Genomic DNA, 72,089 nt, shown 5'->3' with positions numbered 1-72,089 from the left:
TGTCACATCACATTTAAGATTCTTCAATCGTTTTATTTGTTAACATAACTACATGGTAATAACAGCAACTCGATGATTAAAAAGGAGCTCGTGCGCCTAGTGGCAAACGTTTTTGCTTACTGAGCAGAATACCGTGGGTTCAATCCCAAGCTCCTTTGCGTTATATGATCGTTAGGACATCAATTCAGCTTATCGTTTTCCAAAACGAAGCCTGTTGCAAACCCAACCCTATTACCCAGTATCCCAGTGATTCCTCGTGGAAGTGCAGAGGTGTTCTCGGCTTCCATCAAAGCGAGTGTCACGTCAACATATTCCTATCCCTTCCTTTCTTGACCTGGTTTCTTTGCTAGAAGGTTCTGACGAGCAGCGATCCAGGAAGATTATTGAGGATATATCGATTCGTCTTCCATCAGGACGCTTTGGAACAGGAATCTTGTTGAGGTACGACCATGTTAATTTCCCGGTCAGTAAACCTATGGCAGATCAAAGGATTAAATAATTGGAACGTCGGTTGGTGCGGAACCCTGAGCTTTATGAGAACGTAAAGAAGCAGCTAGTCGAATACGTGGACAAAGGGTACGCACACAAAATTACCCAGGATGCGATGCTCGGTTCAGATCCCAACCGAGCGTGTTACTTACTATCAGCCTTGATGGAGCCTCGCTCGCGGGTTTGAAATGAGCCGAGCGTAGCATTTTTCTGAGGAGTAGAAAGGAGTAGGAGCCAAATCATTCCAAATTAGCTTCAGAGCGAAGGGGGATAAAATGAGAGTGAAGTTTGCTGCCTCATGTTCATGTTTTCTATCACACGCTCTTACCATAGAGGTAACTCTAAGACCAGAAAGTCCCGAAGAAATGTGCTCAACTTTTTGGTTCAGTTCTGGTACTCTCTTCGGTCCCAAGCTAATCGATGCACCATAGGAAACATAGGAAAATCCATGAACCCCTCATTTTATCTGTCAAACTTTCATAGCGAATCAAAGTAAACACAGTGTAGTACTAGAATTTCGACTAGATGAAAAAGTCATCCGGAGTCTCGAAAAACGCACCTCACGTCAAGTCATCCTCTCGCTCTCTCGAGGTGTTTTTGTCTTCTTCTTCCTTATTCCTAACTAAGAGAAGAGATGACAATACGGGTGCGAAAATGAACCACTTTTCTGTCAAACGTGAACCAGCTCCTGATTGGCCGATTTCATGTGCGTAAGATAGAGATAGAGATAGATAAAGATAGATATAGAGATAGAAATAAAAGAGGAAGAAACCAATTGTCATCTCTTCCTCTTAGATTCCTACCGCCACTCACTCGAGGTGAGGGCTGACTTAACTCGCAGTGATTTTGAGGAGTTTCAGCAAGCCTGGTTTTCAGTTGCTTGTGAAATAATTGTGCAAAAATATGTCAATCGACTTCAGCCCACCGATGATGGCAGATTTCAACACAAACATCAGGTTGCTATGTTTATTTGATGTTAGTCAATGCGAGCTACTCAGAGTTACTAAAAATTAACTCCGATTTTACTCATGATCAAAACCTGTCTTGCCCTTTGGTGAATTTTAATAAAATAATAACTATGGGGAAATAAAGCAGGAAATTTGCTGCTTAATTCATGAAGAACACATAGACAATTATATTTTTTTGCACTTATTTTACAACACTTATTTCTTATTGTTGATACTTATCGAATTTACTAACCGACATAAAACTGCTTTCGTTCTGTTCGCCTCCAATACTTACCCAACAAAAAATTTGAGTTGATTAACAGCTGAATAAGCCATTTTTCAGCTGAAGAAGTTCTGTTTTCCCTGAATAAGCTCTTATTCAACATTGAATGTTTGTTGGGTATACTAGCTGGGTTCAATCCCAGTCGGCGTCGCCAGGATTTTATGAGGTATAAAATCTCTGATCACGCCTTCCTTTGGAAGAGAAGTAAATCTGTTGGTCTATGAGTTGAGGGCACAATAGGTAGGGTCCATATGTGGGAGCTTGCCTCCCTGGCGTCGGTAGCATTGGTTCTCAGCAGGGAAAACAATATTAATGGAAACATTTCTCTCCCAACAATATATAAACAATGAATTAGGTTCTAAGTAACATTGACATATTCTCTTCGTCGACTTTCTCTTTGCATCCTCACGGTCATGTTAAGACATTCCCAGGCACACAGATCGATGAAAGAAGCTATTATCTAGCTTCTAATGCGACAAACATGACAAGACAGTTATTAACGAAAAAGAAAGTCGATGAAGAGAATCGATTAATGTTACTTAGGATCTAATGCATTGTTCAGCTTTATAGAGGTTTTATCTAATTTCCGTCCTACTAAACACAACCCGCGCTTTACGTTTCTTTTCTGAAAGAATTTAAACAAAAAGTGGAATATTTCTGTCAAAGATGACTTCTAAATTTATTCACCTTTCCATAAGTACCGTTGGATTTGATAAAGAGTCACAAATTGTTGAGATATTGTTTAAAAACTAATACTGCTTCTTGATTCTAAATTCGTTCTACGAGTTTCAATTCCGTCTTAAAGCATTGAAACGCCATTAGATTTTCTTCGTCCTACGGATAAACGGGGATTCGCTAGGAGCGCTTCTTTGTTTTGAAAACAATGTGTGTAAATATTCATACAATGCGCTCTAACAGGATTTATGTTTTAGCTAATGAACTAACACATCGGAACAAACCTATTATTGATTTGTGCACGGTGAAATCATTGATATTATTGATGATTTCTGATCGATAGAACGAAAATGGGCGATTACGACGAAGTAGCGTTCTACCCTACACACTACCAAAAAGTCATGTAAATCTCCGTGCCCTGAGACCGACACATGCAAGCGGCCCAAATGACATAAGAATCAGTTGAAAGAAACGAGAAAATAAATTGAATCAATCGTACTTTTCGTCGAGTTGCGTACACGGTAAGAAAAAAGTACCCAACGGCCAGTTCACTTTTACCTACTTTTGACTAGTTTGTCTCCTTTTCTCCTTCTAATGTTGTCAAAAACGGAGGGGCAAAACCACCCAACAGGGGTAGTAAAGTGTGGGAACCCAACGTTGAGTATAATCATATTTACCTACTGTTGGGTACAACTAACTTACTTTTGGTTAAAAAGCCAGTGGAAAATTCCATACGAACTGCACACAAGTAAATGAAAATTACTTTGACCCGCTTTACCTACTTTTGGGTTCCTGCACTATAGTGCCGAGATGAGTGAAAAGAACTTAATTTTGGGTACTTTTTTCTAACCGTGTATGTTTCGGTTTGGGAACACTTAATTTTACATGACATGTTTGTTTACGTTCCATAATTTACGTCAAAGATGGATTACGTCTCGTGTAAAATTAGTTATTTTTAGGTGTGTATGTTCAATCCGTAGGAATTTAATATCGCAATTTAATAGAAAACAGAAACAAATTTTGTTGTTTTTTATCATAGTAATAATAATCTATTGATTTGCTATCAAGAAAGCTAGATTTGTTATTTTGGTGCAATTCTTGGTTCATTCGTTCCGTCATCCATCTGCACTCCTTAGATGGTTCGCAACACCATCCGCTCGAAGACACTACCTCCACAAGCAAAGTCAGCAGGTCTCGTGGCTGTAGAGGACCACCGGTCTAATCACCTAACTTACATTTTAAGCTTTATAAGCCAACTTTTCCAGCGTTGTGCTGTAAAGTAGCTGAAACAAAGCTGCAGATACAGTTACAATCAGAAGCTAGCTAAATAGTTTTGGAGAGCGTTTACTCAACTTTTTCACAATCATTATTCAATTTGTCAGTCGCACTAAATAACATCAGCCAATAAACGCTAATGTCACTTCTATGCAAATATTAATTAACTTCAACTTTTCGATGCATCAGTATCAAGGTTCGCCAATGCGGTCATCTCGAGTTCAATTACAGGTTCCGGTACAGTGTGAATGATTTGATGGTGTGCTTATAACTAATTTCGAGTAATTTAATTCGCAGTAAAATAAATTTGATAAAATCCTCCACTAAAAAAAACCGTAAACAATATTCAACCTGGCGTCAAGAGAAAACTGTGTAGTGATTATTGGATAAATCGGGTAAAGGTTGAGTAAGCACCTTTCAAGTTCACACACAACTAAACATCAGAATAACAGCTGTATAGAAGCGTAAATGGATATGCAATAAGAGCTTGCCACTACCGTCCCAACAGCCATAAGTAGCTGTCTAAGTTCGCCAGATTTGTTTGTATAGAGGTTGAGTAAATGTTTCCTCATATAACTCACTTAACATTTGAATACAGCTTGAGGCTGTATAAATGAAATGAGTAAAGCGTTTACATTGCGAAAATTGTTAGTTGGGCAGCGCCTAGTAGATAGTCAACTGCGTGCGGTAAAACGTTTCTCCAAATCGACTTCCAATCAGATTACTATAAGAATCTGAAAGATCGAAGACGATTTTCCAAATCGATATCCAAGCAGGATTACGTCGGGAAGGGTTCAAGCAAGGATCGAAGATGAATAAGAGTCGAACAAGGTAGAGCATTTGCAGCTAATATTGAACACTGTGAAAGGTGCTGTTTAAATTTGTTGTAGCTTTAGGTAGCAGTAACACTTCCTTCAGCAAAATGCAAATAGATCCACACGGTAAGAGAGCACGATGCGGACTGCGTTTAGCTTTTATCTACCAAAGAACTACTCATGTTTTATAGAAGGAGTTAACTCCAAGAGAGATAAATAACTATCGAGTATTCCAGCACGATCAGTCAAAGTTTAAGCTTGATTGACTTGCTTTACACAGCATATTGCCTTTTCCATCTAGTTTTCGACTCAAAGACAAAATCCCGAATTGAAAGAAACATTAAAATTCTTTGACGAATATTTCAAGACACCGGACCTTTAAATTGTTTAGATTATGGGATGAGGAAATAACTTTTGAACTATGCTATTTTGCTTCCATCTATTTTAAAATCTAACTACGCACATGATGGCAGTGATAGTTCAGATGAAGATTTCTATATATTAGAATCGAAAAGTAAGAGAAGCTTCCGCAAGTTTCTCGCGGATGATGAGCAAGCTTTTGATCAGCTTTATGCAGTGCTGCAAAATATCAATATCAATACCTGCAAAATTTTGAATTTCACTAGCCACCTAATGTCAGTATCAGTTCACACAGCTAGAATATCAATATCATTCGATACAAAGTCGTTCATGTCTCACGTGGTTCTCACTCAGACCCATATATCATGTTTCATTCGATGAAGTAAACAGACTCTTTCTTGTATGCATTCTCATCACAAGTTAATTAGTGACCTTCTCTCCATACAAACACATCTGTTACCGCGCTGTTACGCTTCTAGCGACGATCATTACAACAAAAATTCAATAGTACTTACCTTTCAGAATAGCTATCTCCAACCGCCGGTTCTCGCTATGCACTACCGATGTGATGTATGATATTATAAACAACCACATAACCGTCATCATTACCGCCAACCACAGACTGAAGTTTTTACAGTCGATGTGCGAGGTTCGATGATCGTCATCGTGCCGTGCCGATGTTGTCCTTGGACGTGTTTTTCTAAAATGTTGTAGAAAAGAAAGTGGTTTCAAAAGCGAAGTGGCCGGCTAACTGGTTCTAAAAATAGAAAGCATATTCCCCCCACACAATTTCCCTGTCGGGTTACGCAAAGTTCAAGGACATATGCATACCTTCGCACTTTCCGTTTCCTCTGGTTGATTGCCTCCGGCAGTTCCAGGTCCGATAGGCTTTTGGAATCGTCCGAGAGCTGCAGCAGTTTAAAGCACTCGTTCTTGCTATCACCATTCATATTGCTATTGTTACGTCGTTGTAACTACAAGAAAGCTCGCCCCTCGTTCTATATTTACAAGGACGGAGATCTTACGGGCTAAGGAATCACAGCTTATTTACTCATATTCTTCCAGTATTGACACCGATGAAAGGCAATATTGCCTCACTGAATTGACACATTCAAGCACTGTAGAGCTTCCCGAAGCAATGTTTTTTTTAATTGGACCGTACGTCACAGGGTAGCAGCTATAATTGAGGCTTATTTCATTGTTTTACATCACTTAAAACTGTGTGTTAGCCCTTATCTACTGATAAGTGACTTATCCCCCTATCAAAGGTACGCGAAGAAATAATCCTCGAATTTATTGATAAACGTCACACTTAAAAAAGCAGCAAACTATGTGCGAACAAAACGGGGATCTGCGCGTTCTATTTACCCTACGCACGATACAACAACAAACGGTGTTTATCCAAAACAACAAAATAAAAATATGTTCAGTCGTCTGCTGGTGGACGGTTTTGCATTTTGCGAGAGTTACGAGATATCTATGCCTATATACAGCATACGATAAGCGAAGTGGGTGCGAAACAAAGGAACGATTGAAGAACTGTCAAACTGCAGGTTGCTAGTTACCATAGCAGGAATGGTACTTTATATGTGACAACAAATGGATGCTAAGTGGAGACGAGAGAATTGGTTTGAAAGTGCGGTAAATTATGTTAATTTTCTTGTCAGAGCAGGTGACGTTTGATTTGACAGTTGGATTACGATGGAAAAAATATTTGCATCATCTATATAAAGCATAAAAATAATGATATAACTGTTCTGATAAAAAAGAGGCATAACTTCTTCTTTTTCTTTGGCATTGAGTCTCTCAACTTAGTGTTCTTTGAGCACTTCCAAAGTTGTTGATTGAGAGCCGAGTTTTGCCCTGTCTAGAACATTTATTCTATAATCATTATTTAATGTGATGTGATGTGATGTGGATGGAACCTACCATCAGTGCAAGGATTACCAGTGTCTGCAGATACTTTACCGGTTGTAAAGTTCTGCCTGATGGTTTGTTGCAGCAGGGTGCATCAGCTTCATTGAAAACCTTTGGAAGACAAAACGACCAGATAGCCATCTGTAATAACGTGACGAGGGACTGCCAATCCACGGTCCCTCGTCCAGTCATCAAATCCTTTGATTCCCTTAGGCTGCGCCCCCAACCCAAAATATATTATAATGTTTTAAAATCTAAGATTTACAGCGTTGTTACAATTTTGTTAACCCCTCTGCATCCAAACTTTAATTATTTTAGATAAACAAATCCTATTATGTTAACTCTTTTTCATTGATAAGATTAATTTTCATTGTTTTGCTGGGTGCTGTTAGATCTTGTTCTCTCTTGGAATTCGTATCATTTTAGCAAACATTATCAAGGAGCGGTCTACAGAAATGGTTATTTATGTATTATTGTGTGTACTTAAAAACAAATTATTTGTTATATTGATTTCCAGAAATGTAATACCACAAAAATATAAGCAAAAATCGGTAAAAGTTTATTTAGTAGTGGAGAAACATTATGAAAATTTTTAGTCACACGAACGGCGGGAAACAATCAAAGCATTAGGTAGTATTTAAATGATTAGAATGTTCATGTTTTGAAAATTGTCTCATTGGATCATGCATTAGTGTACTGTGTAGTTTTTTGTTCTCCCAAATATTGTAAAATATTAGAGGAAAGGGGGTGCTCAAATGACGACGTATGCTGATTATGCCCCTTCCATCCCTATTCGTAAAAATGGTCGAGGAAACATTTTCGTCATGATCTTCTCCTAGTTCTTCGCTTAAAATTATGCTCTCGAAAAAGAGTCTACCGAAGTCAGCCTTCCCGAGGATTACACTTAGATCTGAATATAACTCCTATAGAATCTCAAATGAATTCGGTCAAACATTCCAATTCTGAATAAATTTTTGAGGGTAAATCTAAACAACTTGTTAGAAGAACTGCACATACTTTCTTAGTTGTGAGTTATATTCCAAAGGAAGCAGCAAGATTGAAAGGTAATTCAGAAATATATTCAATGAAAATTCCCTGGAAAATTCTGAAAATAATACCAAAGTATTTCTTAGGAATGTTCTTAAAAAATTCTAAGAAAAGTTTCAAGGGGATTTCGATATTCTGGTGGTATTTTTTTTAGATAATTAAAAGGAGAGTTCCATAGGCTCAGCATTTCAAAGAATTTTTGGGTTTTCCCACACACTTAGATTTTTTTGCCGAGATTGGCACCACCTAGAAGGCTCAGCAGTTATATTTACTGAGATCTTACTGAGATCTCAGCAAAATTTATGTTTGTAAGTCGAGCTCTCGGAAAAATTCCCGTTTGTTAACTGAATGGGCAAATTTTTCACTGAGATCCAGCAATTTAGGGACCCAACTGCGTCTAAATCTTTTGGGCAGAGATATTACCCAATCTTTAACCTTCAAATACCTTGGAGTCTGGTTTGATTCAAAATGCACTTGGGGTACCCACATTACGTATTTGAAACAAAAGTGTCAACAAAGAATCAGCTTTCTACGATCAATTTCCGGGACATGGTGGGGTGCTCACCCGGAAGACCTCATATAGTTTAATAAAACGACTATTCTTTCAGTTCTTGAGTATGGCTCTTTTTGCTTCCTCTCGGCAAGAAAAAGCCACCTAATCAAATTGGAACGTATTCAATATCGTTGTTTACGTATTGCCCTTGGCTGTATGCATTCAACACACAATATGAGCCTGGAGGTCCTAGTGGGCGTAAAATCCCTGCAGAATCGCTTCTGGGAGCTCTCATTAAGAATATTGATTAAATGTAATGTCAGTAACAACGTTGTGATTGAAAACTTCGAAGAAATGCTCGAATTGAGCATCCAGTCTAGATTCGTGCGAATCTATCTTAATTATATGTCATCGGATATTAGCCTTCCTTGCTATAACCCCTCTCGTGTATGCTTTACTAATTACAGTTCCCCCATTGACTATGATCTCTCCATGAAACAGGCTATTCAAGGAGTTCCAGATCAACTTCGACCTATCTCAATTCCCCGCACTTTTGCTGAAAAGTACCAACAAGTCAGAAGATTTTTCACTGATGGATCACGCATTGATGGATCCACTGGCTTCGGTGTCTTCAATGAATACTCAACCGCCTTTCGGAAACTTCAGGAACTTGTTCCGTTTATATTACTGAGCTAGCAGCAATCAACTTCGCATTAGGGATGATTTCCGATATACCCATAGACCATTAATTCATCTTCTCGGATAGTCTCAGTTCGAATAAGGCTATTCGGTCGATGAAACAAGGTAGGCACTCATCTTATTTCCTTTCAAAGGTAAGGGAGCAGATGAGTGTGCTGGTCGAAAGATCATATAAGGATTACCTTTGTATGGGTCCCCTCACATTGCTCAATCCCAGGCAATGAGAAGGCAGACTCTCTCGCAAAGGTGAGCGCACAACAAGGCGAGGTTTATGATAGAAGAATTTCACATGATGAATTTTTCCCATTAGTACGTCAGAGTTTTTGTTTTTAAGTTGGCTAAACGATTGGACAAGTAATTCTCTTGGGCGGTGGTTACATTCCATTATTCCAAATGTTTCTTCGAGAGCGTGGTTCAAAGGTCTGGATGTAAGTCGGGGATTCATTCGAGTGATGTCAAGACTTATGTCCAACCACTAATCGCTAGACGCACATCTCTATAGAATAAACCTCGTTGACAGCAATATATGAAGGTGCAGAACCGGTTATGATGACATCGATCACGCAGTAATCGGGTAACCAGATAATGACGCCTCCAGAGCACGACTATTAGATACCCTAGTGGCCCGAGGTAGACAACCCTTCCGTGAAGTAAGAGTTACATGCAAGCGATCTACGAATTCCTTTGTTTGTCTGATGTTAGAGTTTGATGTGACCATCCCCTCCTTTCCAAACAATTTCCCGCCATTGTGTCCCAGTCTTATTATCCTCCTGTTCCTGTGCTACTTGCCCCTGCCTAGCCAGGATTTGGTCAACCATCCGAGAGTGGTATCTGAAGGAGGCTTCAGAAACCAGTTTCCTACCTAGATCCTTCCAATCGAAATTGTTACCCATTAACCTCGAGCCCGCCACGAGTAATTGGTACCCAATACTAACCTAGAAATACTGCTATTTAAAATGTAAATCAAACATTGCTGATCTTGGCTCCGCAAAGTGTCACACACGACTGAGCCTAGTAAATAAACGAACTAGTTAAAAAAATAAACCACCCGATACAACTTTGTTGGACTCTCGGCTACGCCGGCATCCGTGGCAACGAAGAAGCAGATCGACTCGCCGGCGAAGCACACAACAGTCCTCCACTCAACGTCGCCATCCCGAGGAAGGATGCCATCAAGGCAATGAACCATGAGAAGAACGCTGGGCGCAATGAACGGAAGTCAAGTTGAAAGAGGGTTAAACGCGAAACCAAAAAGTGGACCGACCAGTAAAGTTCCGCCGACCAGCAAGTGCTCACTCGGCAGCACATCGGCCATACAAGGCATACACGAGTTTTTGCTGAAAAAATCGTCACCGACGGTTTGCGAATGCTGTGGAACTGTCGTGGATGTCCGGCACCCGGCACGTGATTTTGCACTGCAGGAAGTTTGAAACAACTAGAGTGAAATATACACGCAAACCAAAAATCTATTACAATGAATGTTAGTTCTGTTTCCTATCATCCTCTGTTCATGAACATCGCAACGAATGTTAGAAATTGACCATGCAGGCGATGTAATGGTTTTTTGTCTTTTTTTATTTCGTGTTCCATCTACGCTTTCGACTATACCAGTAAGCTTGTAGAACGACGCACATTGTAGAACATTGTAGAACGACGCACACACTTATCTCGAATCTCTCCAGCAGAAAAAGCATACGAAGTCGAGCATGCGAGAAAATGAGCGCTTCATGTTTGCTTTTAGGCTGACCATATACAGAAGCATGGAGAGAGCAGTTGAGAAAGCACAGGTCTGATAGTCGCAACGTCCGTGGTTCGGGTCCAGTCGGCAACCTTTTTTCTATTTTTTTCGACATAATTAATTTCACTCACTAATACACTCCACATTTTTCGGTCTCCAATTTTCTTACATCGGACCGCAGCTAGGTATATCGCATCCTCGGTTCATGCGGTCTCCACTTACATCCTCTGATGATGAATCCCACATAATTGTAAGCGAATCTTACATCCAACGGTTGGGTGTAGATTCAGCCAGCCTACATGCGGCGTTATGCAACAACGATGACAAGGAAAAGCAGTTGCTGAAGTTTCTGCAGGAAGTAAATATATGGGTCATTCCGCGCCAAGTGGTCACAAAAAATTGCAAAAATGAAATTGACCTCTTCCGATTTGGACCAAATTTGTATGGAATGTTCAGTTAAGTTCAAATTTTAAAAATCCAAAGTTTTATGCTTATCGGAGCACCCCTCGGTCAAGGGGCGCATTTTCCATTTTTCGTGATTCTTTGGCAAGCATTACTTTCTTTTGTTCATATCTCCGGAACAAATGGAGCTACAAATTGCATTAGGTATTGTTCTAATAAGGAAATTAGACAAGAAATCTAAATCTGAAACTTTTGTTTCTGTACAGTGTTGCCAAATATTTTTTATTTTTGTTTGAAAACTTTAAATGCAGTTTTCTCATAATACGTGTCGTTCAATTTTCATTTTAAGGACACCATCGTGTTCTTCATCCTTTTTTACATAAGAAACACTTAACGACAAAAAGTAATTTGCGTAGTTCCTGAGATATTGCATTTTGAATGAACGAAAGTCATAAATTATGAGGGTTATTTTTTTAACGTCATTCTCATGACTTACTTTGTTAAATAATACTTGATGGAAACAAAATAGGTATGATAAAACCAATAATAGTTTTTATGTAGTGTTGACAAATTTAAATATTATTTAGTGGCTGAAAACTTTACATTAGTAATAATCTAAACGAATTGCATTATACATTAAGACATTCCAATACATACAATATATCGATTTGTTTCTTATATTTTATTATAACAATGTAAAACATAAATTACAATTTACTTATTTTTCTTCTCAAGGCTAGCACTTCGTGATGATTTCTTCCCATTATTATTCGAATCCACTTGCTTTGCACGTTTCGTTGCCACAACTTTAAAAGCTGAAACAGTTGTGGCACCAGAAACAGTTTTCATAATAATGGTATCAATACCAGAAGGAACTGCTGCATGTATTGAACGAATACCGGGAATATATGCAGCTGATGCAAAACGGTGGAAAAGTATTTGTTTTTCTTCGGAACAGATCTCAGATGACACAAATCTAACGTTTGTATCAGGCTTCCAAAAAGTACAGCCTCCTCGCGACAGTTGGTTTATACCTGAATTGACTGTTGCTTTGTGTGCTTTACTACCGCTTGCTACCGTACGTTCAGATCTGAATTCGAAGTGTTTTGGCAACAGCGCACGCACCAACGAATGAAAGCTGTATTAGAACAGTCGCATCTATACCCGCTTTGCTAAAATCATCGTGCTTGGAACGTAGTGAACCGAATGGGCTGTATTTATACATTTCTTTATGACCAGGTTCTCAATGTTTCTGTCGTCATAACAGCCTTCACAAACCGACGACATCCCTCAGCTTACCCAAGTGGCTGTCACGAAAAGGCTGTCACGAGACATTATATACAATTAATATACGGCAGTAGAGTATGGAAGAAACCCAGAATAATGATCCCGAACAGATATGTCGGCCCGATGTCGGATCAATGTAAGGTCAATTTACGGTCGACGTCGGCCAAATGTCGGGTCGATGTCGGGTCAATTATGTGTTTATGTCGGGTCAATGTCGGGCCAACATCGGGTTGGGGTTTGGTAGAAGTCAGGTTGGTGTCGGGTAGGCTTATATTTTTCGCCGGAGACCGTGCGTTTTTAAAAAAATATCGGATGAAAATTTTGCAATGGGCAGCACGAACGTGATATCAACCGAACGAGCTCCGGCGCAACACTGGTAGTGTAGTAGCAGTCTTACGACATACAAACAAAATTTCAAAGCCAGCAGCAACGAATCGGCAGTTTGACGGACTGCTTGTTGTATGTACGAGGAACGTTACGAATGACCATCCGAGGCTGTCATAGCCGAACGAACAAAATACATGACTAAGAACGAGCTGTCGTGTACTGCACAAGACGGCAACGTTGCATGTCGTATAACAGCCTCACTGTGGGCTTTCGCTTATAGCTCAATCTCAAGGCTGTCGTAGGAAAAAGAAAGCGACAGCCGTTGGAATACTGTCATGAGGCGGTACTTTTGGTATGCCTGGTTTGTATTGCAATTCTTCATTGCCCAGTCATAGAGCTCCTTTGGCGTGTGAATAGTGGCTCCTTGTAAACTAGCTCGCGTTTCCAATCTCTTCAAACTTCATCCCAATCCGTCGCTTGGTCCTTTGCCATGTGCCGTAACAAAGTAGTGCCACTGAGTGGGCACCCCAAATTTGCTTTCGTGGAAAACCAGGGTACCGCACCATCGGAGAAGTACGAGATTTTGGACAACTGTGATACCTAGGATTTGCGATACTCTATGAAATGGCACTGGAAAGCACGAAATGTTGTTGTGCTGTGCTCTAGAGTATCGGACATTATGACGCAGTTCAATGGTACAACTTTATTCTGGTGTACAGTGTAGGCATCAAAAGTGTGAACGGTTGCCAGCAAATTATTATAATGAATTCCCTGTACACTTAAAAAAACAAAAGAATAGTTTTCAGAGAAATCTGCCACTGCAACGACTTCACCTTCACGTAAGCTATGACAAGTGAATTTGAAAAACTCGGATTGTTTCGCTACAATATAGACGTGCGGCTGGGATTGAAATGAATAATTCAAGATGAATTTTACCTGCAGATGGCTGGTCATCATCCATGTTTTTTTAAACCGCCATATGACATTGCATGCATACTTTCCGACCTTTAATAATTTTCGGCAAAGTTCTTATTGTACTCGTCATGAAACCGTACAGAAATTGGTTTCAAACTCTTGCGACGAATAACTGTATGCAGATTCAATGGATTGCAGCACTGTCGTTGCATTGTCGCATACAGGTCTCCATATTGCTTAGCATGGCCATCACAGTCAAAATTGGATTCCTTAGCAACAAAATTAAGGAATGACACCGATATTGACCATGCATCAGAACCCTAGTCTTAAGCACTTCAAATTAGGGAACAACGAATAGAAGATTAGGAATCACATAGATGAAGACTAACTAACTCATTTTTTCCTTGTTTCAAGATCATCCTCGGTGGACAAAGCCAAGTCTTGTCACTATCAACAAGGTATAACAAGTAACAAGATGTGTTCCTTTGATTACTGAAAAATCCTGTTCCCCTAGTTTGAAGTAGTCAGGACTAGGAATCGGTGGTAGATCTTACATCCCTTAACGTACCACGAAAAGGTGATCTACCCACTTTACGGGGGGTAATTGTGTTTATTGTGTGTTTTAGGGTGTCGGAAGGTGTTTATGGGTGTTTCTGTATGTAGACTAGCTGTTAAAACGTTTATTGAAAATTTTTTTTTGCTCTCCAAAAATTTACCAATTTAATCATGCACAGTGAAAGCACGGCATTTCAAAAATAATGCACACGTCGATGTAAACAACTTACAGGAATTCAAATTCGCAACCCTGATCGTCATCCGCAACACCTATCTAAAAGAATATTGTGTATATGAAATCCACGACGAAAGGGTATCAAACACATTAGAAAGAAATATCCGTCTTCAGCTATCGATCAATAATTGATATGATAATTATTATCCGCTTCATTCATATACAGTAACAGATATTCTAGCTTGTTAGAGGTTGAAATTGTCTGTTTTTCAATGTTGAGCTTGATGTTGAATCTTCTTTCCTAATTGCGGGGGTGAGGGCTACTTCGGTGTCCCGATCAGTTTTTTGTGGAATCCTACCGATTTCTGGAGGTCCCTCCTTCAGAAAAAAAAATCAACAAAAACAAAAAGGGCATCAAATGAAAAATTGATTACATTACCAAGAACAGTGTTGCCAAATTTGCGACTAAAAACTTTAAACGTGATTTTTTTAAGTTGATGCATCTAAATATTTGGTTTGATTGCACCATCGTGTCCCACAGCATTTTTACATAAGATAGACTATCTAATACAAAGTTCAACGCAATGTAACATTTTCGGAAAACAAATTAAAAAAAGTGTTTTTTTATTTTTCTGATGCATTTTCTAAAGCAATGGAATTGATATCCAAACCTATTATTTTAAAAGTTTTCAGAAAGTAAGTGCACAACGGACCTTAATCTATATTTTTTGGTACAAGAACGCCAAAATAACTATTTATTAAAATATGACATTTTTTATTTTTATTTATATATTAGGCGTCTATGTTTTAAGCATCTCTGGCGCATATTTCTAGTTCATTAGAAGTTTGCAGATACCGAGTTGAAAATGGTGTATTCTATTCAGGAGGTAACCTTGTGTTAAAAACATCGGAAAAACACTCTTCGACACACTCAAACTTTTAGTCGCAAATTTGGCAACACTGTTCTTGGTAATGTAATCGATTTTTTTTTTCTTTAAATATTATTTCACACAATAAGTCATGAGAATGAATCCACTTACGAAGAGGAAATGGAAAAAAAATAAAAAAAAAGTTTTACCCTCATAATTTATGACTTTCATTCATTCAAAATGCAATATCTCAGGAACTACGCAAATTACTTTTTGTCGTTAAGTGTTTCTTATGTAAAAAAGGATGAAGAACACGATGATGTCCTTAAAATGAAAATTGAACGACACGTATTATGAGAAAACTGCATTTAAAGTTTTCAAACAAAAATAAAAAATATTTGGCAACACTGTACAGAAACAAAAGTTTCAGATTTAGATTTCTTGTCTAATTTCCTTATTAGAACAATACCTAATGCAATTTGTAGCTCCATTTGTTCCGGAGATATGAACAAAAGAAAGTAATGCTTGCCAAAGAATCACGAAAAATGGAAAATGCGCCCCTTGACCGAGGGGTGCTCCGATAAGCATAAAACTTTGGATTTTTAAAATTTGAACTTAAATGAACCTTCCCTACAAATTTGGTCCAAATCGGAAGAGGTCAATTTCATGTGTTGTGTACACTTGGCGCGGAATAACCCATATGTATGTAGAAAATTGTGAAAAGAGAAAAGAGCGAGAAGATTCTAAAGGAAACACAGGAAGCGAGAAGATGATTAAGAGGAAACAGAATACGACGGAACGGATGAAACGTGGTGAAGAAGACGGATGAATAAGAAGAGAATAACGAAATGGATACTGACGAAGAAGATGGCAAAAGAAAATGCAATTTTTTAGAAGGCTTATAATGTAACAAAAAATTCACACTGGAGCTTCTAAATTGAGCTTGATAGCCTCAAAAAGTATCTAAGTCCCTAGGCATTGCTTGCTTATTACAGCGCTCTTAGTGGACGATTTCGGAAGCTTTTGACGTCTATTTGTTGACATCAACAATAACAATAACAGTGTATTTTTCAGTTCATAAAACGCTCACCTTGCAAGAGCAGTGTGGGAAGAAAAATCGTGCATCGTGGAAAATCCATCGTGGTCCACGTGTAAGTTGGCTAAGGTGTTGAATTTTCCTAGAAACACCGTATGGCGCGTGCTCATAACGTACAGGGAAACCATGACGACGAATCGGAAGCCTCAAAGTAAACGCCGGAGTGGAACTGCCAACCGTCAGCTCCACGGAAAGCTCGTGAGGTCCATCAGAAGCAACCCAGGTATGTTCGATCGATATTTGAGTAAAAAGTATGATGCCACCCGGCATACCACGCCAGTAGGCAACCAAATCGATCCTCAAGCAGAATACCGTAGCTAGAACCCGTACTCGAAAGCTGTACGACAACCTACTGACCAAGTCCGGTGAGTGTATACTTATGGATGATGAAACCAATGTAAAGGCTGAATTTGAACAGCTTCAAGGACCAACATTTTACAAGGCTCGAGGAGGTGTCCCTGGCAGATTCAAATTGCCTTCCTTGTTATCCATGACAAAGTTTTCAGAAATCTATTTCCGATTTTATAATAATTTTTAAATCACATTTTGTTCAATTTTTAGAAACTTTTTTAAGTGATGTTGGTCACTAAAGGGTGATACGGTCAAAATTTGGTCAATATCAACTTGACGTATTTCTTTCAATTTTGCATTTAAAAAACCTGAACACCCCTCATTTTGAAGGTGTGTGTGTGTAGAATGTTGCTCCTATTTTGATTTTGGAATTCACTCTTCAGTTGTCAAAATGCCGTCCAAGCAAGAAGAGCAGCGTATCAAAATTTTGCTCACGCATCGCGAAAATGCGAGCTACTCGCACGCAAAGTTGGCAAAATCGCTAAAAGTTGCCAAATCAACCGTTACAACTGTAATTAAAGTGTTTGGGGAACGTTTGTGGACAGCCAGGAAGTCTGGATCGGGGGGAAATCGAAAACCGGAAGCCGCTGAGACGACAAAGAGAGTTGCCGGTAGTTTCAAGCGAAACCCTAACCTCTCTCTCCGAGATGCCGCAAATAAGCTGGGTGTATCGTCTACAACCGTGCATCGAGCCAAAAAACGAGCCGGACTATCGACTTACAAGAAGGTAGTGACTCCAAATCGCGATGATAAACAAAATACGACGGCCAAAGCGCGATCCCGGAGGCTGTACACGACGATGCTGACGAAGTTTGACTGCGTGGTAATGGACGACGAAACCTACGTCAAAGCCGACTACAAGCAGCTTCCGGGACAGGAGTTTTATACGGCAAAAGGAAGGGGAAAGGTAGCAGATGTTTTCAAGCACATGAAACTGTCAAAGTTCGCAAAGAAATATCTGGTTTGGCAAGCCATCTGTACCTGTGGCTTGAAAAGCAGCATTTTCATAGCTTCCGGGACTGTCAACCAAGAAATTTACGTGAAAGAGTGTTTGAATAAACGTCTGCTGCCTTTCCTGAAGAAACACGGTTGTTCCGTACTGTATTGGCCGGATTTGGCATCTTGCCATTACGGTAAAAAGGCCATGGAGTGGTACGCCACCAACAACGTGCAGGTGGTTCCCAAGGACAAGAACCCTCCCAACACGCCAGAGCTCCGCCCAATTGAGAAATACTGGGCTATTGTCAAGCGGAACCTAAAGAAGACCAAAAAAACTGCTAAGGGCGAGCAGCAGTTCAAGGAGGCAAACTGGCTTTCAGCGGCGAAGAAGGTGGACAAGGTGGCTGTACAAAATCTGATGGCAGGGGTCAAGCGTAAGGCCCGGCAATTCGGATTTGGAAAAGCGGAAGCCTAACTGAATATTTTTCCTGAATTTTATACTAATTGAACTTGAAAAAGAAATTTAATTTGATTTTTTTAAATAAACGATTTCACCGATTTACACGCGTTTTCCCTTGACCAAATTTTGACCGTATCACCCTTTAATTCACTGTTTATTTGCTTAAAGCGCTGTCCAGACGGAGCAATTATAACATGTTATAACGGTTGTCAAATAATTGCAACACAGAAACCAGCATCAACATTGCGCTATAACATAACAGCTGGAGCAGAAATTCAGCCAATGGTAGTACCATAGAGGTAATTCTAAGACCAGAAGGTCCAGAAAAAACGTGCTCAACTTGTTGGCTCAGCTCTGATAATCTCTTCGGTCCCAAGCTAATCGATGCACTCCTCGAAACATAGGAAAATCCAAGAACCCCTCATTTTATGTGTCAAACTTTCATAGCGAATCAAAACAATCATAGTGTAGTACTAGAATTTCGACTAGAATGGTGTACGTTCATCGATTTACTTGGGACCAAGAGGCTAGTCCAGTATGAGCCACTTTAAAATCGTTAGTTTCCACCGGTTGGTAGTACCAACCGGTGGAAACTAACGATTCTAAATTGGCTCGCTACTTGACTAGCCTATTGGTCCCAAGCAAATCGATTAACGTACCCCATTCTAGTCGAAACCGAAGAGAGTACCAGCAACCGGTGGAAACTAACGAATTTAAATTGGCTCACTACTTGACTAGCCTATTGGTCCCAAGTAAATCGATTAACGTACTCCATTATAGTTGAAATTCTAGTATTACACTATGTTTGTTTTGATTCGCTATGAAAGTTTGACAGATAAAATGAGGGATTCGTGGATTTTCTTGTGTTTCGAGGGGTGCATCGATTAGCTTGGGACCGAAGAGAGTACCAGAGCTGAGCTACAAAGTTGAGCACGTTTCTTCGGGACCTTCTAATCTTACAGTTACCTCTATGGCAGTACCACAATCGAAGTAACAGACGGAGCGGCTCGAAAACTTTGGTGACTAACCTGCTATTTCAATTTTTCAGTGTACCACATGGCAACACCATTAGCACTGGATTGTACCACATGGCAACACTACTACTGGATTGTACTAGCATTTTCACCAAATGTATTAGAATGTTTTGGTTCTATCTCTTTCACTCTACTTAAAACTGAAATGCATAAAAAAAAATGACAAAATGATACACTCTTCGCACACTGTCAAAGAATCATTGTACACAAAATTAACTTGGTTCAAATCATAACCAAAAACTAACCCATCTGGTGGATGATGGCACAAGCTTCCAAGAAAATTCTATTACAGTGAACCACATTATTTTAATGGATTTCTTCGCCAGTTAGTCGTCTGCCACTTCGTTTGTGGTAGTACTGTTCCATACTGCAGATATGACGATCACGGTGGTAAGATCCAATATGGCATAAGTTTATGAACTGGAACTTATGTTGGTGTACATGATGGTTTCCAATTGTATCCCTTTGGTGGCTGGTGCTTCTCCGAATTGTTATGACAAAGAAAGTGTGACAGAGGAGTTTTTTTTCTTCAAATTCCTTGAACAGAAACACGCGAAATAAATTTCTCTTACATCCAATGTAAGGTTGGATTTATTACATCCTCTGCATATGTTTCATACAACAAATGTTATGGCAATTCTTGCAATGGACTGCAGCGTTCCAGCAAGTTTTTCCAGAATGCACATTTTTGTCTAAAACATTCCCGAGATGATTTTTTAGACGCAATGCACTTAGGGAAACAAACTTTGTTCGATAAATAAGCTAATGTAAAAATTGTAAATTTACCACATTAAAGAAAATTGTTCATGTCACGAAACATTGCAAATTCTGCATATGTTTCATGCAAATCTGTTATAGAATCTTACATTTCCCGGCTGGGTATAGATTTCTTTCGAATAAAGATATGCTCTACCACATTACGCTGATATTATTAGTAATAACATTACCATAGGCTTAAAATTAGTGTAAACACAGTCTATAGAGTCGTTTTCCATACGAATTCATTAATGATGAATGGCAAATCTCATGCGGGCACTGCTCCATTCACTGTAATCACATTATTGTTTCGAGCTTGCGATGACTTTGGTTCAATTGTGGCTTCTTCTGCAAATAACATGATTGAAATAATTACAATTTGATTATTTTTTGTCTTGTAACTACACTGTTACTTGAAAGTACCCATTATTGAGTATAATTTCATCCATTGTCGGGAAAAGTGTTTATACTCATTAAATGGGTATCCAAAGATACTCCTGGGTAACAGTTACCCATTAATGGGTAAAACATATCCCGTTTAGTTGGTATAAACACCTTTCCCCCAAATTCTGTGAAATTGTATTAATTAATGGGTACTTTCAAGTGACAGTGTAGAGTCGTTACTTACCTAGCTTCTTAGCAAACAGATGCTTCTGGATGGCCGTGGCTGGGAATTCCAACAGCATAGCCAGTACCAGTCCCATCAGGTAGGATGACACCAGGACCGTTAGTACTTTGGAAAGCTGTTTTAATAAAAAAAATAGTCGCAAATTAATCATCACAAATTTTTTGGATCGGAAAATGATACCAACCAGTGACATCTTGCTGAAGTAGCCCATCTCCCGCGTCCCGAAAAAGGTATTCTTTAGCATAAACACGTGGCAAACGTAGGCGCAGTACGTCAGTCGGCCAAGCGGGACAAAGATAGAAAAGTTTAGGAATCCCTTGATCGGTTTGCTGTACTCGTAGATGATGCCGTAGATCATCATCGCCCCTAGGGCGATCCACATGTGCTTCATCACCGGATAGAACACGGCCATCCAGATGGCCGGCTTCTCAAATTTGTACAGATAGAAAATCGAGTTGCTCATCAGGCACAGGATGCCAACGGGGACGACCAGGTACCACAGTGCTTGCATATACTGGAACAACAGTGAGAACCGGTGTTAGCCAAGGAAGATGATTTTGGTTATGAAAAGAGGAAAGTACGAATTACCCAAGCTCGATTGCCTTCGTGGTGGTTCTTGCGCTGTTTGTAGTAGATTATTCCCATGATGACTCCGCCTAGGTAGCAGCCCATGTTGGTGTGGAATGGTACGTACGTGAGTTGGTACATTCGATCGAACCAAAAGATGAATCGTTCGTCCCTGTTAAAAAAGTTGATGAAGGTGGACATTCTTTTTTTTTAGGTTGGCTAAGATTAGCGACTTACTGTAACCTATTAATGAAGGCACCATCAAATGCAGCGAAATATACAATCAATCCCGGAACCAAATAAGCAAGGAACATGGCTACCGAGAAGATGTGGGTCCTTAGCTTGGGGTATCTGAAACAGAAATTAGAATTTATTAAATCAACATAGATCTAGTTAAACCAAAATTATTATTGCTTTCTGAAATAGGCGATTAGTAAATTCAAAATATAGGGTGTTCCAGAAAGAACAAAACACAGTCCTTCAATTCAGTAATATATTCAAAACTATGACTCATGAATTGTTGTCAACTTGTTTACAACTAAGTGGGAGCAATCCCTAAACTATTAATTTTATCTTCCTCTAGCTGAGTGTGTCCGGCCTTGCTTGAGATTCAATATTAGCTTGAGTTTATGCGCCGATAAAAAAATCATGGTATACTGGACGTAGCCCCCCCCCCGCTCTTATCTAAGGGGCTATATCCTATGACCATCTCCTTATACCTCCACATGCCAAATTTGGTTCCGTTTGCATGATTAGTTCTCGAGTTATGCAGAAATTTCTATTTCATTTGTATGGGAACCGCCCTTACAGAAGGGGGAGGGGTCTTGAACCATCACAAGAACTTTTTCCGAGTCTATAAGGGTCAGACAGACAGACATAAATTCGTTTTTATATATATAGATAGATATAGATAGATTAACAGTAAGTTTCTTCATCAAACCGGTTTTGCCGCACGTGAATCAAAATTTAGACAATTTTAGAAAACAATATTGTCGTCAACATTCGCAATCGTCAAAGATCGTCTTATGAGCGACACGTATCGTCCACGCTGCCGACTAGTTTTGAATCCCAGCATTTGAAGGTTAAGCTAAACCTGCTTGACCTGAATTCTGCCAAAATTCAAACGGTTCCTATTTTATGACAATATGAGTGTGTGAATATAAAGGGTTTTTCCATTCCCTAATTCGGCGGAGTGTGTCCAAAAGTAAAACCGGTTCAACACTAGCTTTGAAATTAGGGCTTCTAAATGTCGGCGAACTTTACTAATTTAATCAATAAGATGCGCAGATGTTTGGCGGGAGTTTTTTTTTTTTTTTTAATCATTCCATTCAAATGTGGTCTCTTATTGGTGAACGAATGAAAGTTGGTTTCTGGGAAACGGATTTCAAATTAAACACTTACTTTGTCACAGCAACCACCAGGATCATTCCCAGTGTAAACAGCTGGTAATCACATGCAAGATACCATGCTTGTTGGAGGCACTGAGATTCAATAAAAAAAATAATTAGTTGAAAAAATTCCAGTAATAAATGTCAGTCACCTTACCGGCTCATCGGCATTCACGTAGTTATTCACATACAACAAATTGGTCCACCAATTCTTCCGACAGAAGTACTTCTCGGTTTGCGTTCCGCGCATCCACAGTGGCCCATCTTGCAGCTTCGGCAACCAGGTGGCATGCAGTAGCAGCACATAGGCATACGCTGGGGTCAACCTACGATTAAATGATATTGTAAATATCTCACAGCAGCAAAGGTCACCAATGAATAAGTCACACCTACCTAATAAATCGATAAACAACCACAGCCACAACCACGGACCAACGGATCTCCTTCAGGCGGGCTCGGGTTGTGAAGAAGTGTATGCTCAGCAGAAATCCACTCATTTGGAAGAACGTTTGCACGATCTGCGATCCGTTGATTAGGGTGAACGCTTCCGGTTTGTAATACTCCCGTTCCCGATCGAAAGTGTTGCTGATGGGAGTGACTGCAAACATATCGGAACAATGGCCCATGATCACCAGCAGAAACGTCAGGAAGCGGAACGTTTGGAAGAAGCGCAAATCTTCATTAAGCTGATCTTTGGAACGGCTAATCAAACGGTACCAGTTTCGTTTCAACGAAAACGACGTGAGCAGCATTGATCCTGTAGAGGGGAAGTGCGAGAGGGTAGACGACGGTTGATTAATAAGATTATAAATTGATGCTAATGACCGCGGACACTAACTTTTGCACGGAACTTCCACGATGTAGTGATCGTTCTTCTTGCTTTTGTTCATTCGACTGTCGAACCAGGTGGATGAAATCACCACGCAGATGAGGACCATCGAAACGACGAGGAACGTCAAATCCAGCAGATCGACGTCGATCTGCTGACTTTGGCGGGTGCAGTACTCGATCTCGGTGTACGCCGTCAGGTTGTAGACTTTGCGGAGTATGAAGTTCTCGCAGATGTTGATTAGCCGACCGTAGATGGCGCGATCCTGATGGACATGGACGGCTTCGAATGTTTTGGAATCTATGATGTACTGTTGAGAAGGGGTTTTAATTGATACTGCGCTGGTTTTCGGTATTGATGTGACTGAGAAGACTTACAGGGAAATTTATATCGAATTTTTCGACATGCAACTGTTGAATGGTTTCGTTATCCATTTGGGATACTAGCCTGCGACAGCGTTCCACGCATAAGCCACGATCAAGATGATCATGTCGCAAGTGTCGATAGGTATCGCTGGAAAAATCCTGCAATTAAAAATGTATTTTTGACTAGCAGTGGAAAGTGGAACAAGTTGGATCGACATTCTATAAATCGAGAGGAAAGTCTTATTGTGATGATTCACACTGAATAATGGAGGATTTTACAATAGTTGTAGTTGTGATTCAATTTTCTTCACTGATACAATAGATGGGCTGTCATTGAATAAAGCGAGAAGTCGCATATTCCTATACAAATAATACAGTCACAATTCATACGAATATTCCAGTAAAATTTGGTGTATCCCCTATACCAAATAGAAATGGTACAATATCTGGGGGGACATGCTGTAAAATCAGCCTACTGATCATTCTTGTATGAAATTGGTTCCAAACGTAAACAAACCCTTTAGGTTTCTTATGGCTTGCTTACGTTTGGAACCAGTTATGCGAGGTAGGCAACGATTGTTCGTATTTGACAGCCTGCTTTCATCCAATGAATACCCCCAGTATGCAAGGTAATTTTGTGGTTTTGCTGCCCCCTCGGTAGAGATGAAATTTTGCGCGCTTTTTTTTATCAAAACAATCACATCAAAATCAGAGATGTCGCATTTTTTAATGACTCGATTAACAATTAATCGAATATTTTTTGTTCGCTGTGCTGTCATATTTCCACCAATGAGAGTGCAAAACTTGTTTGAAACGATCGGTGATGATCCTCTGCAGAAGTTAATGCTTATATCGGCATGATATAACCGATTACAAGTATTTTACTGTTCGGTTCGTTAATCGATTATTCGAATGAAAATCGGCCATCACTAGATGAATGTGAAACGTCATTTCAAATATATGGATCGTATATAAATAATAATACAATTTGAAAGGGACCGGGGCTCATCACAAATTACGTCCACACGGTAACTGAAATAAACACGAGTGCTCACCGGTTGGAACGGATGCAGAGTTCAAATCTTATCACATTTTTATGAATTTAAATGAGGGCTAATTGGAGTTCACACCTTCACTGAATCATTTGAAGATACACCGCCAGTGAATCAAGAAAAGTCAATGTTGCTCCTGACTACTGTGCCCAGTTAAAATTGAAAAGAAAAACGGTTGAAGATCTAGAGCAAACTGTAAAAGAGCCTAGTTTTTTATTCTGAAATATTGGTTCCGCAGAAACAGGATTGATTTCCGTTGTTTTGTCTTGTTTGTTTTGAACAAATTTGACAGTTCATTTGGATACACGGTCAATAAACCTTTTTGACGTTTAATCGTCTTTCTCTATCTAGCGCACATGAATGAATTGACGGTTTGTTTTCCCACTAATCTGTTTCCCTCTTGCTCGCACTCGTTCGATTTAAATGGTGCAGTAGTGTGCGCCGAATTAACGTCAAAAAGCTCTATAAGATCAACTCAAATTTTAGTTCAGTTCGAGCCGCAACATTCCGTATGCCGGCGCTAGTGTTTCTAACGTATTTTAATTTGAATTCTTACACATAAATTTCCGAAAAATTTGTTTAAGCTTGGATGTCTGTTCTCTGTGCTTTTACACAGTCGATCTTTTTTTTCCATTTGACCATTTGTCCCTACACATTAGATTCCACTTTTTGTTCATTTCGACCTTTTGGCTATCCGACCATTTCTCCCTAAACATTTCATTCGATCTTTTGTACACGGTAAGAAAAAACTACCCTACCACCAGTTCACTTTTACCTACTTTTGACTAGTTTGTCTCCTTTCCTCCTTCTAATGTTGTCAAAAACGGAGGAGCAAAACCACCCAACAGGGGTAGTAAAGTGTGGGAACCCAACGTTGAGTATAATTATATTTACCTACTTTTGAGTACAACTAACTTACTTTTGGGTAGAAAGCTAATGGAAAATTCTTTCCGAATTTCACACAAGTAAATAAAAACTACTTTGACCAGTCAAACTTTCATAGCGAATCAAAACAAACATAGTGTAGTAATAGAATTTCAACTAGAATAGGGTACGTTAATCGTTTGCTTGGGACCAATAGGCTACTAAAGTGGTGAGCCAATTTAAAATCGTTAGTTTCGTATTGATTGTTGCTAATACTAACGGTGGTAGAGAACTCTATGGCCAGCATTGGTATTATGGACGAAATCTGCATGCAATAATCCTTGGGCTTGCATGCATAATGGCGTAACCACGATGATCGATTCTCTTCGTAGATTTCTTTTCAAGCTGAACATTGCATTAGGTCTTAAGTAACATTGACAGATTATCTTCGTCGACTTTCTCTTTGTAACCCCACGGTCATGTAAATGCATTCCCAGATATTTTCAGCACACAAATCGATAAAAGAAGTTTTTATCTAGCATCTAATACGGCAAACACAACAAGGAACGGTTATGGGCTCGAGCTACTAACGAAAGAAAAAGTCGACGAAGAGAATCGATCAATGTTACATAGGACCTAATGCAATGTTCAGCTTGTTTTGTTAATAACTAGTTTAGAATAACATTTCTCGGTGCGTTTGTTATTCCTTTTGATGGCCAATACAACCTGTTACAGCTGTATATTGGACAAATTCCAGAAAACTGCTTCCCTTACAATTTATAGCCATTTAAAGAGAAAATCGACGAAGAGATCATCCAGGTAGACCATTATGCATGCTCACTGTCGAATCACAGACAAACAGACATAACACTCGCAAGTTGATCATCGTACAAGCATTTAACCACAGACAAACAGACGTAACTCTTCATTGTGTATCTTCGTTCATGCATTTAACGGTTGATTTGAATATTATCAGTTCCGCGAACTACTCGCCGCAGCGCTGGCATCGGATCACTTTGACGTTTCTATATATTCTATAGAAATTTCATGCAATATTGTTTACGAGTTAGCGAGCAAGCTTGTTTTCCGCGAGAAGCCAGATAGATGTCGTTACTGAGGTTATATGTTTTGAGATACTATGTTTTCAAGAACAAGTTTTTCAAAGAGTTACGTCTGTTTGTCTGTGATTTAACGGTCAATTTAAAAATATCGTAGTTGGTAGTACCACCACCTGTGGCGCGCGTAGTCAATTCCCTTGCGTTTGACGTTTACACACTACCGCCATCTGTTCAGCGTACTACCCACCACAGTGTACTCAACAGATGGCGGTAATGTTTTAGCGATGATGTTTTACAGTGAGAAATATACTATGAGTTATGTCTGTTTGTCTGTGGTCGAATTATTGATAGTTAGGGGATAACACTCATATAACCCGCCACAGGTACTATAGGCGGGAAATAGAAAGGTAACACAGTAGGAAGAAGTGTTAGTTTGTTTGCTAAACTGAACCACAGACAAACAGACATAACTCATTGAATATTTCTTATAGTAAAACATCGTCGCTAAAACATTACCGCCATCTGTTGAGTACACTGTGGTGGGTAGTACGCTGAACAGATGGCGGTAGTGTGTAAACGTCAAACGCAAAGGAATTGACTATGCGCGCCACAGGTGGCAGTACTACCAACTGAAATACTTTTAAATTGACCGTTAAATGCTTGTTCTATGAATAACTTGTGAGTGTTATGTCTGTTTGCCTGTGACTGAACTATGCCCATTTTGTTATGGCAAGTTTTGCTATTGGAAGATTGCCGCAAAAGCTCAACGCAAATGTCATCACTGCATGATGATGATAATGTTGACAGACTGTATATAAAGTTCGTGAAAATTAGCATTAAATCATAATTTTCATCAAGCCTGCATGAAATCCTTCCAATATAACATTCGAATAGAAGAAGAAAACGTTTTTACGATCAGATTGATGGGCATCTTTGACTTTTCCAGGTGAAGTTTCATAAGATATATTCATTTCATTTCACGGCTCAATCAATGCTGCATCGTAAATATGATGGTAAACAGAAGTAAATTGCTCAATTTCTCAAAATAAAGATGATTTTTCATCTTGTTATCACTCTGAAGACCATCTAGCACCATTTTATAGCATGGTGCGTGTTGAGTAAATCAAGTTCCGGTGCGTTTTCCGTCGAAAATTGTGAGTATCAATGGTATCAATATGTTTGCTTAAAAAAGGCCAAAATGAACATTTATTGAATATAGGCGTCCTATACAACCAATTCAAGAGCAAATTTTCATTACGTCGAATGTAACAAAGGTAAACAAAGTCGAGCTATCAGTGTCAATCGATTCTCCTGCTATTACACTATATACTGTCCGAATATAGGATCAAATCCCATTTTTAAATTTATTTGCCAGCCAAATTGCTTTTTGACGTAATCACCTTCCGATCAAAATAGTTTTCGATGTTACTTAAGTCACCCAATTTCTATGGAGATGCCGTTTGATTTATGTAACAGCGCTGAGAAACCCGTAAAAAGTGTACGTTCGTCGTTTCGCTTTCTCATTATTAAAGTGAATAAATCGAACTGTTTGTTGCTAAGATGATTTCGGTGGTCCTAAAATGATGAATGGGCTGCACGTAAGGAGACGTAATTGATAATTCTCCCGAATATCCTGGTAAATACACTTTGACTTAAGTAACAATAGGGGCCCCCAAACGACGTATAATAACTTTTGACTCAAAAACCAGTATTTTTAGCATGAAAGCTAGCGATTTGCATTTGTATGATTAAAACCCTGCTAAATATGTTAAACATTGCTATCACTCTGAGATTATATGTGTTTACTTGGAAATAGGAATAACTTTTCGGTCATCAAAACAAAACTTTATTTTTCTCGGATTGGTGCGAATGTTACTTACGACATAATGAAAATTTGCTCTTGAATTCATGATACAACCTTTCCTAAGTAAATTCAGTCAATTTCCACTTTCATCTTAGTGAAAATCGCACATATTTACCATTTTCTGAAAAATGCAGCTGCGCAGGAGGTAACCTCTCCCTGTGAGTGCAAACTTGTTATGCATAATTTGCCATGAAAACATCTCCGATCCATATCGAAATAATAACAAATAGTTTTCAAACACGTTTTCTTACCCGATTCAAGCAAAAGTTTCCACGGAAAATTATTAGTTTTTCTTTATGGACCGATTTGCCCCACAAAGCGTCTGTTTTACTTGGAAAATTTGGAAACTATCCTCCTTCTAGTAGTTCTCACTTCGAAATGTAGGTGGCGAAAGCTTGGAAAAGTTTCACTGCAAGACGCCAATTAATCATGTTTTGTTGTTTTTGACATCATCCACATCCAGAGGGCCAGTCACTTCGAATGTATGGGAATGGTAGGAAACCATTTGGAAATGCATAAGAATTTTCAGTTTTTATTCATTATCATCTTAATGGGCAGTTTTAGATACACAAAAATTGCACGAGTACATTACTATGGTGATAAGGTAAACACTCGTTTATTTGTTTCCTTCTGTGAAAGCATTTTTAGTCACAAATCGTGGATTTTCTGATATTCTCCATACTGCAAAAATGATTTTCCTACCACTGAAGGGGCGACATCTCTCGGATCTTCAGTATAGCTACTACTCAAATCATATAATTAATTAATCATGTTTTGTTGTTTTTGACATCATCCACATCCAGAGGGCCAGTCACTTCGAATGTATGGGAATGGTAGGAAACCATTTGGAAATGCATGAGAATTTTTAGATTTTATTCATTATCGTCTTTATGGGCAGTTTAAGATGCACAAAAATTGCACGAGTACATTACTATCATAGAGGTAACTCTAAAGGCCGGCGCACAATAGATACGTTTTCGGGTTTTTTGACAGTTAGCCCATGCATTATCTGTCAAAAAATCCGAAAACGTATCTATTGTGTGCCGGCCTTAAGACTAGAAGGTCCCGCAGAAACGTGCTCAACTTTTTGGCACAGCTCTGGTACTCTCTTCGGTCCCAAGCTAAATGATTCACCCCTCGAAACATAGGAAAAACCAATAACCCCTCATTTTATCTGTCAAACTTTCATAGCGAATCAAAACAAACATTGCGTAGTACTAGAATTTCGACTAGAATAGGGTACGTTAATCGTTTGCTTGGGACCAATAGGCTACTAAAGTGGTGAGCCAATTTAAAATCGTTAGTTTCGTATTGATTGTTGTTACCACAAACGAAGTGACAGACGGAGCGGCTCGAAAACTTTGGTGACTAACCTGCTATTGCAATTTTTCAGTGTACCACATGGCAACACCACTACTACTGGATTGTACCACATGGCAACACTACTATTGGATTGAACTAGCATTTTCACCAAATGTACTAGAATATTTTGGTTCTATCTCTTTCACTCTACTCAAAACTGAAATGCATAAAAAAATGACAAAATGATACGCACTCTTTGCACACTGTCAAAGAATCATTCACAGCAAAAAAAGTTGTTGAATATTACATCGAAACTGCTGCAACCAGGTCAATCCATCAGTTGTGTAATATCACATTGTACGATGTACATCGATTTTGCGAACAAAATTACATCCATTGATGTAATATTGTATCTGCTTTTTGCTATTGGCAAATCAAAGTTGGCACTCGTGGAGAATAGAAGAACTATGAGAGTGATGATGGTTTCAAAATTTTACATGGTGAGGTATACGAGTGCAATCTTAAAATGCTTTTATTTTGAAAATGGAGCATTTTATTTAAATCTGGTTAATGCTACGCTAGTAGAAAACTTAAGGACTACTTAATAGACATATAATATAGAAATAATAATATCTTTTCAGATTTTTATGTGTACACATAGATTTCAACTTTTCTACAACTGTAGCAGCAACCAGATTTAAATAAAATGCTCCATTTGCAAAATAAAAGCATTTTAAGATTGCACTCGTATACCTCCACGTGGAAAATTTTGAAACCATCATCACTCTCATAGTTCTTCTATTCTCCACGAGTGCCAACTTTGATTTACCAATTACATCGTTATTTCATACATCAGCTTGAATTACGTTGATCGATATTACATTTTTTTTTGCTGTGTTGTACACAAAATCAACTTTGTTCAAATCAAAACAAAAAAACTAACCCATCTGGTGGATAATGGCACAAGCTACCAAGAAAATTCTATTACAGTGAACCACATTATTTTAATGGATTTCTTCGCCAGTAAGTCGTCTGTCACTTCGTTTGTGGTTGTTACTATGGTGATAAGGTAAACACTTGTTTATTTGTTTCCTTCTGTGAAAGCATGTTTAGTCACAAATCGTGGATTTTCTGATATTCTCCATACTGCAAAAATGATTTTCCTACCACTGAAGGGGCGACATCTCTCGGATCTTCAGTATAGCTACTACTCAAATCATATAATTAATTGAGATTTTCACGTCCGGTTGTATTGGTGCGATATGTGAGAGCGTGTTAGTGAATATCCGAGGAAAATACATAACAAATCGATGTCAAACTAATTTTGACAGGTCTACTTTCATACGTTTTTTAGGTTAGCCAGAGGAAAATAATAAACAACTGTACACGGCGTTGCTTCCGCTAGTGTGCGTGCGTTAAACGTCACTAATCTCTATAAGAAATGCTCCTCGTGTTTTTTAGCGAAATTCACATCAAAGGTTGATGAATTGCGTAGGAAATCAGTTTGACACGGCATTTGTGATCAGCATACACCTTCCGGTCGTATGAAGCAGCTCAAAAACTGTCCAAATCCACCCATCATTTTTGTTTGTTTTGAATTTCTGTATGGCAAAATAGTGAGCTTTTCGTGAACATTAACGGTAAAGAATTCATCAACACTGGAAGACCGTGAGCTCCTGATATTTCCCGCCTAGCCCCAGGTATCACTCAGTCACGTTACTACACTGGTCTAAGTGTAAGAAATTTTCACTATCTCCTTCTATTGGGTGCCTTCACGCAATTCTGAGTTTGCCCAGTGACTGGATAGATCACACATGTGTGTAGTATGGAGTTTTAATAAATAAGTAAACTAGATCTGTAGTGATGAGTAGAATCTACCCAGATTCTGAGTAAACAATTGTTATGGAAATTTTTCAAAAGTTCAATATAGCGAACGGTGAAGCTGTACAGGTGCACAATGACTTTATTTCTATTTTGCAAAGTATAAACTGTCGAAAAAGGTGCACATACTAAATTTCCTAAATATTGTTCGATACTTTTTGTGCTGGATTTGGTCTGAAAAATATTATTTTTACTAAAGGCTTTGTAAAAAAAATATTGTTTTGCCAATTTTTCGCAAACAAAACTGATGTATTTCCGTAATTTATAGACATTTACCTGCAATTCCGGAGTACTGGAAACATTGTGACGAATGTATTGTAAACATAATCTTTTACAAAAACAAAAAAAAAAAACAGTAACGTACCAAATGTTTGTAAAAAACACTGAACAGATTTGAAACTTCATTGTAAAACTCAGGTGTTCTGTGCAGCATTCCTGGCATTCCTCTACATTATTTGTTTATCCTTGACAGATATGCGTTTTTCTTCTACAATGTGCAGACTTATTCAGTGTATTGTACTAGTACTCGAGTATGAGTACAAGCCACTGACGATGTCTGCACATTGTAGACAAAATATGCAAATAAGGTAGAGGAATTAAGTGGAAATTACTAATCCCTCTCTCTTTCTTTATAGTCATTACTTGCCCGACGTACAAAAAACCAGCTCTTCTGATTCGAGGATAGCCAATACATTATTGCCAATAATTGAACCACCGGTAGGAGTGCTCTTCGGGAGATTTCTCTACCACGATTGACACAATTAGATTGATAAATTCCGATTTCTCCGCAGTTTCTGGTTTTGGGAAATTCCACCCATTATTGCAACGATATCAACCATTCCTACCGTCTTCCAGTGTATCTATCCACCAACAAGTTGCCGCATGCCCGTGTCTAATTACCTGAATAAATCTCCACAGCTCGGAGTGGTTATCCGGTTTGATGACCGATCGAGCGACGCAGTATACGGGGTCTGGGGTTTCGAACGAATCGAAGCATTCATCGTAGTCATCGTACGCGTATATCCGAGGCATTCGGTAGTACTGATCCACTAGAACGAAATGGAAATGCAACAAAAGAACATTCAAATTAACCACATCAAACTATAAATGACTTGAAAACCACTACAAAAATTTACGATCGACAACAGTCAACACCTGAAGCATCAATCATCTCTTCGCTTAATGGACTTGCACTGCGCTTCTCCAACACGAATAGCATGCAGTGGTCAAGTCAGCTGAAGATTATTACCATAGAGGTAACTTTAAGACTAGGAGGTCCCGAAGAAACGAGCTCAACTTTTTGGCTCAGCTCTGGTATTCTCTTCGGTCCCAAGCTAATCGATGCACCCCTCGAAACATAGGAAAATCCACGATTTTATTACTGTCATATCGCAAAAAAAGATTTTTTTTTTAAGTTTTATTATGGAGATCAATGACGCAGCATATTTTTAATCAACGTTAGATGCCCCTTTCCGCCTAAAGCCCTACAGTAAAAGTATGGACGTCTGTCAAAAGTTGTTCCAATCGAACCGTCACAATGCACCACTTTACTCGATTGGAACAGCTTTGTTCAGTTTTGTGGTGACAGTCGTCCATACTTTTACTAGAGGGCTTAATTTCCTCCTCGTTGCCTATGTTGTGTTGTTGTTGAGAAAGAGTGTGCGAATACGGGATGCGAAAGATCGGGGTAAGTGAAATGACCACGGATGGTAGAAGAGATGCAAACCAGTTTTCAAAGGAATGCAATCAGGTTGTCTTCAGCTGGCTGTTGGAACCATCTAGGCGTGCACCTAGTAATGCAAGTTCTGCAAGTAGGACAAAGTGTCATTTAGTTCTTTCTCTCTTGTATCTTGGCTAGGGATGATGCTGCAGCTCACTTCCTTATATGCGATTGTGCAGAAGGTGCCATGATTAGCGGCAGTTATAAACCGCTATAATGTGGAAAGTTGGCGATTTCCGAAGCAATAAGATCTCGGGAGGTTTGTTGGAGGTCTCCAGGTGAATATAGCTTATTCTTGCTAATTACCGTAATAAGAAACAGCAAATGTGTGACTCTTGCAATGGTTTTTACCCAGGAGATCTTTTGTTTGGAGGTGCGTGAAATTATCATAAATCACACGGGTCTCAAGAAAGATGATAATCTGATCTGACCCTTAAGTGACAACATGATTCATATCTTCTGCAGTAGATGCACTTTGCAGCATGGTGGCAAATACTTATTTCAGACAAAAAAAATGTTTTTTGGAATTATGAAATCATTAGATGCTACGTGGTGCGGAATCACTCGGAATGGTTGTCAAAAAACGCCAACTGGTAAATCCTACGATCAGTTCCAATCGCTCTGGAAAAAAGGTGCCAATTGTTGAGCGTGATGGACAACAGAGTGGACAGGCGGACACTTCAGGCACCCAACAGGCAACGGAATACCGGGCGGAATCCGGACAATGCGTTTCGTGATATAACAAGAAAAACTTTCACACGCGGGACCGTATACGATTAGACACGTCTTTATTCATTCGTTTCGGTTACAGACTGATTGGTATGAGAATGATGTTCTGCTTTCGCTCTGTTCCTCTCCAGTTACCAGAGATGCGGTGCAGTGACGGCGTTGGGATAAACGTCGCCCCCACTGTATAGCTGACACTCCTCCTCGACGTCACGGAGCCGATGCCACCCGGTCATGGGCACTGACCAACCCCATTGCTTCGACGAATCGTTGCTGCTTCATTGCACCTAGCGGTTTGGTTAGAATGTCCGCGACCATCTCCTCCGTCGGACAATATCGGAGAGTGACCACACCTTTATCGACCAAGTCCTTGGTGTAGTGTACACGGGTATCGATGTGCTTGGATCTTCTAGACTTGCGGTCGGTCTCCACGAAAACGATGCAGCTACGATTATCCTCCATAACTGTAGTCGGCTCTGCTTGGTGTTCTCCCATCTCCTCCAACAGTTGCCTCAGCCAAACTAACTCACGGCACGCTTCAGACAGGGCCATATATTCGGCTTCCATGCTGGACAAAGAGACGCTCGTCTGTTTCCGACTCGCCCAGCAGATCGTAGCTTTTCCCAGCTGGAACAGGTAGCCGGAATTTGACTTCCGGTCAGAAGGGTCCCCGCTCCAATCCGCGTCGCAGTATCCGACGAGAACTAGCTGCTCACCATTCGTAGCAGACAGCTTCAACTTGCAGTCAGCCGTTTTCAGCAAGTATCGGACGACGCGCTTCAGTTCGACCCAGTCGGTCTCCGTTGGGCTGCTGATCTGCCTGCTCAAGATGGATACGCTTGCGGCTATATCCGGTCTGCTGTTCACTGCGATATAGAGTAGTGCGCCTACCAGACTGTGGTAGCGCTCGTTCGTATCTAGAGGCCGGCTGTTTACCCGGCTACGGTAGTATCCTGGGTCAAGCGGGATGCTCGAACCTCTCGCGTCTTGTAGGCCGAATCGTTGAGCGAGTGCACGGATGAATACGTTCTGGTCCAGGCTGAAATATCCATCTTGGTCCCGGGTCACTCGAACGCCCAGAAACTGATTAACTTCACCTAACAACGTCAATGAGATCTTCCTCTTCAACTGGTCCTCGATAATCCTAATCTCCTCCTGAACCGTACTCGCCACGATCATGTCGTCAACATATATCAATAGGTAGATGACGTTGCCATTGGACAACTCCTTGACGTAAAGGCATGGATCTGACACCGACTGTGTGAAACCGAGCTCTCTCAACATCGCACTGATTGTCTCATTCCACACACGTGCGGCCTGTTTCAGGCCGTAAAGGCTTCGCTGCAGTCGACACACGAATTTCTCCTTCCCAGGAACGACGAATCCCTTCGGCTGCATCATATACACCTCTTCCTTGAGCGTTCCGTGAAGATAAGCGCTCTTTACGTCGAGGTGATGAACGGACATCTTCCGATGCCCGGCGACCGCCAGGAGAGTCCTCAAAGTTGTCTGAGTTGCCACCGGAGCGAAAACGGCATCATAATCCACTCCGAATTTTTGCGAGAATCCTCTCGCTACTAGTCGAGCCTTGAATCGAGAGATGTTGCCGATGTTGTCATGCTTCTTCCGATACACCCACTTGCAGCTGATTGGAGTACGACCGGCTGGCAGTTCGACAAGCTTCCATGTTTGGTTTTCCATCAGCGACCGGTATTCTTCCGCCATAGCTTCCTTCCATAATCCTTGCTCGGCGCCCGACACTGCTTCTTCGTAGGTCGCTGGCTCCTCCTGCGCCTGCATCGCAACGCAGACGACGTAGTCTTCCAAACGCTTTGGCAAGACACCCCGGGTGCTCCGCTTCTGCCTTTGTTGGGTCGCTTCCGTTTGGTCGGGCTGTGCCTGTTCATCATCCCCGGAGAAGTATTCCTCATCATCATCTTCCGGATCCCTTGGCGATTCTGGATTTAGTGCTTCAACTTGCTTCTGCGATTGGCTGCTCGAGGCCTCCACCTCTACAAGATCCTCTTCGGTTGGAGGCAAACCATCCGACACTGGTTTCTCCTCCTGAAGCTCCACAAAACGAGCATCGCGACTAATGGTGATTCCGTTTGTATCCGTATCGAGGAATCTATAGGCCTTCCTGTCACTGCAGTAACCCACGAACAGTAACTTCTTAGCCTTGCTATCTAACTTCGACCGTTTAACCTCTGGGATGTGAACAAATGCAGGGCAACCGAACACTTTCAGGTGCGACAGTGATGGTTTCCTGCCGAACCACCTTTCATAAGGCGTCGTATCGACAGCGCGGGATGGCAACCTATTCTGCAAGTAGGCAGCAGTGGCCACCGCCTCCCCCCAGTACTTTTTGTCAAGATCTGCATCAAGAAGCATACAGGTGGCCATTTCTTGTAGGGAGCGATTCTTACGCTCCGCCACTCCATTCTGCTGGGGAGAGTAGGCCGCGGTGTACTGCGCTTGAATGCCCTCTAGCTCATAATACCGTTTCAGCTCGTGTCCGGTATACTCACCCCCGCCATCTGATCTAATAACACATGGAGCCCGACCAAACATGTTCTTGACGTGCGCGACAAATCTCTTAATGCAATCAGTTACATCGCTCTTCCGCTTCAGCAGACACACGACAGTGTATCTACTAAAATCATCAATGATTGTCATTAAATAGCGGGCACCCCCGGGCGTGACGTTTACCATCGGTCCACACACATCAGTGTGAATGACGTCGAGAACACGTTGGGTACGATTAACCGCGATTTTGGGAAATGGAATTCTACATGATTTACCTTCTAGGCAAGGTTGACAAACCTGCCGGATCCCGCAATCCTGAACCTTGAAGTTTTCAGATAGCTCCTTCCTCCGGATCTCATCCAACGCCGCTGGATCCCGATGACCTAGCCGACGGTGCCAGGTATGCTGGCAATTCTGCAGGTGCCGAGCCTCCTTGCCCAGCCGAGCTTCCTCTGCAATCTTCAACGCGAACAGACTGCCGCGGGGCTCCGCCACAGCCACCACTTTGCCTCCCGCGGACAAAATTTCACACCGCGAACCACAGAATTCCACTTTCAGTCCATTTTTCACGAGTTTTCTCACCGATATGAGTCCACTGTCCAATGAGGGCACGTATAGGACGTCTTTGAACGGAATATCCACCAAACGGTTGTCTCCATTCACACACTTTACTGTGCCATTTCCGAGTCCACCGGACATCGTCTCTGACCCGTCGGCCAAGAACACTTTCACTCGCACACTCGTGTCCAGTTCATTGAAGAATGACCGATCGTTCGTCATGTGGCTGGAACACCCACTATCAACGATCCAAGGTCCACTGCACTTGGTTCCAGCCACAAAACATATCGCCGACTCACTTTCTTCAGCCTGTTTGGCCCTCGCACCACCGGACTTAGCTTTCGAATCACGCTTCACATCACTACCGCCCGGGCCACCTTTTGGCTGCTGTGGACAATTTCGCTGAAAATGTCCCGATTTACCGCACCGATAGCACACTTTCTCATTTTTCTTCTTGCTGTGCATCTTCATCGCCGATTCACCGGAGCTCCCCGACCGTTCGCATCGACGCTGATGCTCGTCGATCAGTTTTTGCTTAACCAGCTCCATAGTCTGGTCGGCGTCCGGTCTCCCTTCGAGGGCGGTGACCAAACTGCCATAGGACTCCGGTAGGCTACGGTAGATCATGGCGATTTTAAGCGGCATCTCCATCTCCTGGCCGGCGCACGCCAGCTTATCGAACAGCTCTTCAAGTTCATACAGGTGCTTCTCAATATTGTCCCCTTCGTTCATATTTAAACTGCAGATACGACGAAGCAAGGACACACGTGACGTCATCGACGTCTTTTCGTGGAATTCTTTTAACTTGTTCCACGCGCCCACTGCCGAATCAACACCACGCAATAAATTTAGCTGGCTGTCCTCAACGGCTAGGACAATCATCGCCATAGCTTTTTCATCACTGGTTGTCCACTCAGGTGTGACCGGCTCTGGCTTTTCGTCTTTAATAACACTCCAGAGTTCTTCGCGCTTCAAGTACATTTCCATGCGCATCTTCCACACAGGGAAATTTTGATTGTTCAGGCGAGCGAACAGGAATTTATCACCCATTTTCTTCTCCGACCGACACACGCGACGAGAATGAAAAAACGTCAGGCCCTTTCCACCTGTTACGCTAGGAAAACAAAAAATCTTCCCGCCTTCGGAACACACCAACGACTACGCCAAAGGAAAAAACGCGCACCACCAGAGTCAGAGTCAGCTCAGCACCAAATTGCACACGCACACTACTACAGTCGTGCGCCCCGCAGCTTGAACAAAATGCTGCCACCGAAAGAACTGTACCGAGCCACCGAAACCACGCCGAAACTTTTCGTGCACTAATGTCTTCCGCAAAGCACTTTTCGTCCCACAAAATACTTTTCCTTTTTCACTATCTCTGGGCCCATAACCTGATGGACAACAGAGTGGACAGGCGGACACTTCAGGCACCCAACAGGCAACGGAATACCGGGCGGAATCCGGACAATGCGTTTCGTGATATAACAAGAAAAACTTTCACACGCGGGACCGTATACGATTAGACACGTCTTTATTCATTCGTTTCGGTTACAGACTGATTGGTATGAGAATGATGTTCTGCTTTCGCTCTGTTCCTCTCCAGTTACCAGAGATGCGGTGCAGTGACGGCGTTGGGATAAACGTCGCCCCCACTGTATAGCTGACAGAGCGGTGTTGAGAGGATGCAAAAAAAAGCAAGGAAATGAATATTTTTATCACAGACAAACAGACATAACACTCGCAAGTTGTTCATCGAACAAGCATTCAACGGACAATCGTAGTTGGTAGTATTTACCACCACCTGTGGCGCGCATAGTCAATTCCCTTGCGTTTGACGTTTACACACTACCGCCATCTGTTCAGTGTAGTGCCCACCACAGTGTACTCAACAGATGGCGGTAATGTTTTAGCGACGATGTTTTACAATGAGAAATACTCAATGTGTTATGTCTGTTTGTCTGTGTTTTTATAGTAACATATCTTGAAAGCTGAAAGTGATCATAAAATCTCACTCGTTCGATTCGTACCGTCATCAAGAATTGCCCCGTTCTCTTTTTCAACTTCTTGGGTAGAGAACTGCTTCGGCCTAATCTCCCATGTTGGGCATATCGAGCAGAAAACATGAAATAAATCCATGATTTTGGCGTTAACAAGTGAATTATGGTTTTGGTACTATATTTTAGTTCAAAAGCTACCGAACGAAGCCAATAAGAACGCGTGATATGAATCACAATGGTCCCAAAGTCGTATTTAGGAAGACAACAATATTTGCGCCCAAACCACCACTTTTAGGTATATGGCGTCTTCGGGTTTCTTATACCCCGTTCACATTACAGCGTATATCACGTGATATACGCTGTCTTGCAATGAGCACTCATACATCTAGTTTTCACTGGAAATCCTATGTATGAGTGCTCATTGCAAGACAGCCTATATTACGTGATATACGCTGTAATGTGAACGGGGTATTAATTGTTTTTGACCTTTATATGTTAGTGAAATTAGGGTGGTTCATAAAATTGGTGAATTGGAAATACAAACTTTTTTATTATTATTTGAGATAGACCAATTCAATGCTGTTAAAAAATGTAGAACAATCAATTAGAAACAACTTTGCTCAATACACCAAACTTCTATCTCTTATGGTACATGAATTATGATTTTTTTTTAACAAGCAGGATACAAGCCCCTAAATATATAGTTTTATTTAAATAGGGGAATTTACGTATTCTCGGCAACCTAAGCAGCGAACTTCTTTCTATAGCCTTTTTCTCTATGGAACGCACACATATGCAGTATTGGTTTGTTTACAATCTTTTGCTGCCAGCTGCTCTAACAATTTCAGTCGAAAGAATTGTCAAAAACTGTTTTGAAACGCTTTTACAAAGCTCCAATCTTCTCTAGTGAGAGCGAGTATTGTTGGCAACCAGTTTTTCTTCGGCAACCGTTCCATTTGAACTGCATGTAAATCTGCTGTTCTATTATCGGCAACTCGAAATCAGCTACAATTTGTAGTGCGTGTGTTTCATTTCAAGAAAACCTTGCTAGATTGCTTTTTCTCAGTGGTAAAAATATAGTCAAATTGAAGCTGAAAGCATAAAGAATCGTTTGCATGCATTCAGCGAAGTGTTTTCGTAAGAAAATCCAGTGAAAATAGTGTTTCAATTTGGGTTGCCGAAAATAGTCTGTCATGTCGAAGCCGTCATTTCCCCTATCTGTTCATACGTTCATTTCTCGTAAAAAAGTTTTTCTAGGCGCTATTAGAACTTTTTCTGGCGAATATTTTTGCTCTTGCAACCAGGTTGTTATTGAAAGTTAAATGAGATTTTCCTCGAAAAAATGTCTCTTTTCAATTGTTAATATCTCTAAATTGAGCAGACCGATTTTCAAACTGGGCCACCCTAACCTGCTTGTTTAAAAAAATCATAACTCATGAACCATAAGAGATAGAAATATTGCGTCTTAACCAGAGGTGGCAACAGTACATTTTTTGCAAGACCATCGTCCAGAGCAAAACAAAACAGCCAGCACACGGGCGGCCGTGTGTTTCTACATTACAAGCAAACGGCGGAGATATAGAGTAGGAAAAATGTCAAATATCAAGTAATTTGTTCCCATAATGAGGGGTTTCCGTTTTTTCGTGTCTCTGCTGTTTACGTGTTACCGTCGGATGACTTAATGCTTGTGGAAAGTTGGAGTTGAAAAATCACTTGTAGAGACTCGTAGTGAATCAGCCAAAATGAAGTGTCAGGTGAAATACTGCGGCCGGAACAGCAGGAATTATCCTGGATTGGGTGTTTTGCGCTTTCTTACTGATTATATCACAAGATCCCAATGGATTAAGTTCTGTCGGATGGATTCCGGAACCGGCGAAATTAAACCAAGCTCGCGAGTCTGTAGCGTAAGTGTTGGCGGTACAAGTGTTTTGCATTTTATCAATGTTGCTATGATCTTTTTTAATTATTTGCAGGCCCATCTCTTAGAGGACTGCTTCCGCGTCGATAAAAATGGGAAGAAAACGAAAATAAAGATGCCGTTCCGTCGATTGAAGCTTTCTTGCTACCTCCTGAAGACGAACCGGAAGAGAGCGATCGGTTTTTGGACTTTTATAAATCCCGTCCCCTCTACTCTTCGCCGGCTCTTCTGGATCATAACTACGCGAACTTTGCTGCTGTGGTGCCTGAATGGGTTGCTATTGGAGATGAAAAAGATGAACAGAACACTGAAGAGGATTCATACCCGGAAGTCGCCAGGAACGATCTAGATTTGGAGGAAAAGTTCGAACCACAAAGTGAACCGGTCTGTGGTACAGCGTGTAACGAAGAAACTCATTCGGGCTCAAGGATTAGAGCTAGTGAGAATTAAAAACACTTTATACAAAGACTTGCAGATGTAAAAACAGTAGAACTAGCAACCAGCGAAAATAACAACAAAAGCTACTTAAAAACTGGCCTCATTGCAAATCATGCAAATTTCACATGAACGCTTGATAATGTTTGTTTTGATATCGTAGAAAAAAATGTTCGCTTCAACGTCATCAGGCAACCGTTTTTTTTTTTAATCGAAAAAATCATCCAACGCGTTGTAAATCAGTGGAAATGAACTGTTTTTATAAATATTGTGGAAATAACTCCCGAAGTGGAATGCGTTTCGTGGCGTTTTTTCGTTTTACTCGCAGGGAATCAGAGCGCAAAAAGTGGCTATCGTTTTGTGAGCTTCCGGAGGATTTAAAAATTTTGGGAAGCAATCGTTTGTGCAGTGTTAGTATTTAGACAAAATAGTGAAAAGAGTTATTATCTCATTAAATTATACAATTTTAGTTGCATTTTGCCGAATGTGAGCTGTACATGGATTCCAGCGGTAAGGTGCGAAAAATCAAAAGTGCTGTTCCTGTTTACAAGACGGTAGCCCAACTGAGTCAGCGAAAACGTAAAAAGAACGATTTCAGCGATGGCGGTGATGAATCCGTGACGATGTTGCTGTCCACAGAGAAAAAACCCAAAAAATCGGACGAATACGAGGGTGAAAATGTATGAACAAAAATACGGTTTCCGATCAGTTTGCTGTGTTTACCCAGTTCAAGGATTATACAGGCAACGCTTTAAATTACGTCAATGTTGAAACGTATAACTTGTTTTTGGAGCTGGAAGATATATTTAAACGTAATATTTCAGTATTCCGATTGCTGAATGAGAATCTAGAGTTGAAATATTATAACCTGATGATGAAAGTAGTATCAGCACCACACTTGCCAGAATGTCACAAGATGAAAGAAAAAATCATCAGACGATATATTCAATTCCGCTTACGAGTAAGCCGGCAAATTTTTACTCGAGACAAACGACATGACAGCAAATCTATGGCCATATGAATGACAATATTTAAAATATACACAATTGATTGAAGTTTCACTAGATTTTAACGCTTAATGAAAGAAAGATTGAATTAAAATCGGCATGGAACAACAAAAACATGTTTGCAGCATTTTTCTTTATTTTCCATTTTAAGTTACCTATTCGAAAATGTTAAATCTGGATAACAATGCTTCCCCCTTACCGAACCATCGAATCTTACATGTTCGTTTGGCTGCACTTTTTGACAGCTCGTTTGGCTGCATAAAACAAGTCTTTGTATAAAGTGTTTTTAGTGAGAATGAAAATTCATTCAAGTTGCTCAGGTATAATAATAAACGCGTAGGTAATATCATGTACCGGAATGATGTGGGAATCCCAAAGCCAGAGTATGATGTTTTGACCACGTCTGAGCACATTAACAAACAATCCCATAAAGATGGTCGGATATAGACATTTGAATACCCGAACCAAACCCGTAACCAATTCATAAAAATTTCAAGAACCCGAACCCGACCTGACCCCTGTAATGAATGGAATTAATTTAATTACGGCTGCTTCCTGTGCCGGAGTTGAAGTTTTTGCGTGCCTCCGTACCCAAATATACCCCTTACCCGATCCGAACTCAAAAATATTTTCTTCGTATACTCGTACCCGACACGAACCCGAAAATTTAGAGTAACCGTACCTGAATATCTCTACAACCCCCACCATTTTGAGAAAACTATCAAATTTACGATATAACATGCTTGATACACTACAATTTAGCTAAATTACATACCGATTCCTGAACTGAAGAAACGAAAATTTTGCAGTGCAAATTGTTTTCAAGCAAGAAAATATTTTGTATTCGATATCAATACTTCCCATTGATTGATGTTTTGTACTGCTGGCTCCCACTGACAGTTTGTGACAGCTCATTTCTGGCTTCACTTGACATTCACATTTTCCGAGTCTGTTCCTCCCTCCCAGGTTGGTATTATAGATACTCTAGATTCCATAGATAAGCGGAGACACAAAAAGTTGTTTTGGCAACCATGAAAAATAAATGATCTTACTGGCATCCGTGAAAAAAGTTCATGCCATCATACAGCTCTTCGTTGTGCAGTTTTGTTTTGTGTCGTGCGTAAAAGTTCAAAATGAAGTGCAAAGCAAATCTTTGCAACAATGTATCGAGGAATGGGTTGCTTTATCTTTCCTTCTTCCGTTGTCCGCAAAATAAATCGGAATGTGGAGTGTGGAAAGCGTTTTGTGCTCATAATATTACAATACTTCTCCCTCAAACAACACCATGATGACGTCATGCTCGTTTGGCTACACTAAGTGACAGTTCGTTTGGCTGCATTATACTTTTCCTCCGCATATCTATGGAATCTATAGTATCTATAGTTAGTATTCATTCTTATCTTATAATTCCATGCAATAAACTTCAAATAAATGCTATAATTAGTCAGAAATCAGCAAAATTATACATTACATAAATTTATGTCGCGCGGTCTTGTCTGCTTCATTGTGCGGAAATGTTCTGTCGCCTGCAGAAAACAGTTTAGAAATGTGATGACATTTTTCCGCTTGCCAGTTTGTGTTTGTGTGTCTTCACTATGGTCATTGCACAAAGTATCTTTTTTTTTCCCTTTGGTTTGTTTTTTCCGTCGATCTTGTTTTCCGTGCTGAGCACCAATGCTACCGACGCCAGGGAGGCAGCTACCACGCCTGGATCCTACCTATCGATCCTTCAACTCATGAACCGGGGACCAACGGCTTTACTTCCCTTCCGAAGGAAGGCGTGATCAGAGATGTTATGCCTCAGAACATCCCGGCGGCGCCGACTGGGATTGAACCCAGGCCTGCTGGGGTGAGAGGTAATCACGCTTACCACTACACCACCGGCACCGTTATTGCACAAAGTATTAAATGTTAAAGAAAAAACGTTAAACTCCAGTATTCGTGCCACCACTGGTCTTAACTACAGAATCCCATAAACAACTGTTATTATGTCCCTTACTTTTTCCCTCCACTGAAAAATCCCGTTCATGAACCGATTTACCGACATTGGAAAGGCTGACAGCCAACACTTCTTAGGATTGTTTGAAGTGTTACGAACTTTGGCAAGTTGAAACCTCGTATTCAAGCTTTGACTGTACACACTAAGTTTTTATCACCGAATCTCGGCAAAACAATTGCCGAGATGGGCACCACTGAGTGCTCGGCAACCATCTCGGCAAACAGCAAATTTGACGGGGATACCGGCAATTATAAAAATTCACGGTTGTCAATTTTTGCCGAAAATCTCAGTAAACAAAATTACTGATTGCTCGGCAAAAGCATCCCTACTGTATTAAAAAAATACTGAATATCGGCATTTGTTGTTTGTTTCGAGTTGAAGAAAAAGAAGAAAAATATATTAGGGGAAATGAATGTAATGTCGGCCTAAATGTCTCTAATGTGGGCCCATACTTAAATTCAGCAATCGACTAACTTTTCAATAGCAACAAAAAATATCCATTGATACCGTCCTAATGACGCGTTCATCTATATAAAATTGATAAATAGCAGATTTTTAGCGATGGGCTCAATCTTAGATCCATAGGCCAACATTAGACCCATTTCCCCTATCATGTGAAAAATAGTTGCAAAATAAGAAACACTGCAATGGGATTATCATTCTGTATCACAAAACCATACATCACTGGAAGTTATTTGGGATTTACATTTGAGGAACAAGCAGGGAATGCGTATTTCGGATATGAATGTGTGCATGGTGCTAAAACTCTTCGACATTGGCTGACGACAAAAAAAAATAGGTGATAGAAGACGGCCTACGGAAAATAATACTACTGTGTTACCTGACTTATAACGAATATACGTTTTATACGAGTACCCCGAATACAACGTATGACTCGTCTAATTTTGCATAGCATTTGCAATGTAAAATTAGACGAACTATACGTTGTATTCGGGGTTTTCGTATACAACGTATATTCGTTATAAGTCAGGTAATACAGTAGCGATACTAACAACAATTGTGTACTTACGAAAAAGATCGCATCTATATAAGAATGCATAATGTCTCCAATAGAAATCAGCAAATGAGCAGCATCATGCCGCTGATCGGTGTTCCAGTTATATGAAACGGCTGAGTTTCTGGTAGGGAACATAAGATTTGAAATTTAGCTTGTGCCGTTTGACGTGTAAACGATCAAATTTGAACGTTTACCAGTCAAACGACACAACCCAAATGTCAAATCATATGTTCCCTACCAAAAACTCAGCCAGATTGTGGCGGCCATAAGCGCTCGTAAAATGCTGGATAGAGTAGGACAACCGGTGGAAACTAACAATTTAAAATTTGATTTTGTAATTTTGAGATCAAACACAGATGAATAAAGGTCGATGATTAATTAAAATTTGATTTTGACTAGCCTATTGGTCCCAAGCAAATCGATTAACGTACCCCATTGTAGTCGAAATTCTAGTACTAAAAAATGTTTGTTTTGATTCGCTATGAAAGTTTGACAGATAAAATGAGGGGCTCGTGGATTTTCCTATGTTTCGAGCTTGTGACCGAAGAGAGTACCAGAGCTGAGCCAAAAAGTTGAGCACATTTCTTCGGGACCTTCTGGTCTTAGAGCTACCTCTATGGTAGGACTGCATATCGGAAAACACAAAATAACAGTGAAACGAACCATAGCAACACATAGTTTTTAAGTGAAATGAGTACTTGCAACCTTGCTTTGCAGCGGAACAACGCCCGTCAGAATCATTCTCCGCTGCCGTCAATAAAATAAAAACTAGAATTTATAATTTGTATCGTTGTGCATCGTGTAGTTAGTTAGACAGATTTTTTTTTTACAAATGCTTACACCTTTTCAATTACCCATCATCGTCGCCATATGGACGGACCCGGTGCACCGGTTCGTACAGCTTCATTACGAGCCGAGTAATAAGGCAATTAGTCAAATCGGGTGGGTATTCCTTCATAGCGATCACCAGTCACGTTTCGGGCAGTTTGAGTTTTGTTATTCTTTTCTGTTTGATTACACCGAACGAACGCGTGCTGTCGGATCGGATGTGCCGGATTGTGTCATGAGAATCTGTTGAAATCGAGTCAGACTGGCTCGTGCTAATCGGTGACTCTATCAAGTGAGGGGAGTGTCGTGCATAATCGACTACGCAGGGAATCTTATTTAGGTAATTCGGTAAATGGATGAAGCATGTTTTTGTTATCTAGCATAAATGCATAGTAGTAGGATGCTTAATTGTTTTCTTTGTAAGTTACAGCTTAACTAACATTGACTATATTTATGTGAGATCTTTGGTCAAAATGAAAATGGGTCCAATCTTTGTCTCAAGGGTGGGTTCTCTAAAATTGTATGAGAATCTATGTTATCTTATCCAGTAATGGATTTTTGCTCCATATTTGCATGAACTCAGTTCATAACTATAAATAATCTGCACTTGGTTTGGTTCTTTGCATATTTTTTAATGTCTATGCTATGACTGCCACACCGAAACACCGAATAGCTTCACAAAACTAACCGTCATCCTCAAACCATTAAGAGTTTGGTGTTATCTTTGTAAAATCGAGAAGTGGTATAACGTTTAATGTAACGACAGTCTTGTTTCGAAGTGAGCCATTCAACAAACATTTCGGAAAATTAAATGCAAATGATTTTTGACGTAGGACTACGTCTTTCTTTACACTATACTGGGGGTCAAATTAGGAAATCGAAAATGAGGCATGTAACGTTATGGATGAGCTGACACAATAGGTAAAATATCCCAAATAGTATCGTAAATCGTTCCCGCAATTCCGTTTCAATATCAAAGATAGCAATAATTTCTCGATACATCTTTTATCTATAGAATGAGCAAAGAAATTTTACCAAATATTCTGTTTATTTTTTTTTTAATATTTCATGCGTTTTGTGGACGCACATCAATGATTTTGCATAAGAAAACGGTGCGTTTCTGTGGAGGGAAAAAGTGATTTCTCTATCACAGATTGCAGATTTCAGTACCCAGCACTGCAAAATCTGTTTATAGATTAGATTAGAAGTGCCCCCTACATGGATAATTATGCTATTAAGGGGAAGCTCACCGCTCCGAAAAAAAAATTACCTTTTGATTTTTCTAAAAATATTGGAAAAAGATATCAAAATTTTAAGAAAATCACATATTTTTTAATTTTTCAAAGAAAATTCACGTGCAAAAACATTTTTTATAAGTCATTATGGCATAAAGTTGGACTTAAAAAACCACAAAACATCGACTTTTCGATTTTGCTGAGAGTCCAATTTTTTTTTCATGATGAGATAGAAAAAAATTTTACATGTAATTTTTGACAAAAATTTAAGGAACAAACTGATTTTCTTTGATTTTTGATATTTTTTCCCAATATTTTTAAAGAAATAAAAATGTACCGAAAATATTTTTTTATTTTCGGGCCGGCAAGCTTCCCCTTAAACGGCTTGCTATGCACCGCTCCCTTGCATTTTGGACTGTTTACCCTACCGAGAATTGATTAGAGGGATTTCGAGCTAAAATGTTGTGATCGCGAGACATTCGCGATCAATTACGAAGTTTCGCATAAAATAGGTGCAAAATTGTGCTCTCCGTTTTTAGTGAGTCTTTTTTAGCGTTCTGAACAAAGCTCTACATTGAAAAAGTTTAAAATAACAGGCCTTACTGTTGATATCCATTCCATTTTGTATGTAGCATGTTGAAACAATTATATGAACAGTAAAAGTAACAAAATTGTCTTGATTATAGATCCTAGCAACAGCGAGATAGCTCGGCTGACAGAATTAGTGTCAACCCAAAAACAAATGCGCCAACCAATCGCGTTCCTACACGGGAAAAAAATCGATCTCGGAAATGAGAAAAATGACTCATGATTTCACGAACACAGCGTATTTTCATGTAATGAAAATACACCATGAATAATATTCATGATATCATGAGCAACTTTTGCGTAACGCAGCAAACATGCCCAAAATCATGAATCATCCGAGTTGAAATCAAACCAAAAAATGTAAAAAGAATAAAATATCAGGCTGAATTCGAACCAAGAACCTTGAGATCATTAAACCCACACTTTGACCACTAGATTATCAGTACTTGTATAAAATGAAAGACAAAAGGCGTATAAGAGATACCTATGTACTGTGGTTTATGAACACGGTTTGCCAAGTACGTGTAACGCTTGTAGCGGCCTTGATTCCACTGCATTATGAAATGACTAATTTCCTTGACGAAATCATGAATCATTGTTACGGTTTCATGGGATGGCAAATTTTTTTCATTTCATGATTTTTTATTCATGAAAATGGAATCGGATTTTTTTTCCGTGTACGTCAAGCTTCCGTTCGTGCCCCTAGGCAGTGTTCGGAAAATCATTCTCAAATCTCATTCATTGAGCCTCTCTGGGAGAATAAACTCGCGTATTAATGTGGCAAACAAAATTCACGCTTGAAATGTTCATGCACTCACACTCACAACACCAAACTCATAAAAACCGCTTAATTGTCAATTATTTAATAGCATGCTTATGCATGTTGTATAAGTTTTCCATCCACTGTTGTAAAAACAATTGTTAGGAAAGAGCGCTACTTCGTCATAATCGCCCATTTCCGTTCTATCGAGCAGAAATTATCATTAATATCAATGATTTCACCGTGCAAAAATCAATAGTACGGGAAATGGCTCTAATGTTTGCCTAGGGATCTAAGATTGGGCCCATCGCTAAAAATTTACTATTTATCAATTTTATCTAGATGAACGCGTCATTGGGACGTTACTAATGGATATTTTTGGTCGCTATTGAAAATTTAGTCGATTGCCTAATTTATGCATGGGCCCATATTAGGGACATTTAGGCCGATATTACATCCATTTCCCCTACGTTTGTTCCGATCCGTTAGTTCATAAGCCGCAACATGAAGCCTATTACAGTGCATTGTATGAATATTTACAACCATTGTTCTCAAAACAAAAGAAGCGCTCCTAGCGAATCCACTTTTTCTACCATCATCCGTAGGACGAAGAAAATTTAATGGCGTTTCAATGCGTTAGGACGGAATCGCAACTCTTAGGATGAATTAAGAATCAAGAAGCAGTGTTAGATTTTTAATAATATCTCAACATTGTTTGACTCTTTATCAAATCCAACGGTACGTATGGAAAGGTGAATAAATTTGATGAAAACATTCCACGTTTTGTTCAAACCCTTTCAAAAAAGAGAGGTGAAGTGCGGGATGTGCTTAGTTGGACGGAAATTAGATCAAAAACCCAATAGCAATGAATAACGCCAAAATATAAAGCAATGAATTTTTTGAACCTTAAAACGCATCGGTGATTTTTGCGCAGTTGAATTATGTAAGGCAAAACTCATGCATGAGATTTGGGTTTTGGAGTTTTTCCGAACACTGCCCCTAGGCGCAGACTCTCAGTGAACTGCGCAAGTAACAGTCTCAATATCTTACGCCTTTATTTGAGTTTAATTAATAGTTTATACGAGCAACCATTAGTCCATTTAGTTTCATTAAGTGGTCAACCAATACCGTTTGGTTATAAGTGAATGAATGATTTAAAGAATATTTTGAAACGTTAGTCTACATCAAAGCCTTTTTAAACTATATGCTCCAAACTAACGTTTTAAAATTACGGTTTTTTGTACGGCTGTTCGATAAATCCATAATAAAGCACACAACCGTCGTCGTTGTCATAGTCGCCGTAGGCAGTACCGTTAGTATATTTAAAATTAACCATCAGCCGCTGTAACTATATGAATTATCGCGTATTTCTGTTGTTCATTACATGCCAAGTGAAAACTTAATCATATTTTGCAGAGGAGTGTTGTGGTTTTGAGATGTTCGATAACCCTGGAGGGAGAAAGCGGCGCCGGTGGTGTAGTGGTAAGCGTGATTACCTCTCACCCCAGCAGGCCTGGGTTCAATCCCAGTCGGCGCCGCCGGGATGTTCTGAGGCATAACATCTCTGATCACGTCTTCCTGCGGAATGGAAGTAAAGCCCCGGTTCATGAGTTGATGGGTCGATAGATAGGGTCCAGGTGTGGAAGCTGCCTCCCTGGCGTTGGTAGCATTGGTGCTCAGCACGGAAAACAAGATCGATGGAAACACACATTAAGGAAAAAAAATCATACTATTTCGTTTTCTAATTGTATTATTAGTAGGTTCCCTAATTTTTCTACTAAATTTATTGCGTTACATTTTTTACGTTGAGGTGAAGTCGATTGCTGCTATACCAGGTGTAGAATAGATTAATTTCATTCTGGAATACTTCTGCGTCGGAGGCATGTCTTATTTCTATGAAGAGCTTCATGTCGTCTGCATGCACACATTTTTTTATGTTCTTCAGTATGAAGGAAATGCTGTTTACGTATAAAAGAAAATGAAGTGGGCCCAAATGAGATCCCTGGGGGACCCTAGAGGTGACTAGAATTGGTTCTGAAAGTTTATTTTGAAAGCGTAAAATTTGCTTACGGTTTTTTTTTTCAAGTAGGACTGGAGCCAGTTTAAAAGTCAGGTTTCCATTCCTTTTTTCTACAGCTTGAAGAGTAATAATGGTATGTCGATTCTGTCAAATGCTTTACTGAAGTCAGTGTAAAAAGCTTCTACGTTGTTTCCATTATCCATGGCATTCAGTGTAATAGAGACAAACTCCAGAAGATTAGAAGCAGTGGAGCGGCCCTTGAAGACGCCATGCTGTTGACTTGTTATGTGAATTTTTACGTGTTGATGAATTTTGTCGTTTATGATGGATTCAAAAAGTTATGGAATGCAAGAAATAATGCCAGATTTCGTGCCAGATTTGAAAATAGGCACCAAAAAATAGGCTTTCCAAATTTCAGACATGTTAAAAAGGCATTCTAAAGGAAGGCAGAGTTCTTCTGAAAGATTCTTCAGGAATACAGCTGCTATCCCATCAGGTCCTGGTCCTTAAGATGCGTTCAAGTTTGTCAGTGCTTTGAGGATTTCTTGTTGAGTTTTTTTTTCTCTCTGTTCAGGACATAACACCACTACGACCAGTAATTTGATCTATTGTAGTATATCCCATGTCCTAAGTTTAGTGCATGTCGTATAACTCCATCACTATTGATAAATGATGAAGTATTCGGTTTTGATACAGTTGTCAGTCTTGCCTTCATCGCAAGGAATCGATTCTAATTGAAAGGTCCTGCTATTTATACCCTTCGGAGTGTTGGAACACCCTCCAAAGGCGCGCCTCTATGTCAGTCAAAATTGGATTCCTTAGCTTCAAAATTAAACAATGACACCGATAATGACCGTGCATTAGAACCCTAGTCTTAACCACTTCAAATTATGGAACAACGAATAGATGATTAGGAATCACATAGGGGAAATGACAGCTTCGGCATGACAGACTGTTTTCGGCAACACAAATTGAAACACTATTTTCACTGGATTTTCTTACGAAAACACTTCGCTGAATGCATGCAAACGATTCTTTATGCTTTCAGCTTCAATTTGACTATATTTTTACCACTGAGAAAAAGCAATCTAGCAGGGTTTTCTTGAAATGAAACACACGCACTACAAATTGTAGCTGATTTCGAGTTGCCGATAATAGAACAGCAGATTTACATGCAGTTCAAATGGAACGGTTGCCGAAGAAAAACTGGTTGCCGATAATACTCGCTCTCACTAGAGAAGATTGGAGCTTTGTAAAAGCGTTTCAAAACAGTTTTTGACAATTCTTTCGACTGAAATTGTTAGAGCAGCTGGCAGCAAAAGATTGTAAACAAACCAATACTACATATGTGTGCGTTCCATAGAGAAAAAGGCTATAGAAAGAAGGTCGCTGCTTAGGTTGCCGAGAATACGTAAATTCCCCTAGGTGAAGACTAACTAACTCATTTTTTCCTAGTTTCAAGATCATCCTCGGTGGACAAAGCAGAGTCTTATCACTATAAACAAGGATAAAAAGTAACAAGGACTAAGATTTGTTCCTTTGATTACTGAAAAATCCTGTTCCCCTACTTTGAAGTAGTCAACACTATGAATCGGTGGTAGATCTTACATCTCGTAACGTACCACGTAAAGGTGATCTACCCACGTTACGGGGCTTGTTGAGATATAGTTGGTTGACAGATACAATCTGTTCTCGGTGAAATGTATTACCGTTTCACTTCAGTAAAGCAAAAATATACCAAAATTCCATTAAAAATAAATCTTACTCAAGCTCGGATGTTTTTTCGTCGAAATTTCAGTGATAAGAATTATTTACCAAACCTCGTCTAAAATAATCACTGTTACACTGCTGTGTTCAGCAAAGTAAATTAACGAAACCTACGGCAGTCTCATTTGGCTTTGCCGAGAATATTTAAAACACAGATAAAAAGACATAACACATTGAATATTTCTCACTGTTAAACATCGTTGCTAAAACATTACCGCCATCTGTTGAGTACACTGTGGTGGGCACTACTCTGAACAGATGACGGTAGTGTGTGAACGTCAAACGCAAGGGAATTGACTATGCGCGCCACAGGTGGTGGTACTACCAACTACGATACTTTTGAATTGACCGTTAAATGCTTGTTCGATGAACAACTTGCGAGTGTTATGTCTGTTTGTCTGTGTTTAAAATATCTGTCAACATGAAAACGGCCTCATTTTATTTTTCCAATTGGACGAAAACTCGTAAAAATGGCTGTCAGAACGAAATTTGCCATACTGTGCGCGTGTTAGTTTAAAATTGATTGGAAGTGGATTGGCGTACATTACTTCTGCACTGGATTAGGGTAAGTTATTTCATATGATAAATAATAAATAAAATAATAATAATCTATGAATTTCAAATTTTTCTTAGGAAATGCACGATGATTTATCAAGCATCTCCTTCCTACGGTAGTCGATAATCCTGTAGCTCGATAGTACCTTCAATATCGAGTTATGGAGAGTTAACTGTATTTTGCTATCAAACAGTAATCTGTCTCCCAAGAACCCTGTTGAATTTCATCCTAATCGGACATTTGGTTCCAGAGATATGGTCAAGACATTTTGTCCTGAAATGCAATAAACCTCTGATTAATCCACCTACCAGTAACAAGTGTGTAGTAACACTCGTGTAGTATTCAAATGCTTAATTTCATATTCTGGTTACTATTGCAAGGGCACCTGAAGCATGCTTGTTTGTTGCTAATATTAGACGTACAATGCCATTTCTCAAGAGGTATCCAAAGCATATCTAGGACTGAATGAAACTGAAATTTAGTTGGTAACTTGGAGGCAATAGAGTTCAAATAGCCGTAATTTATATTGTAAAATAACTTTAAACGTCAAATTATCAAAACAACAACAATCAGGTATGGAAATTTGGCTAACCCTGAGGTTGCGTGCGGGATCTTTAGGGCTAAAAGTAGTTGTCATTCATGCACATGTAATGAATTCACCTATATTTAAGTTGTTTTCACCCAACTTCATCGTCAAACTGCTCAATATTAAGTTCTACTCCACTTACTCGACACTCACGAATGTTCTGGGTGCCCACACAATAGTTACTAGACAATGAAATGTAGCTTTTTAATACTACACGAGAAAAGCACTTGACATACATACATACGTTTATTTGTACAACATCACATTTAAGATAAGACATAATCAACAATAGTACGCCACAATACTCGGTTTGCAGCTGCCGCTCTCCATCCTCGGTCATGCCCAATGCTCGCTAGATTACTTGACACCAGTAAGTAAATTAATCAAGGTTTTTCTCGTACTTTTCAAACAGCAATTGAATAAAAATTTCTTTAAATAAAAGCTGCAGCTCCTTTAGCAGTTTTGGTTGAAAATTCATTTGATTTACTTTGAAAAGGTAATTAAATACGTCTGTTGGTCGTATACCATTCTCCTATAAGCCAAAGAGCCCTCAAAAGCTAAAGAGAATTTACTTCAGGTAAGAGGAGTTTTTATTAGAAATGAAGCTTGTTGCTAATAAGACGCGACGAATTTTCCTGTTACATACAAAATGCGTGACCGATCACAACTTTTGCAGACTCCCCCTTGCCGCTAAAATTCTACGGTTCCTAAGTGCAATGGCAATCTAATTACCTATACATTTGAAGATTTGCCCAACCACTCTCAATGAGGCTGGTTTCTTCTAGTTCCAAAACCAGAATTGGTCTGCATTTGGAATTTATCGCATCTTCCAGAAGTAATTTAAAATTTATTTCACAATTTCAAGAAGACGACACAGTGGCACGAATAATGAATAAAGACGGTCAAAAATATTTTCTACCCTTTTCGGACGTTTTAGAGACTGGGTGTCTTGGGAGAAGTTGCTCAAAATTATATCTCGCATCTTTTGAAATACACACTTGAATAATCTTTAAGCTAGTATTACACATGCAAATTCTAACTTTTTTCAGTTACGAGATAATGGTTCCATGTCTTGGACAAAGTTGTAGAGCAGTTGATTTTATGAACATATGCTATAAACACCAAATTTCTACATCATAACTCTGTAGAGCTATAATATATTTTCTTTTAAGACTACCTTAATATTGGTTTTTTGAGTTAATTAGTGCTTTTTTCAAATTTGATCAATTTATCATGTTCTAAGAAATTGTTGGCATCATTAAAATATACAACTTTGCTGAGTACACCAATGCTTTTCATTGAACTCAATGTGATATACAGCCCATCAAGCGTTTTTGTGACGTCATATTCAACGGCTCGAAAAGAGGGTGGGCGGGCCTTGGCGGGGTCTAAAACTGGTTGTATTTTGAAGATTACCTTATAAAATAGTACTTCTGAAAATTTCAGCGTTGGGTACTGAGGGGTACCTAGCCAAATCTCGATTCGAAAATGTCAATATTATATACAGCCCATCGGACGGTTTTGTGACTCCATATTGAACGGCCCGAAAAGATGGTAGGCGGCCTCTGGCAGGGTTTAAAAGCGATTGAATTACGAAGATTACATTATAAAATAGTACTCCTGAAAAGTTCAGTGCTGGGTTTCCAGGGGTATCTAGTCAAATCTCGAGTCAAAATAGTCAATGTTATATGTACCCCATCATGCGTTTTTGTGACGTCATATTCAATGGCTCGAAAATAGGGTAGGCGGGCCCTGATGTAGTCGAAAACTGATTGTATTTGGAAGATCACCTTATAAAATAGCACTCCTAAAAATTTGAGCGTTGGGTACCGAGGGGTACCTAGTCAAATTTCGTTTATATATATTTAGTACAAGTTATAAACCAATGTGTGCTACGAGTGTGCTACTTACTAGGGTGTCCCAAAATTGCACTATGTCTGGTAATCTGGGGGCTCACCCTCCAACTGATAGCTAAGAGTGTTACAAACAAACTTTTGTATGGCGGCAAGTCTGGGAAATGTTGTTTAGAGGTCGCCCCGAAGAGATTTTTGAAAAAATCAATTTTTCATAGCTATTATCCAATTAATATTTTTAGTTCTATAAATTTCAGTGAAATCTCACCCTTTTATATTTTTCTCAGATTCCCAAGGGTCAAAACTATAAGAGAAAAAATTGCTGCGGCATGTTCTGTGTCCAATTTGTTAGTTACAATTTTTAAAATTATCTGAAATGATGTTTTTTGTTGTACATCACTGCATTCAATCATCAAAAGTGGCTATCAAACATAGCGCTATTATCAATCAAATGCAGCAAATATATGGGAAAGCCGAAGCTATGAAAAATGGACTTTTTTCAAAAATATCGTCAAGGCGACATTCAAACAACATTTCCCAGAGTTGCCGCCATACAAAAGTTTGTTTGTAACACCTTTAGATATCAGTTGGAGGTTGAGCCCCCAGATTTCCAGACATAGTGCAATTTTGGGACACCCTACTACTTACTCATGATAAAATTTACAACTATATAAAAATGCATTATTTTGAAATGTCATCAATGGGTTTGTTAATCAACTGTATATTCTAAACTTTGATATTTTGAGTATGCCGATATTGAAAAAAACATATGTTTTCATTACTCCTTAAGTGACTATCTTCGATAATATTCGACATGATGATTTCCCTGAATCTTCTCCGCCCACACTTTGAACAATTCCATCCGACAAAGATTGAATGAATTCATTTTGAACCACAACTTCAAAACAAGTTGTTCGTGAAAAAAATCCCACCTAGATAATTAAATAAACCCTACCGCTCTTTGCTATCGCCAAAACGTCAAGCGCAAAAAAGTCATCTGCAGCAGCGTTCAGCGATGTGCACGCGGAAATTTCAATCATCTGTTGTGAAGTCACGTTCCATGTTCTGAAAAGAGGGTAGGGTGGGTAGGTCCAAAGATGGAACCCTTTAGAACCGTAGTCAGAATTTTATCATTTATTCTAGTTTTCTTGAAAGTTATATCGATAGGTATTGCGAATATTTTAGTCCATATTGTATATAATAAAGGGCTAGGAATAAACCAATATTATTAGCTTGCATTATAATATTTGCAACTATCAACATATGAGTATCAATATTGCAATGAATGTACATATCAATGTAGGTACACTGAAGAACAAACACATTAAGAACAAACCCATTAATACATCTCCAGATTAAGCTTAATAATTTAAATAATTTGCAAGCAAGCTTGGAAATACTCAATACAGCTAAAATGATATTTATCGGATTTATGAAGCTATGAGATATTTTAATGATAATTCTTATTTACAAGATGCAAGAAAAGAAGTTAAAGTGTGTGTATGGCACATAAAACCTGTCAATTTAGCTTTCAGAGGGTCACAACAGCGATTAGCTGTAACGATGAGCAACGCGATGAGAGAGCAATCAGCGATCATAAAATCGTTAGTTGTGACCTTCTGAAAGCAAAATTAACAAATTTTATATGTCATACACAAACTTTACCACCTTTTCTTGTTTTTTACAAAGAAAAATTATCATTATATTATCCCATAGTTTCATAATTACGAAAACTAGCATTTTAGCTGAAATGAGCAATTGCAAGTCTGTTTGCAAGTTCAAACATGTGTAGGTTAAAATCATTGATTCATAACTCAATACCCACCGCTGAATTTTTCAGGAGCACTATTTTATAATGTAATCTTCGTAATTCAATCAGTTTTAATCCCTGCCAGGGGCCGCCTCCCATCTTTTCGGGCCGTTCAATATAGCGTCACAAAAACGCTTGATGGGCTGTATATCACATTGAGTTCAATGAAAAGCATTGGTGTACTCAGCAAAGTTGTATATTTTAATGATGCCAACAATTTCTTAGAACATGATAAATTGATCAAATTTGAAAAAAGCACTAATTAACTCAAAAAACCAATATTAAGGTAGTCTTAAAAGAAAATATATTATAGCTCTACAGAGTTATGATGTAGAAATTTGGTGTCTATAGCAAATGTTCATAAAATCAACTGCTCTACAACTTTGTCCAAGACATGGAACCATTATCTCGTAACTGAAAAAAGTTAGAATTTGCATGTGTAATACTAGCTTAAAGATTATTCAGGTGTGTATTTCAAAAGATGCGAGATATAATTTTGAGCAACTTCTCCCAAGACACCCAGTCTCTAAAACGTCCGAAAAGGGTAGAAAATATTTTTGACCGTCTTTATTCATATTCGTGCCACTGACTGTGCGACGGCGACAACGACGATGATGACGGATCAGTTTATAGTTTTTCAAAATAGTCGGGCACCTCCTTCTGGTTACTCGCGTTGTGTTAATACTGTTCTAGTCGTGAATGCGGTTCTAGTCGGTCTATTTAGTGAGGATGATGAGCGGATAACTGATGTTCTGCAATGTTTGCCTACTAAACAGCAATCATCACTATCTGACGTGTGATTCATTCATAACTATCTGAGATAATCGCTTAAGCACGTGATTAGCCGCATAAGAGTAATGATGCCGATTGGGTACTTAATCTTTACCTGGTCGGGGTTTCCCTAAAGGAAGATTGGAATTCCACTGTAGTGGAATTAGAAAACGAATTTTATCGTGCGGTGCAATACTAGGATATGCCAGTTTAATGCATTGCTTTCAAGATTTTGCAGCAGCTATTAATCAGGGTGTTGTAGAAATTGTGATAATTTGCAAGCTTTCCGAGTAATCACATAATTTATGGGAGTCTTTATTCATTCTAACAAGCACCAATTAGTACTTCCTTTGTGAACAAACATTTTACATCTTTGCATCGTCGCTACGCATGTGCAGTACAAATATTTAACACCTCCGATGATTAGCTTTGATTGCGCCAAAGAATAATACCTTCTGTTACTGTACTCACGAAATGACTCTAATTATGCACTTAAACTCCTATCGGTTAAACTTTATCATTCTGAAGCACGAAATGGAAGTTTCAGACTAACCATTTTGTTTAAAGTTGCATAATAGTAGAATTAATAAATGCTTGCATGCTCCGGGAGGAGTCACTTCCCAAGATTATCTCATATTTCATTAGAGCAATGCAAACGAGTTCTAAATTCCCATACGATAAACTGTATTTCTTCTCATGTAACACTGAATGGTATCATTAGTATGAGCATTTTTTGCAATTACGTGTATGTGCATAACTGTCTGAGTTAGGGCGTTGGTTTGTTTGAATTTGAAATGTATTACTACGCATATAAAGGCAATTGCACCGATCAACTGATTACAATTACATAATACTTCAAATAAGATTTATTACCATTCCTTCGCCTACCGTTATCAACCGCAAGATTTGAGTAAATTCGACATTGACATTGTTACATTGTCGGTCCAGTTTTAGCCACGGGCCAACACTGTACTTATATCGTTCAGTCGATCAAGTCTGCCTGGCTTCCTCGGTCGGAATACGTAAATATAAGCATTCCGATCGAAGCAACCATTTCGTCATCACCCCCACGGTAAGGAGGGTAATCTTCACAACGCGACGAGTCACGCTTTGCCTGTATATGATGTACATGATTCGCATTGAAACGTTACAATTGTACGCTCCATCAGTATTGTTGATTCGGGACATGCAACACTCATTTGGCATAATTTACAAAGCTGAGCTTCGGTCTGAGTTTGCCGGTTGAGTCCAACGACACACCGACAATTGCGACTCAGAATCATAACAGGGTGTTTTGTTATGGAGATTCTGAGTTTAAGTATTGCCGGGGTTTGTCTGAGGCCACCCACTTGGGGTGTTTATCCTCATATCAGAATATGAACTAGTAAGTCTTTTCTGATAGTTTTGACACATTGGGATCAAAAATTGTACCGCTCCGCTCAATCACTCGATAATCATAATAAAGCATGGTCCACTGAGTATCTGGACGCAAGAAATCAGCTCTATCTCGGTTTGGCCTATGAAAAATGTTAATTAGGTAGTCAAATTGTAGCTTGCACATAATGACAGAAAATTATTCCAAGGGTTCATGAAAAAATCAGAAAACTTTAATTGAAATTAAAAACCTTTTTTTATCTCAGCGGCCTCAGTGCCCTGTTTTTATATGTGTGAGTGTGTAACGAAATAATGGGACTCGTGTTTCTCGGCAACCACTCAACCGAATTGGACGATGATGCCCATCCATAAGACCCCATGGATAAAAAAAAAATTCAACAGTGTTTTTCGCAGTATGCTGTTTTAACGAATGGGACAACTAGGACAGTGCAGTCCATTGCAAGAACTGCCATTGAAATATATGCAGAGGATGTAATAAATCCAACCTTACAACAGAAATTTGTTTTGCGTTTGCTGTCCCCGATAAAGTGGCCAGTTTCTGGCTAGGATCATAACCAATCATAATACATATGAATTAAACCAAACCGAGTGTCCAGGATCACATTGGCCGCATCCGGCCATGTTCCAGGTATTCCCGAGGAAGTATCAGGTTCCTGACTAGGAGCAAAACGGTACCGTATTTTGCACCAATAGGAGCGATAAACTGCACTCTATAAAATCAATAATCGACCTATAAAAAAGGCAGATGTCGATCAGAAATATGGCTACGCATCGATAACAATGCTTCCAAATGTTGATTTTCAACAAGAAACTATTGAAAAACTGGTAAATGTCCAGCATTGTCCAAAAGCGTCGAATTAACTAACAAATCCACCAATTACCTACATTGCATATGCTGCTTCCCCAGCACAGTCGTCAGAGAGTGGTAAGTAGGCGAAACAAGTCGAAGTGGCATTCGCCTCCGATCCTCGGGCGCGTGCGAATAGGGAGGATGGAATTGCGTAATATTTTGCACACTCATCGCCATATTCAGAACCAAACGCAAATTCTTCGAGATAACCACCATCCGTCGTCTGGCTCGCCGTGGCGGTCAGGGTTGCCAAAAGGAAATCTGTGTTTTTGTTCAAAAAAATCTTTTCATCTTAGTTTTTGTTCAGAAAATCTGTGATGATATCTGTGTTGATAATTTATTAATTGAATCCTTAAAAAATTTCATTTGAAAAATGATTGAGCAATTTTTCTGACAGAGGCAATAAATAGATAAAAATATATGTATCATAAATTGGCAAAAAAGAATACCTCTGACAGTTCTCATTCTCCTTTTTCATTCCGCAAAAAAAAAAGCGTGCATAAATATAAAAGTTTGTGATAATAAAATTACACTGAAGTCAACATAATATTTTGTTATTAAACCTCTCAAGTTTAATTTTATAAATGATTGATCATATTCTAAAAATCTGAGAATACAGAATCTTGGTTTTAAAAACTCTGAAAAATCTGTAGAAATACAGATTTATCTGTAGTTTTGGTAACCCTGGTGGCGGTGTCTGACGTATCTCCGGTCTAATTTACGAGGTGTGCTGAAGGTGTTCCTGAAAAATGAGATCCGTGATGCTGTCACCTACACTAAACACGCCAAGCGTAAGCGGACATGGATGTCATCTACGTTTTGAAGTGACAGAGACGCACTCTGTTTGGTTTCGGAGGTTAAATCATCACCAACAAAACGGCTCTTTTCAGGGCCACCAAGCTTATTACAGTAAAGAGTAGGAATAGAATTCATCTGCCTGTTTGTCCATATTCAGAAACAACGACCACACATAATGCTCATGTAACCAAACTTGGAAGCAGGGAAACAAATAATTTTGATATGTTCTCTTCATCAACCTTCTCTTTTAATCGCCACGGCCGGATATTTTCGATGGAAGAAGCAACAATCAAGCTTCTAATTTGACGAAGACGGCAGGAAACATTTTTGAAGCCAAGTTATTTACGAAAGAGTGAGAGTCGATCAAGAGAATCGATCAATGTAGATAGAACTTATTGAAAAGTGACGCGAGATTTGTTTTCCGTGCTGAGCACCAATGCTACCGACGCCAGGAAGGCAGCTCCCACACCTGGACCCTACCAATCGACCCATCAACTCAACCGGGGACCAACGGCTTTACTTCCCGAAGGAAGACGTGATCAAATATGTTATGCCTTAGAACATGCCGGTGGCGCCGACTGAGATTGGAACCAGGCCTGCTGGGGTGAGAAGTAATCACGCTAACCACTACACCACCGGCGCCGATATCTTTCAAGGTGATATCACGGCGAATAAGAACGATACAAATTTGAGTTTAGTCAACTCATAAATCACATAAAGTGCAGGAACTCAGCGATGAGTAAATTTGCCTCATGTTTTCCCAGGTTTTTCCAGGATTTTCCAGGGAAAAATTCCCGAATTTCTGAAAAGTAAAGATTGGATTCACTCAGTCTATTGGTACTACTCCGAGACTGAATAAAATTTTCGTCAATTTCCTCATTTTCTGGCAGATTTGTTAGGTTTTCCACAGGAAATCATGAGACAAATTTACTCATCGCTGAGTTCCTGCACTTTTGGCGATTATGAGTGAACTAAACTCAAATTTGGGTCGTTTTCATTCGCCGTGTACGCAAAAGGAAAAGAGCCAGTGTGGCTACTTGATAGCAAACTACTCATAATGGGAGGGGTCTTTGTAGCTTTTATACCACTTGGTTGCACATCATTCTGCTTTAACCTGAAAAGATACAAAAGAGCCCTGCTGTATGGCATTAGCTCATTTCAAACTGTACATTGGACAGGTCAGACTCTTTGCTCGACTGTTGAGCTGTTCAGTTCGTTTTCTTTTTCGCTCGAGTTCTCGCTTCGATTCGGTTTGTGCTGTCGCGTTGCGCCGTGGAAGCGTCGCCACCTTCGCGCGTTCTGGCAAGTTTACTGCAACTTGCCAACACGAAACAAATGGTGCGTAAACGTACCAATGATTCAGCAGCACAGCGCGTCGCAGGATGACGCCGGAAAACGGGTACTGCAAGCCAACCAGTTTGCGGTGCTCCCCGAAGAAAATGGCGATGGTGACGTCGTTCCAATCGCTGCAAGAGAGCGGATTCCCCCGCTTTTCACGCCGGAGAAGGATGTTGCCAAGCTGCGTGCCGAACTGGCAAAACACAAGCTGCTTCCTCGCTTCAAGCTTTGCAGCATCGGCACCAAACTCATGTGCTCCAGCCTGGAGGAGTACAATCAAACAGGATGTTTCCTAAAGGAAAACAACGTTGACTTCTTCACGCACGATCTGCCATCGAGCAAGCCACTGAAGCTGGTATTGCGTGGATTACCGTCGTTCGAGGCGGCTGTGGTTAAATCCGAGCTGGAGCGGCTTGGGCTCAAACCTGAGGCGGTGTTCCCAATAAACCGGCGTTCCAACCACAACACCAGCTTCCGTGACCAGTTGTTCCTGGTGCACTTCACGAAGGGATCCACTAGTCTAGCGGCTCTGAGATCCAGTTTCAGGTCATCATCAGTTGGGAATATTACAAATCCCAACATCGTGATGTTACGCAGTGTATGAACTGCCTCTCCTACGGCCATGGCACCAAAAACTGCCATATGAAGACTATCTGCGGCAAGTGTGCTGGAACTCACTCGACTGCGTCCTGTGAGCAAGATGATGACATCGAGCCAACGTGTCAACTGCGGTGGTAACCACCAAGCCTCCAATCGCGGATGTCCCAAGCGAGTGGAGTTTATCAATATCCGTCGGAAGGCTACGATCAATAATCAGCCCGGTCGCCTCCGTAATCATCGTTCGCCTCCTGCACGCACGGAAGTCCAGTACCCAGCTCTCCAGCCCCGTCGACATGTTCCGAACTTAGAACCACTTCCGCTCAACAACCAACAAGTCAAGCATGTGAGTATTCCTAACAATCGAACAGTCCAGCATCGTCTCGCTGCTGCTGCTGCCCAGCCAATGCCAGATCCCTCCACCGCCCCTGGTTTATCATACGCTGGTGTTGTCTCAGGTGAGCCTGTCGACGATTCTCCGTTCACCTCGGAGGAACTTGTGACGCTCGTGGCCGAGGTCATCATCATCTTGCGCACCTGCAAGGCTCGATCTGAACAGCTTCATGCTGCCCTGTCCCTTGTCACTAAGTATGGACCGTGAAGCCATCAAGATCGTAAATTGGAACGCTTGCTCCTTGAAGAGCAAAAACATCGAGTTTGTTGAGTTTCTCAATGAACGAAACATCGACATTGCCATCATAACTGAAACCCACCTGAAGCTTGAAACAAACGTCTACCTTCCCGATTTCCGGCTCGTGAGGCTAGATCGAACCAACTCTGGAGGAGGAGGAGTGGCTATTGCAATAAGGAGAAACATCTGCTGTCGACTGATGCCCAGCTTTCAGCTGAAGATCATCGAAGCCGTAGGGGTGGAAGTTTCTACTCCTATCGGCCCCATCACCATCGTCGCGGCTTACTGCCCCAAACAAGTCAACATCAGGGACGGATCGGCAGCAGATCTGCGACGAGATATTATCAAGCTAACACGACGACGGGAAAACTTTATCATCGCTGGCGACCTGAACGCCAAACATCAAGCTTGGGGCAACAATTGGCGCAATCAAAACGGCACCATCCTGAACAACGACCTGCAGGAAGCGCAGTACAACATCTTGAGTCCGGAAACTCCCACCCGGTTGAGTCGGTCCGGTGTTCACTATCTGCGATATACCATCGATATCTTCATCAGCAACATGGGCAACAACATCGCTCAACCTATCACCTATCAGGAACTCAGCTCGGACCACTACCCGGTGGTGACTGAGGTGGGATCCTCCGTAAATCGATTTGAAGTTTTCCGGCGCAACTATCATCGTGTTGACTGGGGTCAGTTCCAACATTGCGTCGACACCGCTGTAGACTACGATGTCCAACCGGAATCGTCCGAAGATGTTGACCGGTTTCTGCGCTCCATCGATCAAGCAATTTCCCGGGCCAGGGAGCTACATGTACCAGTATGCAGACAGGTGAGTAATACTCTGAACCTTGACAGGCCTACTAAAGACCTCATTAGACTTCGCAACACGATTCGTAGGCAGTACCAGCGTACTGGGCTGCCTAACCTGAAGACCAATTGCAACCGTTTGAACAAAATCATCCAAGCCAGGATGGTGGATCTCAGAAATATCGATTTTGCAAACAAGATTCGCTCTCTCCCAGATTGTGCTAAGCCATTCTGGAAAATGGTAAAGATTTTGAAAAATAAGCCCAGGCCCATTCCTCCCCTTTCCTCTCCTAACCAAAATTCGGACCCATCTTTACTAATAACCCCATTTGAAAAGGCCAATGCTCTTGGACAACACTTTGTAAATTCACATAACCTTGGCCACGCCATGGTGAGTCCCCACGAGCCTGCAGTATCACAGGCAATGGCTAGAGTCACTGCCACCCCCGTAGTTGTCCCTGACGAAAGTAGAATATCGGCTGATGAGGTGATAGCAGCGATTAAATCAACAAAGAACATGAAGGCCGCTGGAGTCGATGGAGTGGTCAACCTCGAGCTGAAAAACTTGAGTGTTGACTTCTTCAAGCACCTTGCAGTGGTCTTCAACAAGTGTTTAATGCTTGGCTACTTCCCTGCATGCTGGAAGTTAGCCAAAGTTATTCCAATTCACAAACCTGGCAAAGACCCTACCAGTTCCAAAAGCTATCGCCCCATCAGCCTCTTGTCCTCCATCTCGAAGCTATTCGAAAAATTGATACTCAGCCGTCTGCTGGTGTTTTCAAATGATAATAACATCTTTCTCAAAGAGCAATTCGGGTTTAGGAAAGGCCACTCTACCATCCACCAACTCGCACGGGTTACTAACATCATCAAGCGGACCAAGTCCGTTTCCAATACATCTGCCATGGCATTGTTGGACGTCGAGAAGGCGTTCGACAATGTCTGGCATGATGGTCTAGTGTACAAGCTGCATCGATACAACTTTCCGAACTACCTCGTGAAGATCATCAAAAACTACTTGTCGGGCAGATCATTCCAGGTCTACTTGAACAATGTCTCCTCTGATACGTTCAACGTTGATGCAGGGGTCCCTCAAGGTAGCCTGCTTGGGCCTATCCTATTCAACATTTTCACGTCAGACGTTCCTCCCCTACCGGGTGGTGGTATCCTGTCAATGTTCGCAGATGACACCTCCATCATCTATAAGGGTCGAGTGATCCGTGCTCTGGCGAGTAAACTACAATCAGGCCTGGATGTTTTGTCCGACTATTTTAAGAGCTGGAAGATTTGTATCAATGCAGCTAAAACACAAACCATTCTGTTTCCACACTCGAATTCACCTCGGCTTGTTCCACCTGCTAACAACAAGGTCCATCTTGATAGCACTCCCATTGAATGGTCGAGTGAAGTAGTCTACCTTGGTCTCACCCTCGATAGCAAATTGCTATTCCGATCCCATGTGGACAAGACATCCACCAAGTGTAACATCTTGATCAGGTCGCTCTACCCTCTGATAAACAGGAAGTCCACCCTGTCCCTCAAAAACAAGCTTGCTGTCCACAACCAAATCATTCTGCCGGCTATTGAGTATGGTATGCCAATCTGGGAGAGTTGTGCTAAGTGCCACCACTTAAAGCTTCAGAGGATCCAAAACAAGATCCTCAGAATGATCCTTAACAGTCCACCGCGAACTCGTAATTCTGAGATTCACCACCTGGCCGGTCTTCAAACACTCGAGGAGCGAAAGACTTCCACGCTGGAAAGGTTCAGAGTCGCCTGTCTGCGATCAAACCACCAGATCATTCGTGATTTGGCAACCTAGTTTAAGTAGTTAGGTGCTCAAGTAGGTAGGTTATCAAATTTTTAAATTCAAACCAAAACAATCCCACAAAGGGTATCCTGTAAATTAGCGCTAAACGCAATCATCACATTAGAATAACCAATTAACTAGAACAAAGATGAAGAGCCAAAGGCTAACCAATTGAAATGTTAAATCAAATGTTGAAACATAAAACCCAGAAAATAAACGTAAATTTTACTACTACTATGGCATTAGCTCATTTTCGCTTCGGGCGGCGTGGTGAACAGCAATAGCAGCAGTAGGAAGGTGGCGGCTAGTCCACTCCTTCACACCCAACAAGTAACAATTGACTGGTCGTGGCAAAGGAGGAAAAGGTCTGGTAAAGGAGGTGCCAAGCGCCATCGCAAAGTTCTTCAAGATAACCACCATTCGTCGTCTGGCTCGCCGTGGCGGTGTCCAACGTATCTACGGTCTGATCTACGAGGTGTGCTGAAGGTGTTCCTGGAAAATGAGGTCCGTGTTGCTGTCACCTACACTAAACACGCCAATCGTAAGTGGCCATGGATGTCCTCTACGGCTCTTTTCAGGGCCATCAAGCTTATATCAGTAAAGAGTTGGAATAGAATTTATCTGTGCCTGTTTTTCCATATTCAGAACCACAAGCCCCCAACGACCACTCAAAATGCTCTCCAGAGTTGTAATCTTGTAACAAAACTTGGAAGCAGGAGTGCAAGTGATTTTGATTGATTCTCTTAATCAACTTTCTCTTACACCTACAATTCAAAAACGGAAAGAGTTGAGATAATAGATAATTGATCAATTAAAAGAACTAAATGCTCTTCACATTTATTCCGTCCACTAGCGGTCCTACGTCAAGCTTCCGTTCGTGCCCCTAGGCACAGACCCTTCTACTTTTTTTAAGGATCAAGTATGTCAGTGACTATGTGACGAACAATTTTGTCAATATCGCACGATAGTCTGTCAATGACAATGACACAATATCTCAGCACTGATGTGATCAGATGCGTTCAACTGAATCTAGCCATCAGTAATGCATAAATGAGCGTAGACTCTAATGGAACATTAGGGTAGTTAGATTTATTTAAGTAAAACGCACGATTTTCAACTTTTTACCTAGTGGACGATTAGTGGAAAATAAATGATCTTTATTATGACTAAAAATGAGCAAAACTTCAAAAAGTTTAGATCATTCATTTAGTTATTTCTCGAGGAAAAGGCGTTTTTCTCAAATAGTTCTTACTTTTAATAAACGCAATCAAATAAGCACAACACTGTACCAATAATTCATAAATTTAGGGTGATACAGCAGCCAGAAATTCAGCAACGTATCTCTTCAAATAGCGTTTTTAAAGCTATTTTTTATCTAAAATTTAAGGTCATCTGTACGCTCAATTGTGAGATACACTGTAATTCAAAAACTGAACTTGAAATAAAGTCCTGTCTGAAGAAGTTCTTTAATTACGTCAAACCCGAATTGAAATCTAACAATATTCCTTCAATCATGCACCTTGACGAAAACGTCGGCGATAGCTCGAAAAAAAAAAAACTGTAACAACTGACAAAATTTAGACGCCCCAATAGGTCATGCATATGTAAATCCAATTAGTTAGTCAGCACCTTGCTGCAGTTTCATAAAAATGTATAAGTTATGAAGCGGTCAAGAGCTTATAATTTATATAAACTGTCCAGGTAAAAAAATGATGCTTAACAAGTGTTGTTCAATCGATTTTAATTCAGCCTTAGTTTGAATAATTGTTGTACATAGACCATGTTAACCTATGTTCAGCTTTTAAACATCTCAATCTGGTGATTTTATTTAGCCAAAAGCTTAGCAGTTATATGAAATTCCAACCCTTGTTCAGTCTTCTAGTTTTATTTAGAAAAAAAAATAATTGAAGACCGCTTCATATCTTATATATTTTTATGGGACTGCAACAAGGTGCTGACTAACTAATTGGATTTACATATGTATATTGTTATTATAAGTATAAAATTACCTTTGCATTTCGGGATTGGAACCGGCAGTCGCTAATTCACAAGCATCAATCATACTTACTGGACCACTTAAGCATATGTGTGGCAAAAGGCATGACCATTAACTTGGAACACGTCAAATTTAAGTTGAATAACAGCAACCGGAAAAGTATTATACAGCAATGCAGAATTTTAAACAACAACTGTTGACAGTAACCTTGTGTTTAGTTTGTATTTTGTACGTGTGTGTTTGTTTTCAAGATGAATAGAAATAATTTCATGCTTTAGAATTAATTAAATAGTTGTATCGTAAACCACATTTCAACCTCCTTCTTCCCTTTTCTTATTCAAAAAATTGTAAATCTCCACTAACCTCGAGACAACCGCGAGTACTCGGTCCAGTTCCTTTAACTTTAAATTTAAGACAGTAATAATGTATAACGCAAAGGATAACTCGGCTCTGTAAAGTTTATTCGATTGAGCCTGTACAAATAAAGTAATTATAAAAAAAAAACTGTTGACAGTAAATCATTCCTCTCATTTTCAAGTGTAGTGAACACAATATGCACACAAGTGCGCGATTTATTTCGATCTTCATGTGGAAGCTGTTTTAGTGCCATAATTTAGCTATATTTTTGGAATTCTGTCTGAAAATTCAGTGCAATATAGCAATTAAAACACAGAAATACAAACGTTAATGCTTCCGATTCCGACGTCATCGCAGCCCACTTCTACCTGAAGCTATTCCTAAAAAAAAAAACTCCTCTACATTGTCTCTACTGCTGCCGCTGCTTGGGATTAGAAAGGTAGGCAGTGAATTTAGAAGAACTAAAATGCCGGAAATGCAACAAGTGACACTGACTACATTTAACAAATCATACTATCAAAATATTTTTAGTGCATTGCTGATTTGTGGAGCAGTGTTAAGCTAAAATAAGGCTTTTTTAATCTTTAGATCAGCTCACTTATTGAGGTTGAATTATAGGGATACAATCAGCTTCACGCACTACCAATCAACTATATATTCAGCCTGCTGTTAATCAGCTTTGTACACCTTAAATTAATTAAAAATCTGCTTCTGATCTTACTGTTCAGCATAAATTGTTACTTGGGATATGTTAAGCTTTTGGCTGATTAAAATCACCAGATTTATTTGATTAAAAGCTGAGCAAAGGTTAACGTGGTCTATGTACAACAATTATTCAAACTAAGGCTGAATGAAACGGAAAAAAAATCGAACCCAATTCAAATCACTTCAGGCGTCTCACAAGGCTCTTATTTCAATTGCATTAGGAAATCAAATTGTAGACAAATGTAAAACTAACCAACTTATATATGCCACTAAAACACAATCATTCAGAGGGCAAATAACATGCTAGGCTTTATCAAGCACTTTTGCTCCAACTTTCTGGACTCATATATATTTCCTATGTGAAGTCAATTCTGGAATATTGCAGTACTGTTTGGTCTCCTTTTACAATCACGCACGGAGAAAGATTAGAATCAGTATGAAAACAGTTTTTATTAAACGCTTTTCGTAAATTAGATTGGGCATCATTTCCTTTTCCACCATATGAAGCACACTGCATGCTTATAAACATACAAACATTAAAAGAGCGTCGGTGCAATTGTTTCATTTGTAAACGACATCGTTTCACAGCGCATTGAATCAACAGAGCTTTTATCCAAATTTCTATGCACCTATATACTCGGCAACTCCGAAATCTAAATTTATTTGCCATTAACCATCATCGCACAAATTATGCAAAATATGGGCACTTAAATCGAATGGCCTTTTACAATCAATACTGCGAAACCATTAACTTTACCATGTCTTGTCATAAACTAAAACAATATTTAAACTCCAGACGGAATCATAACGCATCAGAAGAAAAATGGAACAGCAGAAACTACTTAATTTTTATTTAAGACAAAATTTTACTTTTTACTTTTACTATCAAAGATTTTTTTTATATTTAATAAAAAAAAAACGTATTGGTAAGGTTAAAGTGAACCTAAATGCTTCTAATTTGGGTCCATACATAAATTCAGCAATCGACTAAATTTTCAAAAGCGACCAAACACATCCATTACTGACACGTTCATCTAGATAAAATTGCTAAATAGCAGATTTTTAGCGCTGGGCCCAATCTTAGATCAACTGGCCAACATTAGAACCATTTCCCCTACTAGTCAAAGTTAGTCGACGAAATAAATAAATAGATAAATCGGCCTTTTTATGGGGTGGTTTTTGAAATTTTATTGATCTTGATAATTAAAAAATGGGAATAACAACATTTTCCCGAATCAAACCCCATCACAGCAGAATTCAGTTCAAGGTTGCAATGATGAGATTCGGATCTACCCCGAGTTAGTAACCAGTTTCAATCGAGAGTCGACACACAACATGCGATACCTAAAATTTCATTAGAGCTATAAAACAAGCTTATTGCTGGTCACATTCAGAACCCAGGACCACATTGACCAACACCTGGGAAGTGGCTCAAAATTTGATTTAGTAAGAAAGGCCAGTTCTCACCATAGGTGGATGAATTAAGGTTTTCTTGTACAAAACTGTAGGAGATTGCGTGGAACCTTCCACAACAATTAGTTAAACATACTAAATCTCTTTAGGTGACTTATTCAAAACTAAACTTTATAAGCCCGTTCCTCGTAAAGCGTAGGTCGCCCACGCAAACCAACAGTATTGTCGTGTAGGGAAAATTTTTCTCTTTTCAATTGTTGGTCGAAAATTGCCCAGTTTGACCGGAACCGATCTGGTGATATAGCTTGCTTCAGTGTTCACTCGAATATCAAAAGCACGTTTTGCACCAACTGAAATTTCACTCCATTAATTTTTAGTTCACTCTTCAGCCTTGTCCTAATCGGGTCACCTTTAATTAGGATTTGTCTAGTCCAATAAATTTTAAAACAGTACTCTAAGAAGTCACATTTCTACATGATTAATAACTTCACTCATTTTCCCATTTTTTTATCCGGAACATTTCACTCACATTCTATGAAAGCATCACTCGCCGCCGCAATCCAGCCCACTTGAGCCGTGCCAACTATCAGCATAAGCACACATTTCACGAACATTGTTCTTTGCATTTTTCACTTATTTTCCTTTGACTTTTCACATCAACCAGTAGAGAAACACGTCTTTCGGCCCACTATATTCGTCACTCAACCCAACTCAACAAGGCGCCTTTCCGTTTCGAGCTGCCAGAAGCAAAAAAAGTGCAAACGGAAAGATCCTCCAAACGCGACGGGATCCCGCGAGCAACTGTCGTGAGGAACGGATTTTTTGCTTGGAATTAGAAGATGTTCCTGTGCTTTTCATTCCCCGCTTCCCATTACTCCGCAGGCCACCGCTCGATCGAGAACGATCGCACCTCGTCTGCCCACTTACATGGACTCAGTGTGCGGTAGAAGAGAGTGAGAAAGAGCGAAGGAAAAGAAACCGCAGCGGCTTATGTGTCGCGAATAAA

The 72,089-nt window shown here is 39.9% G+C and overlaps 2 protein-coding genes across 2 annotated transcripts in view; both read right to left on the bottom strand.

The window, feature by feature from the left end:
- Nucleotides 1-6,322, bottom strand: part of LOC135708404 (uncharacterized) — a 93,893-nt gene extending 87,571 nt beyond the window's left edge. Inside the window, exons 1-2 of the mRNA XM_065230502.1 lie at nucleotides 5,676-6,322; nucleotides 5,360-5,544 (exon numbers count right to left, since the gene is read on the bottom strand). Of these exons, the coding sequence (XP_065086574.1) occupies nucleotides 5,360-5,544; nucleotides 5,676-5,794 (304 nt within the window). The 5' untranslated portion in view covers nucleotides 5,795-6,322. The remainder of the gene's footprint in view (nucleotides 1-5,359; nucleotides 5,545-5,675) is intronic.
- A 13,749-nt stretch (nucleotides 6,323-20,071) lies between these two features.
- On the bottom strand, nucleotides 20,072-71,832 carry LOC135708369 (nose resistant to fluoxetine protein 6-like). The gene is made up of 12 exons (XM_065230450.1): nucleotides 71,613-71,832; nucleotides 32,603-32,751; nucleotides 23,694-23,840; nucleotides 23,326-23,626; nucleotides 22,881-23,244; nucleotides 22,645-22,813; nucleotides 22,501-22,580; nucleotides 21,337-21,450; nucleotides 21,121-21,271; nucleotides 20,717-21,046; nucleotides 20,533-20,647; nucleotides 20,072-20,252 (listed from the first exon to the last, which is right to left on the bottom strand). The coding sequence occupies exons 1-12, from the start codon at nucleotides 71,707-71,709 to the stop codon at nucleotides 20,173-20,175; spliced, it is 2,097 nt and encodes a 698-aa protein (XP_065086522.1). The 5' UTR covers nucleotides 71,710-71,832; the 3' UTR covers nucleotides 20,072-20,172.
- Between the last annotated feature and the right edge of the window lie 257 nt (nucleotides 71,833-72,089).

The sequence above is a fragment of the Ochlerotatus camptorhynchus genome, unplaced genomic scaffold (genome assembly GCF_037179485.1).
Source record: "Ochlerotatus camptorhynchus isolate MF236.1 unplaced genomic scaffold, CSIRO-AGI_Acam_v1.1 ptg000330l, whole genome shotgun sequence".
NCBI classification, from domain to species: Eukaryota; Metazoa; Arthropoda; class Insecta; order Diptera; family Culicidae; genus Ochlerotatus; species Ochlerotatus camptorhynchus.
Note: the sequence above shows the minus strand (reverse complement) of the source record. Positions and strands in the feature narration are given on the sequence as shown.

Coding starts and splice junctions, on each gene's coding strand:
- LOC135708369 (XM_065230450.1), bottom strand. CDS start 71,709: ATGCAAAGAACAATGTTCGTGAAATGTGTGCTTATGCTGATAGTTGGC. Junction 22,814..22,880: donor GTTGTTTATCGATTTATTAG/GTAGGTGTGACT, acceptor ATTTAATCGTAG/GTTGACCCCAGCGTATGCCT. Junction 20,253..20,532: donor TCTGTTTGCTAAGAAGCTAG/GTAAGTAACGAC, acceptor TGTTATTTGCAG/AAGAAGCCACAATTGAACCA.